The sequence below is a fragment of the Neltuma alba genome, unplaced genomic scaffold (assembly GCF_004799145.2).
Source record: "Neltuma alba isolate B1F8T4 unplaced genomic scaffold, ASM479914v2 tig00011263_pilon, whole genome shotgun sequence".
Taxonomy (NCBI): domain Eukaryota; kingdom Viridiplantae; phylum Streptophyta; class Magnoliopsida; order Fabales; family Fabaceae; genus Neltuma; species Neltuma alba.
Window position 1 is genome coordinate 1 of NW_021635975.1, and position 69,225 is coordinate 69,225.

General features: G+C 32.1%; 6 protein-coding genes and 1 pseudogene across 6 annotated transcripts; 1 reads left to right on the forward strand and 6 right to left on the reverse strand.

Annotated features, from left to right (window-relative positions):
• Nucleotides 1-6,274: 6,274 nt before the first annotated feature.
• LOC114763177 (prosaposin-like) lies at nucleotides 6,275-10,475 on the reverse strand (annotated as a pseudogene).
• A 3,211-nt stretch (nucleotides 10,476-13,686) lies between these two features.
• On the reverse strand, nucleotides 13,687-15,992 carry LOC114763178 (WEB family protein At2g38370-like). Its single transcript, XM_028952790.1, has 2 exons — nucleotides 15,732-15,992; nucleotides 13,687-15,280 (listed from the first exon to the last, which is right to left on the reverse strand). Exons 1-2 carry the CDS (start codon nucleotides 15,903-15,905, stop codon nucleotides 13,817-13,819), a joined length of 1,638 nt encoding a protein of 545 aa, XP_028808623.1. The 5' UTR covers nucleotides 15,906-15,992; the 3' UTR covers nucleotides 13,687-13,816.
• An 8,104-nt stretch (nucleotides 15,993-24,096) lies between these two features.
• Nucleotides 24,097-33,770, forward strand: LOC114763183 (uncharacterized). The gene is made up of 2 exons (XM_028952796.1): nucleotides 24,097-24,101; nucleotides 32,602-33,770. Exon 2 carries the CDS (start codon nucleotides 32,619-32,621, stop codon nucleotides 33,216-33,218), a length of 600 nt encoding a protein of 199 aa, XP_028808629.1. The 5' UTR covers nucleotides 24,097-24,101; nucleotides 32,602-32,618; the 3' UTR covers nucleotides 33,219-33,770.
• A 1,101-nt stretch (nucleotides 33,771-34,871) lies between these two features.
• Nucleotides 34,872-39,067, reverse strand: LOC114763180 (aspartate aminotransferase, mitochondrial-like). Its single transcript, XM_028952792.1, has 10 exons — nucleotides 38,900-39,067; nucleotides 38,671-38,756; nucleotides 37,481-37,687; nucleotides 37,234-37,339; nucleotides 36,937-37,041; nucleotides 36,678-36,850; nucleotides 36,338-36,497; nucleotides 36,148-36,243; nucleotides 35,954-36,048; nucleotides 34,872-35,375 (listed from the first exon to the last, which is right to left on the reverse strand). The coding sequence occupies exons 1-10, from the start codon at nucleotides 39,065-39,067 to the stop codon at nucleotides 35,240-35,242; spliced, it is 1,332 nt and encodes a 443-aa protein (XP_028808625.1). The 3' UTR covers nucleotides 34,872-35,239.
• Nucleotides 39,068-40,941: 1,874 nt separating this feature from the next.
• LOC114763181 (peroxidase P7-like) lies at nucleotides 40,942-42,798 on the reverse strand. The gene is made up of 4 exons (XM_028952794.1): nucleotides 42,601-42,798; nucleotides 42,266-42,460; nucleotides 41,899-42,164; nucleotides 40,942-41,254 (listed from the first exon to the last, which is right to left on the reverse strand). Exons 1-4 carry the CDS (start codon nucleotides 42,796-42,798, stop codon nucleotides 40,969-40,971), a joined length of 945 nt encoding a protein of 314 aa, XP_028808627.1. The 3' UTR covers nucleotides 40,942-40,968.
• Nucleotides 42,799-48,559: 5,761 nt separating this feature from the next.
• LOC114763182 (cationic peroxidase 1-like) lies at nucleotides 48,560-51,906 on the reverse strand. The gene is made up of 4 exons (XM_028952795.1): nucleotides 51,733-51,906; nucleotides 50,590-50,781; nucleotides 49,449-49,614; nucleotides 48,560-49,057 (listed from the first exon to the last, which is right to left on the reverse strand). The coding sequence occupies exons 1-4, from the start codon at nucleotides 51,883-51,885 to the stop codon at nucleotides 48,669-48,671; spliced, it is 900 nt and encodes a 299-aa protein (XP_028808628.1). The 5' UTR covers nucleotides 51,886-51,906; the 3' UTR covers nucleotides 48,560-48,668.
• A 4,359-nt stretch (nucleotides 51,907-56,265) lies between these two features.
• LOC114763179 (cationic peroxidase 1-like) lies at nucleotides 56,266-57,784 on the reverse strand. Its single transcript, XM_028952791.1, has 4 exons — nucleotides 57,471-57,784; nucleotides 57,096-57,287; nucleotides 56,803-56,968; nucleotides 56,266-56,724 (listed from the first exon to the last, which is right to left on the reverse strand). Exons 1-4 carry the CDS (start codon nucleotides 57,684-57,686, stop codon nucleotides 56,339-56,341), a joined length of 960 nt encoding a protein of 319 aa, XP_028808624.1. The 5' UTR covers nucleotides 57,687-57,784; the 3' UTR covers nucleotides 56,266-56,338.
• Nucleotides 57,785-69,225: the final 11,441 nt, after the last annotated feature.

Genomic DNA, 69,225 nt, shown 5'->3' on the forward strand with positions numbered 1-69,225 from the left:
GTCCGAGTAACCAAACTATATAAAATTTGAGTTTGTAAGGCACATAGTACAAGCAGAATTCAATTCCAAAAATAGCCCTTGTTGTAATTAAATGAATCAGTTGATGACAAAAAGAACAGGAAGATGCCATTAAAAAAAAAAAAGGAAAATTCTGATCAACATATTACAATACCTCGACCGAAAACCTCAAAGGAATAGGTGTGTTTTGGATAAACCAAACTATGGTTTGGAGAATAGCTTCTAGAGAATAGATTTCGGGAAGAATAGATTTTGTGAAGAATAGATTTTGAAAAGTATTCTGAGAAGTGAAAGTGTTTGGATAGTTGTTATCAGAAAACACCTTTTATATATACAATTACTAAAAAAGACATAAGTTAATATGATAATTACATAAAAAAATAGATTTTATGATATATTTTAATTTGAAGGAATAAAAATTGTTAATAATATATTTTTTACCAACATAATTAATAATACTATATAATATATTAATGAATAATTAATACGGTATATATATTATAAGATATAAGATTAATATGTTTATAAAAAATTAATTGAGGGATGTTAAAGTCATATTATTATTGAGATCTACTCTGACAGGCACAATCATATTCTCCAATTTGAGCAAGAAGATTCACTCCTCCTGAAAACCATGGTTTTGATTCCAAAACCATAATTTTGGCCAAACTATCGTTTCAGATTATGGTATCAAAATTGATACTGTTTGGGTGACATTCCACCCAAACATAGTTTTGGGAGTCACCCAAACAGGCCTAAAATAAGAAGAATCACAAGACACAAGCAAGAAAATTATCTTTAAGAGGGATGCTATTAGTTAGCGAACAGAAGACAATTCACCCAGCCACCCGCTACCCTCTTTTAACACACCCGGGGAAAACAAAGAATCACAACTGGACAAGAAAGGTTGATTGATTGGTACTCAGGAAAATCAGTCTATAACAGTGGGGGAAAAACCTTGATCAATGATGCAACGAACAATATTCTTGTGAACAATCATCAGCAGTAATAAAGACGACTCAGAAACACCCATGAAAATTTTAAAATGGAGATGAAAAGGTTAAAAGTGAAGGGAACACACTAAGCTTTACAACTCAAAAGAAGCAAGAAATTAAAAGAAACATGAATTATGAGGCAAAGAGCAAGACATATAAAAACAGTAGGTACCTGACGAAGAATTGAGAAAGGACGCGTGAAGGGAAAAGGAAGAAGGTGAAGGAGGAAGTAGTTGGAGGGAGAGAAGGAAAGAGAAGCGAATATTGAGGAATGACAGAACGTGAAATCAGAAATTTTGAGAAAACCCTACGCCCTCGGAGCTGCTTCCTTATACGCCTCAGATGCGCCAGCCGGTTAGCCTGACTGCCCCCACCCGCCACTTGATTTCAATTTTTTAATTAATTCCAGTTTGGGCCCAAGAACCAAATGCCGTCCAAAGCTTAAAAGTTAAAAATACTCCTGGCGACCTAATTTAGGTGAAATGGTGTATTAATAAAATTCAATAAATTAGTTTTTTTGCCATAAATTCAATAATTAGTTACATTTTTATTCTTTTGCCAAAAATAAAATATTTTCATATAAATTTAAATTATATATCATTTATAAGTTAATTACATTATTTTGAGAAAAAAAATAGTAAATATGAAAAATAAAACAAATTGATCTTTATATTTAGAATTTAATCCAATAAATTAAAAACTAGTCCGGACTGCAAGGTTGGGCTGGTCCGACCGGCGACCAAAACTCTCTTTGAGTCGGTGGACATAATTTACTTGCTTTGCTAGTTGAATCGTTCTAAGTCATTTTAAGCCGGCGCTTAAACCAGAAGCTGGTGTTAGCTCGAAATCAAAATGGTTTTGCAAAAAGATTTGCCTCTTAACATGTAAATATATATCAAAATGATTTAAATTTAAATAAAACAACCCAAAAAGTATTGACTAAAAATTTTACACAAGTCGAGCGTGAATCACATAATTTTTGGTATCCCTATTGCTCCCAATTAGAGGGTAAAGTTAAAAATATTATCCATAGATTCTATATCAATGTATTAATATATGCTTTTTTTTTCCTTTGACAACCAATGTATTAATACACATACATAAATAAATTCAGGAAAAAAATACCTCTAGTCTTTGATTTTTAAGTCAATTTTATTAAAAAGTAAAAAAAATTAGATAAGTTAATTTTTACTAAAATACTGTCTTTTGTCAACCATTAGTTCTTAATTAAAAAAGGAATAATTAATTTATTAATATTAAAAATAATTAAGATAATTATTTATATCAAATATTTTTAAATTACCTTAAATTAGTTAAAAAAAATATAGACCATCAATAAAACTTAAAAGGACAAAAACAAAAGAAGGAAATCAGTAACGTTTGGCATGCCGATGAGCAGTGAAGTTTCGTTTGGGTATTGCGCTTTTGCGCATTAAACATTGTCCTTGAGGATGGCGACAGGAAGCGCATAGGAACGCGACACGTGGCAGAGAAAGTATCGTTATTAACGTCACTGTGGCAGGGAGTCGTGAGAAGGGGACACGTGTCAGGAATGATTGGCGGTGAGGCCGTCGCAGCGGAAGACAGGTCATACGTCTCGGCTCGTCTCGCACCCTTCCCGTCCTCTTCGTTCTGGGCTCCTCTCACCATGTGGTCCCCCTTACCTCTCGCCTCGTGGATCAGTTTGCTTTGCTCCTCAAAATTCTTAAATTTATTCAAGGACTTAAAGTACTAAAATGTTCATATGGTTAATGGTCTAATCACATATATTTATATAAGTCACTGTAAATACACTAACTTAGCAAAAAATTTTAATTTTACCCTTATTAAAATTTTATTTCTCTCTGCATTTATAAATAATTTTTATATTTCTTCCCTATTTCTCTCCTATCAATAAAATAAAATAAGGATAAAATTAGAAAACAAGTACTTTTCCAGTTCTTAATATAAACATATTTAACTACTTTGATTAAATTAAGAAAACTAGTTAAATTAGATAATAATCATAAATATGGCATATGTTTTTCAAAATACCCTAAGTTAAAACTTCTTTAAAAAACTGACATTTCAAAACAATGTTTTAAATTATTTTATTAAAATATAAAACGGTATAATTGATGTATGTGTGGAATTAATGAGTAATAAGTATTCACTCACTTTATAAAATATAGGTCTATTATTAATGAGTAATAAGTATTATTGTGTTATTTAATTACTTAATAGGAGTAATTTAAGAAAAATGGGTAAATATGATAAATAGATCTTATATTTAAGATAATCAGCCTTCTAATTAGGTTCTGTATTAAAAACTGGAAGAGTATTAAATATACTGCAGATGACTTTTAGACCAGACTTCTTTCTTCCTGCGAGCGATTTACATTTAGAACTGGAGAGTAAATGCTTCTTTTTTTTTTTTTTTTAAATAATTGGTAGGTTGCAGGTTTAATTCTGATTAGTATCTTTATTCTAATCAGAAAAAGGATTCGTTAAGTAATTGCGATTTAGCAGGTGCCATGCATACTCTAAAGAAGATTAAGATAAATTACATTTACTCAAGTATATGAGCCCTTAGGTATTTTTGGGCGACAAATTTTTGTAATAGAAAATTTTTGGCAATTTTCTAAATTATTTATTTGATTTGATTAATATTACCTTGTAAATAAGAAGTAATTACTTTCAGCCGGTGCAATTTTAACTTGTCTTTATTATGTGTAAAAGGAATGGGTCAAGGAGCAATTTTAACCTCTATCTTATTTTTAGATGCAATTTTGTCCCTAACTTTTTAGTGGGTGTAATTTTGACCCTGATTTTTTAAATGTCTTTTTCCTCTCATGGTCAAAATTACATCCAAAAATCAGAGGCAAAATTACACCCCGAAAAAATCAGATGTAAAATTACACCTAAAAAATAAGATCAGGGGCAAGAATTTACTATTAAAAAATTAGGGGTAAAATTGCACTAAAAATAAGATCAGGGTCAAAATTTTACTTTAACCCAAATGTAATTGGATGCTTTGAAGAAGAGTTGTGTCAGGTGAAGATAAATAGCATTAGCTGAAGTGCCTGAATCGTTAAGTATTTTCAGTAATTTTTTAAATTATTTATTTAATTTGATTTTCAGATTTAGTATTAGAAATAAAAGCTTTAATTTTTTTTTTTGGTCCGGGTCCCTTGATGAAATTTCTAGATTGAAAAAACATTTGAAAAATTAGTGAACCACAGACAAAGGTCCGAATCTTCTTAATGGCTTTAAGCCACAAGTCACGCCATGCCATTATTATGATGAATCATGGAGCGTAAGAAGGAACTTTCTCAGCAAATATCTCTAAAAAAAATAATAATTTAAATTCTGTTATTTAATTAATGTGCCTTTCACTTTCAAGAAACATAGGCAGTGAATGAGAAAACATAGTAGTAGTAATAAGCAATTACTAAGAATTAAACAAATGTTATTTCCTGGAAAAATCTTCAGTCGGCCGATCTTATCTGTAAAAAGCAGACAAACCCGCCATGAGTACTGCTAATTAAAATATTAAAACAGTCATAATTAGCTTTTGATTAAAATATTCAAAATAGTAGTCACAACAAGCTTTTTATTGATTGATTGATTTATTTATTTTGACGATTTTAATTTTAAAACTTGGTGGGAGTTGGTTGGCTGTAGGGTTTATCACTTTGAAATGGTTCCACTTGCAGATAACCATGTCTTTTCTTCCAAATAAGCCTAAAGTAATATCATTTGGATTTATTATAAACAATATTAGTTGAGAGTAATTGCTTAAGCTCCAAGTCCTTTTTTTTGCTACTATTTTTTTTTTTTTTCCCTCCATATTTTCCAAAATGATCTCTCTGCCTGCATACTTCCAAGCAGGACATGACAATATTGGAATATTATATTTATATCACTGGGCGCTCAAAATTGGAAGGTAACCTTTATTTCTTTAATAATGGGGAAAAGGTTATAACGGGTTGGGTCTAACAGAAGGGCTAATCTCCCACAATGTGATGAATCAAGGTTTGAATCCCCACTGGAGAGATACTTATATTTAGTACCCAAAACCCAACAGTGCTTCGAATATGATTGTCTCTAATAGGAGGATATCTATGCTTTAGCAAAAAAAAAAAAAAGGAAAAAGGTTGGGGACACTTGCCCAAATGTTTAGTATGTAATTATGGATTATTGTAAACAATACTCCAAAAATATGATATATACTCCATTCTTAATATAAGAGCTACTTTATTAATTGGAGTAAACTAAGCAAGTTAGATAATTTAATTAATTATAATAAATACTACATGATCTCCTTAAAATACTCCTATAGAATATTATATTATATTATATATTAATTTATAAATTAGGTAAATTAGTTTGAAAAAATTATAAATATGAGTGACTAATAGGATTGAGATGTTACATTTAAAATATTATCTTATATTAAGCACCAAGTGGAGTATATATTTTTAACGTGATCCAGTTGGAGACAATTTTCTTAATTATGATAAGATTCTTATAAGAGTATCATATGAGTCCCAAAAAATTCTGGGTCTGCTAAATCTTAAAAGAGCCTTCAGTTTTTTCCTTCAAATTAATTTATTTTAGGTGATTTCATGTTATAAAAATAAATATGAGAGAGAAGTTTTATAGTCTAAAACACACCCAAAAAAAAAAAAAACTTATTATGACGGGGCACTAAAACGGATGTTCCAGTTTGGGATCACAGAAATGATGGGCCCAACACAAAACACAGCACAGAGGCATCCCCTAAGTTTTGCCTTCCTACAAACACTCGCTGGAAATGCATATGCAACATGTTTGATTCTTCCAAACATCTTACATAATGCTGCCTGATCTTGCTAATAAAAACAAAGTGCTAACTATAAATGTATAAAAATATAGTTGAAACCAATAATTTCACATTTTTGTTGGGTGTCTATTTCACTGATTGATGAAGTTTATTTATGTAATTTAAAGTTTTGAAAACATTAACTGATTTAACTAAATTTCTCATTCTCTGTAAATTTGTTAACGAGTCCTCATTAGGGAGGAAGTACATCTTTATTTAACTAACTTATTTTTAAAGTTTTGTTTAACATAGCTTAGCTCCATTTATTTCATTTCCTATACCTAACAATATTGCCTTCAAGCTTCCTCATAGTTCATCAAACCCTCACCGTCGTTGACATAACATAAAGGGATGCAATATGTACCATTCATCCAAGGAAAAGAAACATCTATATCTATATTTATATAAAAAAAAAAACATTTATGGACAATAGCGATTATTAAGAGTATATAGCAGATATCAGACTCCTAAAGCACATATAAATACAGGCTTTTGAATATTTGAAGCAGGTGCAGTAGTAGTGAAACAGCAAAATCAAATAGCAACCAGGTGATTGTTTGTAAATAATACAGAGCTAGAAGGTGGTGTGATTATCTTCAAGCAATTAAGAGTCGGAAAGCAAGGGGATTTCCTCTGTGGCTGCCTTGCATGCATGAATCACAGTGCATATATCTTTTGTCTCCAGAAACTTCTCTGCATTCATTAGGATCACTGGTCCATACTCAAATACCAGCTTCTTGCACTGCAAATATAATTAGATATTAATGAAAGTGAAAAATCTATGAACTGGTAGAACTTGACTGCAAAAATCATTGGATATGCTTCGCTTAGATTAATATTATAAGAATCTCAGTTTGGTCCCTCTTGTTTTAATTGAATCATTCTAATGTTTAGAAATATGCAATCAATCAAGCCAATTTCTTTACTCCTTTACTCCACTCCACTCTATAGTCATTAGGTAAATCCAAAGATTTTACTTACCTTCCTGGAATACTTCTCCATGGAATTGCACACCTTCAGAAATGCCTCAATTATCTCCAGCTGTCAAATATACATAAATTATTAGTTCTTGTAGTTTGTACAACGAAAAGTAACTATCATCCACGCAAGCTGTCAACAACACACCTCTATAAAATCATGCTACGCTTTCAGGGAATATTTTGCAGAATATTTCAGTATATTCACAAAAGCAGACATTAAACATGGGTTTCTAGTTATTTACGCCCAAACCATAGGCAGGAATTTTCTTAAATCAACAAAGCATAATTTCAAATAAATACTCCATGCGATGAGTATAAACCTAACATGCAAGTAATTGAACTGAGCTGACAAAATCATATGAGCCTCTCTTCTTGTTCCAATCCAGTTCACCAAAACAGCAACTTGGGCTCTCAGAACCGGAGCCCATTTTGAATAGAAATCAACCCTGTCCAGCCCACCTAAGTAGTTGGTTAAACAGGGCTGAGCCAGGCCAGGCCAATGTGCCAAATTGGACTGGGTCAAGAAGCCAGGCTGACCCATTTTAACTCATCCATGATTGAGCCACACAGCAACCATCGAAGCTGTTGGGAAAATTAGAAAAGCGCGGAACTTGAAAGTGTTCAAAAATTAGGCTCATATCAGAACAGACAAGATAAATTTTCACACCTCATACCCCCCAGCAGAAGATACTACAAACCTGAGTGTCAGGATCCTCCAACTTATCCATTAATTCTGATACCGCTTCTTTGCAGAATCCACAGCTATCTTGTTGCACTTTTGAAGAAATAATTGCAATTTTCTCACAGAGATTGAACCTTTTCGCAGAATTCTTCAGGCTGAATTGATTCCAGCTCTAAGAAGAATAGGGGAGCATAGTAGTCGACCAAAGAGGTGCACTGTGCAATACAGAAGAAACAAAACGAGTACTTAGTGCGTGATAAGTTCTCATTCGTTCATCTATTCACACTTTAGGTTCTAAGCAGTAAGAGGTTCTGTAAAAAAATTGGTTGTTATTCAGTGAATGATTTGCAGTCCATCCCCAATAGGGTAAAAGGGATTGCTTGTTGAATGTTGAAGTTCATAATTGGAAATCATAGTCAGCTTTCAATACAACTGATAACAAACTTAGGCATCTAAAGAGAAAAATCCTTTACCAACCTGCTGTTCAAAGGACTGCAGCTGGTGGCAAGTATTGTGAAGGTAATCCATGATCTCTCCCTGGGTTTTGTTTTCTTTTAGGTATTCAAGTGCCTTGGCACTATATTCCTCACAAAGTGTACACACATCTGGTTTCCTGGTTTGTTCTGCATTTTAGAAGATATGTAAAGAGGATGAGCTACTCATACATCACTAGTATTAATATATATATATATATATATATTATATAACACTAATGAATGAGACATTCGTGTGTACGTGTATTCAATAAGCAAAACATCAAAAGATACGAAAATTGTTTTTCAGTTAATTACATTTTCCTCTCTGATCTTATGAACTGGGAGTCCTGGTAATCCTCCCAGATTTTAATGGGAAAGTGTTGCAATTTTATGATCTGACATCTCACATGCTAAAATCACCTATAGGAGAGTAGTTAAGAGTTATTATGTATCTGCGTTTGGGCATTAGGCATTTTGGGTCAATTGGCATGTGTTATGGCTTGAAAAGGTTAGGCTTTTGTGTATTACTTATTGTAAAGTTTACGAGGAAAACGAAAAGAAAGGGGTGTGGAAGATATTCTCAAGCATCGTATCAGCAGGCAACTTTTTTTTTTACAGTTGATATTTCATTTGACGGTATTATTCAATGTAACCCATCTAGTCACTGTTCTGGTTTCCATCACCCAAGAATTGAAAAAAAATCATCATCCTCGAATCTGTCAAAGCATTTCAAGCAACAAGTTTCGATGGAAATAATATTTAATAAGGATTAAAAGCACATAACCAGCAATTCTGGTGTGATGGATATATACCAGGGAAAAAAATTATCTCATCAAAGAACCAAGGAAGAGTAAACATAGAAGTTAGAACTTGACATTAACCTGGAAATGACGTTTTGAAAAATTCTAAAAATTTTATATGCAAATTTAACATGTTGAGTCATGCCTAATATGTGTGCTCAACATGAATTAGTAAAAAAAATGACCACTTTTTTAAAGTGTTCATGCCTCAACCGAGAGTTGAGATGACTCGTGAAAAATTTGCATAATCTTAGTGGATGACATACAACAATATCAAACCCTTGCCCCTTTTGTTTTTCACATCTCGGATATTAAACTATCGTTTAGATTGCTGCAAAATTTCTTGGAACAGAAAACTCCAGAATGTCATTCCTAAGAAAGTGATCAGACATGGGAATTTTTCACTCGTCATGCAACATAAACAAATGCTAACAGATCAGGAAAACTTAAAAGCAAGCAAAGAACATAATGAGGACAATTAACGATTTTACTCTAAGAATCAGAGTTTGCAATGTTACCACTCAAAAGATCAGTATTAGCCAATTCTCTGGCATGACATGCCCAAGCAGCACCCAAGATAACTAGAAACAAGATCCCCATTCTCCTTTCCATGATGCCTGGAACAACCACAGAGTGCTAAGTCAACTTTCAATCAGGGAAGAAAAAAACACTTAATGAAAATTTAAGGGAAATTACAAGATAAAACATAAAAACAGAGGTAACAACTTCCTGACATGTATATATTGAACTTCGATGACATTCAAGGTGTACAGGATAACCGAAAACCATATCACAATATCATTCCGACGATGTGGTGTAAAGATCGAATCACCAACACAATCCTATTATATGAATAACCTATAGATTTCATGTCCAACCCCTCAAGAGTTCACAAGCCTACCCTGAGAACGTACGAGATGAGACTACTTGACCTAATCTATCTCATCAGGTCATCATTATAGAACTTTGTCCAACTATGAAATCAATATGCAGTTCAATAGGTAGGTACGGCATATTGTAAAGTGAGTTGATAAAATCAAATAAAGCAAGTACCTGCCAAAAATAAAAGAAGCTCAAGTTTCCTATAATCAATCAGCAACAGATTTCAGAGTTTAACTAAGAAGCAGGCTAGAACTGTTGAGAGCTAGGTCAACAGTATTGTCAATATAGGTAGAGCAGTCACAAGTATGACTGAACTATGATTTATTAACATAATAATCAATTAATTTATCAATCAAGCGTGCAGACAACGGTAACTGATAGGGTAGTAGTATTAATTTTGGGGCTAATAACACATGAAGCCGATCAGCAAAAGGAATTGATGTCAGGTGAACAAGATTCGCACAAGTCAACCATAACCATACAAGCATGAAGCCAACCAAAAAATAACGCGCAAATATAAATAAGATCGAATTGGAATTAAATTACAAGGGAAAAATATAAGGGGGCATGGAAATTCATAAACTTGAGCATCAGAATTGTAAGCCAGGGATAAAGTTCCTATTTTTGGGCAGATTTTCCTGGGAAACAAACCAAGCTAAAACTTAGAACACAAGAGAAAAGGGTTACCTCTATTAAAAGATGAGATACGGAAGCGGAAGAGAAAACCACCTGGATTCAAAGAGAAGTGAAGAAAATAAGAAGGCAGGGGAAAGAGACTATTTTCTCTTTGAAAGTTTGTTCCTTCACCTGCCTGCCGTGAAGGAGATAGAGTTCGCTACTGTGCGGGAAGGCCCACAGTAGTAGTATTAATAGGTCTCATCATATGGCCACGTGGCACTATCAAGAAGCGGGATTGACTCTGACAATAATTGGGAAAAAAAAAAGGAAGGTAATTATAGAGCAAATATCTGGGTTTATCCGAATGTGCAGGCAGGATTGGATTATTCATGGGGAAGCTTCATCTGGTACGAAAGAAAGAGCTGGAAGATCGACAAGGCAAGGCATCGATTCAAATGGGATTTTTTTTTTTATAAAAAAAAGTAATCAATAAAAATATAAAACAATTTCGTTGAGATAATAATCTGAGAATGATTTTCTCCCCTTTGTCTTGAGTTCTGATCCTGATTTTGTGGGGCATTGAATCTTATCTTCCAGTTAGTTGAGTTTGAATTTAAATTATTTTTATAGATAAGAAACAGATTGAACATATCGCAAAAAAAAAAAAAAGAAGAAGAAACTGATTAGGATGGAAAAGCCAAAAAAATAGCTAAAAAACTGTTAGATTAGTATCCACAACTGGTTGACTAGCAGGCGGTTGGTGTGCGCGTGTGTTTCTGTTTTGAAGCAATAATAATCTAATATTGGATTTTTTTTAGCTGAAAATTTAATAGGAAAATTTTTTTAAAAATGGCCATTAAATTTTAAAATTTTAAATCAGGAATTACTAAAAAAATGTTTTGTTATTTACCTTTTGAATATAGACATTTTCTTTATGAGTATAGTAATCAATAATAATTTAAACTTTTAAAATGTAATAGTCTTTTTTTTGGGATTTTTCCGATCTAATATTGGATATTATCAGCATACATTCAAGCATTAAACTTTGTGAGTGTGAGAAAAAAAAGCCAAAAAAAAAAAAAATTGTAGCGTTAATAAATACTAGTTTTGGCCAAATAAATAAATAAATACTAGTTGCATAACATACTAAAAATTAATCTTTTGGGCCATCAACATGTTAAAAAAACCATTTAATCTAAATCACCATATTTATTACTCTTCCGACCCTTAATATAAGATTTATTTAACTAATTTGATTAGATTAAGAAAATTAGTTAATTATAAAAAATATGACATATTTTTTTAAAAATACTATAACTATCTTTCTTAATATCTTCCTTTCTTCACTTATTTGATTATGGTTGAAGGAATATCCATATAGCTAATTTAGGAAAAATTGATAAATATAATAAATAAGTTTTATAGAAATATGTCTTATATTTAGAACCAAAATTAACTTAACAATTAGGTCTTATATTAAAGAATAAAGAGGGGAAGAGTATTCAGCTAATACTAATAAGTTCAGTTTAGAAAGATCAAACTTCCTATGCTACCCTCAAGAGCCAAGACGTCTCTCACTTGACATAACAGGGAAATTATATAAAATAAAAATACAGATTCTGATTAGTCCATATTTGCATAATCCAACTTGAACCTTAAGTGGATCCTAATAATATCCGTGTATAATAATAATAATAATAATAATAATAATAATAATAATAATACAAAATCCATGCAAAGTTGTTGTTTGCAAATATACAAATGAAAAGTGCAAAATAAATAGTAGAATTTTCTGGGGAAAAAGATAAATAGTGGAAGTTTTTAAATAAGAAAAAATGAAAGAGAATTATTAGGGTTGTAGATTGACGCGCAGCAACAGACCATTGTAATGTTTTTTTTTTTTTTAACATTTTAATTTTAAAATACTTAAAATATAAAATAAAAACACTGGAAAGCATTAACAATAACAAATTGGAGAGAATTGTGCGTTTCACCTACTAGTCCTTACCTATATTGGTAGTTCCATCAAATGGAAGCTACCAGTTGCCTAACTATGTAGCTCTGGGTTAAGAAGAATGGAAGACGTTGAAAATTAATTTTTTGCCAAGATCAAAAGTCAATTTTAATTTTTTTATGTAAATATTTGATATATAATATGATTAACTAATATAAATTTAAACATTTTCGTTTTAATTTTATCTTTGTATAAAGGGTGAGGCAGAGCGGTACGGACTGCACGATTTTAAATCAGATCTATATCATCATTAAATTTCACTTCTCTATATTAGTCACTATAACTAATTTATCATAATAAAAAAATAATAGTTAATTCATTATTTTTTTAAGTCTGTCTCAAATTGATACATTTTTTTTAACTTTATTCATATTAAATGAAATTGTGAAAGAGATATAGAAAAGATACAAAGAATCACATGCTAGTGTCTAATTACCTTTCCAGTGACTCATACTGCATACTAAGAAATTTTTATATACTTGTATTAAAAAAACAAACATTTTTATATAAGTGACTTATGTCAACCGAAGAAATTACGGCCTTGTTTTTTTTTTTTTTTTGAAAATAGTTTTTTGTTTACAAAAACAAAAAATAAAAAAATAAAAAACTTTGTCTGGCTATCTGCTTTTAGATAAGTGTTTTAACCCAAAAAAAATATGTTTTTAAAAACTTAAAAACCAAAATAATTTTTAGTTGTTTTCTTGTTTTTTGTTTTTACATTTTTTTTGTTTGAAAAAATTGAAAAATTCTTTAGGGATTTGAGTTCTCATTGAAACTTCCCTTTTTGGTCTGAGTATGTTTGTTTTCAAATGTAATTTTTTAGAATAATTATTCAAACAATTTTTTTTTTTCAAAACTTGTTTTCAAAAACAATTTTATAAATTGTTTTGAAGGGGGGGAAAAAACCAAACAGGCCTGCATTACATTTCAGCATCTTCAATTTCTTTCATGTCCCACTCACCCATGCGAACCAATCACATTGTAGTGAAGGATCAATCATCAATATACAAATCAAGGCTATCCGTTGAGCATTAGTTTTTCCATGAACAGAGTTAGCATTTTACAAAACCACCTATTACTATAAAATAGCCCGTCATAAATTTTTCCTTTTCAAGTATCCAAATGAATGTTAACGTCAAAACATTGTCCTCAAGATTTTAATAAGGCAACTCAAGGGCTTCACTCTTCCTTTTTCTTCACTGCAGAGGAACCAAATCCTCCCAAACTCAGAAAACGGTAAAATCAGAATACAGTAGACCAACAATTCAATAGAATCATCAAAAAGAAAAAAAATCAGCACAAGAAACTATGCGAAAACAAAGAGGTAACATGCTTAGATACAAACAAGGACCAACCCAAATAACTTTAAAAACAGAGATTCAAGTGAAGTAATCAGAATAGGTGTGGAAGAGATGTGTACTGGACACAACTGAGAGAAGAAATTAGTCTCACTCGTGTTACTTGTTAGTTCTAGATGAAGCTGAAACATCGATATGCACATGATCCAATCACCTTAAATTCATAGTTGGCTTCTTCTTCTTTTTCTTCTGCTGTTTTGCCAAAAGAAGAGAGAATCTGGCAAATCCAAATTTCTTCCTCTTTGCAGCAGATTGCTTCTGCACACTCTCTTCCTTGTCAACTTTTCCCCCACTATCTGGATCATCATCTTGTTTCCCAAGCATCTGACCCAGAGACACCTTTCGTTTCACTGAGCTTCTTCCCTCAACCACGCCAGCTTCATAGTCCTCAGGCACAAGCAGCTTCCTGCTCAGAATTTGTCCTATTGATAGGGTTGGCTTTAGAACTGGTTTGATTTCATCATTCACAAGATTCAATCCATTCACATCAAGTAACCGAGATTCTCTCCGGTAAGATGGGTACGCATTTTTGAACTTGGTGGAGTTCTGTATTGAGGACCGCCTTTTGTTACTGTCTGCTCTCCACTTCCTTAATGCCTCTTCAACAGCCAGCTTCCCTCTATTTGCAGCCTCCACCCTTTCCAGAGCTTCTTCCAGTGCTTTCTTGCTGGTTTTAACTTCCTCTGCAGCCTCCTCTACCTTTTTAAGGATATTCATTTTTAACATATTTGCTTCATCAACTTGAAGCATCGCATCCACGACTCTCTTCTGTGATTTTTCCTCAGCTTCTTGAGCTTTCGTCGTGAGATCATGATATTCTTCAAATGACAGAGTTACTCCATCCTGCTTTTGCATAGAATCTCCATTTGACATCCCATAATTTGATAAAGCATTAATTTCAGCTAGGGCCATTGCTTCTGCAGCTCGGGCAGCTTCTTTCATCTTTCGGGCTGCAACCAACCTGGTTTCAGCCGTCCTTATCATAGATTTTGTCTGTTCAATCTCAGACACCGTTCTCAAGACTTCTGCTTTTGCAGCTTCTCCCATTTTCTTGAAATTATCTGCCTCAGAACTCAACCGCTGGAGTTCACTGGCAACATCAAAAGGATCTTCAGCATCCTTTGTCAGTTGTAGTCTTACTTTCATCTGGTTTAATTCATCCTCAAGAGAAGATATCTTGGACGAATTATGAGTTAACCTCTCACGGGTTTTTTCAAGCGAGATTCTTTCCTTCTCCAACTTCTTATTGAGTGAGTCAACAGAAGCTCGAACATCAGCAAGATCAGTTGTAGTTCTTGCTAAATTTAACTTAGCTTGCTTTAGTTCCATCAATATCGAACCTGGGCTAGACGTAGGGAAGGGGCTCCCTTGGTTTTCCTTATCATCTTTCTCCTTGCTGTCTATGGCTTTATCACAAACACTCGTCTCAAGGGCCAAATGCTTAACTTCAGATTCTTCCTTCTGCAACTTCAATCTCAAATCTTCCACACGCCTCTTCGTGCTTTCTAATTCTTTTAACACATCAAGAGTTTCCCTCTCTTTCAAAATCAGTTCTTTATGTAAAACATCTGTCTGCTCCTCTAGCTTCCCAGCATCAGCCTCTTCTGATGCACGCTGGCAAAAGGGGAAATTTTTTTACAATTTTACTCACTCCAAATCCAAATACTTAGCAACAAAATGACTACAGAAATTACTCACAATGTGCTATAAGCAACTCGACACAACAAAATATACAGTACACTCTAACACAATTTTCAGTGGTGCGCCGTATCTGATGCACATTGAACACACGACAGAAAAACAAACAGAACAAAATATATAGTAAACATCATGTTAGGCACAATCAGATTCGGTATTCGAAATATACATGCATTTATTACCCAAAAAAAAAAAATTCCCCCAAGGGTAATTGCGTAGACAGTCATAAAGGCCTAACATTTTGAGCAATGTTAACTCGTGGGAAGCTATACTAGAACGAAGTAGGAAGCTCTGCCTCAATGGTGGAACTGATGCGTGCATGTGAATGAGTGAGTGAGAGAGGGGCAGAAAGACAGAGAGATAGTACCTGAACAAGGGAGAGAGTAGAGTGAGTGGGTTTCCAGTAACCAACACCGCCGAATCGGGTGACGGCCTCCTTCACCGATTCGAAGGGTGCCGATGTATCAATCTCGGCTCTGAAACAATCCTTCTTCTTGTTGGCATCGGCGGCGTCGGAAGCTCCAGCATTGTCCACTTCCATAGTAGCGACGACGAAACCAAACGGAGCCCTAGCTTTCCGGTGTGAAATTTGAACGAGGAAACGGAGAAGGAAGGAAAGGCAGAGAGACGACAATAATAAAAATGGCCTGGTTGTTTGGTGGAGCAGCACCAAGATATACGTTTGAAACTGGAATTCCTGTAATGCCCATGAGGTGGAGGAGAAATTACAGGGTGAAGCAAAGAAAATGGGAGGAGGCAGATTGCCCTCGGCGGAAAAGAAGCCCAGGTGATAGAGGAGTCATTATCAATAACATGCATTGATTTCGAAACTTTCGGGACTTTGTCGTGTCAATGCGGATATTCATGCGTGACTTTGCTCCTGTTTAGTGGAAGGGACACTACCCTTTACCCCACATTACGATGTCGTATTTACAAGGACATGGTATGTTAAAGGCTTGTTTGGAGCTCCATTTAAAAACAGATTCTTAAATAAGTTTAAATAAGTCGAGATAAAACTCTTTTGACATATTTATCTTGTATTCTGTAAATTACGTTTAAAAAATTATTTATAAGCCAATTCAAATAAGCCCTAAAAAGGCTCTGATGTGAATTTTGCCTCCTAAATAATTAATTTAGAGAAATTTAAAAAATTATTTAAGTCAGTTAATTATAACAACTGTTTGTGAATTTTTCAATACTACTATGTTTAATCATATACATTAAAAGTTTTTTTAAAAAAATTAACTTTTATATTAAAAATAAAAAATAATGGAGTAGTATTTGTCGGGACATGAGGAGCGCAAATAATAAACTCATAATAACCAGGAGGCTCCTTCCATATTTAAATAATAAACTCATGATGAAGTGACCGTTCAAATTAAATAAATAAATATTACTTGGTGTTGGTCATTGAAAAAAAAAGTAAATATTAATCTCTCTTAGCTTTTTTATGGGCTCTAAATTTAAAGAAGTATATAGTTTACTTTATAAGTTTTAATTTAGGTCTGTCTTAATATTTAATTTTTCTTCAAATATGCTTTTAATTATTTGTTCTCTCTTTTGTCATCCACTTTCTCATCAAATTTTTTCATTTATTTTTTATTTTTTTCTCATTTATTATAAGTGTATATTTGGAAATAAAAACATATTTCTAGCCTATTTAATATTTTAACTAAATTTTTATTGTGTATAAATTAATTATTTAAAACTTATAACAACAACACAGGCAACTACTTATCCCTCCAGCATGACATTGTTTGAACAGGAGGGGCCATATTATATATGACCACAAATCTGAAAAAATTACAAATATTATTTATCATGAGCGGTATAACTTGTCATGTATCAAGTAGTTGCATAGAATGTCATGTATAATCAATAAAACTTTATTCTTCAAGGAAAACTAAAATACTCCTCCGGTCCTTAACATAGGACTCAATTCTTAAGTTGATTTTGATCCTAAATATAAGATCCATTAATTATATTTATCAATTTTCTCTAAATTACCCCTATGTATACTCCCTCAACCATAATCAAGTAGAAGGAGGAGATGGGGTATTAAGAAAGATGATTACGGTGTTTTAGAAAAAATGTGTCACTTTTCTTATAATTAACTAAGTTACATAACTTTCTTAATCTAATTAAATTAGTTAAATGAGTCTTATATTAAGGACCGGAGGAGTATATGGCTTTTAGCAATAATATCATAATGTGCGAGTGTTATAGTCCATGATTATTTGGAGCGGATGACTTTTTTAATTAAAAATTAAAATGATGCTCACATAGAATGGACCTAGTAATCATAGAACCTAATTTACAAGGCCATGATTATGGTCGAACTTTGTCGTACTTGGGCTGGGGATCTAAGCCTGCTCCAACTTTCGTTTTGTAACTTTAATTATCAAGCCCAATCTTATGTGATTTATATATCCTAGTGCTCCTCCTGTGGTCATAGAATATATTAGAAAGAATTACAATCAAGTTTTTAAAAAAATAACTATAAAAAGTTTTTAATAAAAACTTAAGCAACCTGTAATAACAAGTTCAAGAGTAAAAAATGATAACTTTTGAGACTGATTTTGTAATTATTTTATTTTCTTAGGACCTTACTGTAATTTACTTAATATATTATATTACCCCTGATCTTAAATATACAAGTTATTTGGAGATTCAATTTAGTTCTAAATATACTTTAATAATATATTATATTATGTATGATTTGTGAAAAAAGTAACTAATCATGAATTTCAAAAATTACTCAAGTCAAAAACAATAATTTAAAAAAAAAAATCATTAGTGTGGAGAATAATAAATACATAAACAATAATATACGCAAGATACTTCTATTTATGAGAGTCACATTGGTTGATAAAATCATGCTGAGTCACGTTCAAGCAACACCTAGTCTAATTGGGAGTAGCTTCATCCACCATACTACTTCCGGTTCTTAATAGAAGATCTTATTTAAACTTTATTTTTATCTTAAATATAAGACTCCAATCCACTTTGTCTCTCATATTTATGTATTTTTTTAAAGTAATCCTTCTGGCAATAATAATTCTAGCTAATATACTTGATTAATAAGGATATTTTAAGAAAAATAACACATATTTATTATAAATAACTAACTTAACTTCTTTCCTTAATTTTTTTAAATCAGTCAACAAATTTTTATAATTAGGATGGGAAGTAGTATTAATTAATTTCATTTCATTTGGATATGCAAAAGGGTGATGAATGTGATTGATTGACTTTGACTAGTGACAATATTCTTATCCAGAAACAGTTTTTTGAAAATTAAAAAAAAAAAACACAAGATTTGACATATACAAGATGGAAAGCACTAAATAAGAATCAAGTTGAAAGTGGGCTTTATGAGAATCACGAGATTCTTTGGCTCAAAATTCAAACATCTACCTCATTATGTCTTCCTCTACGTGCCCCTCCCCTACGACATCCCATGTTCCTCTCCCATCTTTCTTTGTTTTTTTTTTTTTTTTTTTGACCAGCCCTCCCATCTTTCAGCTCTGCCAGTTATAAACAATTATATTAACATTCATCACAATTTGACATATACAATAGCGAGAAGGAATATACCTGTGTGGACATATATTTATAATCTTTTTTATAAGTCATTTTTAACATATTTTATCATAACAAAAAAAAACTTTAAATTTTATTAATTTTGCTTTAAAATTTAATAACTTTTTAATTTTACCCATATTTAATATATACACTGTCCCAAACAATAACAATCTATATAATAATAAATGAAGGATAAATTAGTATATTATTCTTGCTAAAAGTTTAATGGGGTGATTTGTGAGTATGACAAAAAAAAAAAAACTTCTTTTTCTGCTTTTTAAAAATAAGACAGGAGGAGTGTGTGCACGCATATATGTATTGTTTGTTTATGGAGAGATCAGAAAAATAAGTTTAATAATTAGTTGTGAGAAGGTACGTAGAAAACCATAATTTGTGAACTTTTTTTTTTGGTGCCAACGCATAATTTGTGAATCAAAATAAAAGGCCAGAGATTGATTGAGACTCCCTAACGTAGGAAATTTGAGACTTTTTCAAGTAAACGACCATTTTTGTTAGTGGTTAACTAGAATAAAATGGTTAATTAAAAGTAAGTGGCAAGTAGAAAAATTAATTACTGAGTTAATTATCAAGGAAATCCATACAAAGATGGCAAATTGATTGCGACTCGCTAACGTATGTCCACCATTACACTTAATCAAGGCATTAGGGCATGATTGAGGGTGGCAGTCAATTTAGCCGGGCTATTCTTGAAAAATCTGAGTTTAATTAATCTTTTATATATTCATTTAGAATCTTGATATTAAACATAGAAACAGTTAAAAGATTTGCTTGGTTTTAAATAGAATTAATGTAATTTCTGGTTCCTCAAATTTATTTCCATTTAAAACATTAGTCTTTATAATTTTATATAAATTTGGATCGATCAAAACCTATAATTTAAAATTTGAGAGATTAAAATCAAAATTCATACAAATTTAAAAGACCAAAAATTATATTATCTCTTCTAAATATATAATTAAAGTTGAGGACTTATGAGGCTATGACTCTATGAAAGATCTAGAAAATTTTTTTTGGGGGCATGTGAGAGATCTTAGACTTAATCAACGAAGGTTAGTTTAGCAAAAAAAGTTAATCTTTCATAATAAGACAAATCGATATTCTAATTCCTAGGAGAGATTCTTATATTTAGTACCTGACAATGACATTTAGATTTGAATAAGATTACTTGTGATAAATCTATGGTAAAAATAAAATTTTACGCTCAATTAGAGAGTCCATTGTTAATGGGTTTATTATAAATTTAGGAAACTCCGAGTCAGAGGCGAAAGGAGTTTAATTAATTACAAAATAATTAAGAAAATTAAATCAAATTAATTAACACTTGTCGTCAATATTAGTTTAAGTTAATTAAATGGTCAGAATTTGTTATTTTCCTTAAAATTCAAATTAATTTAAGGGAAAATTAATCTTTTAACTCAAATAATAACATTTCCACATTCCTCAATTCTTTTTCTCATAACGATGTTTCAAATATGGTCTTGCAAGCTCAAAAGCAAACTGAAAGGCTCGGATATAGCTTGTTTGTTGGGATTCAAACCTTTGAACTCTTGCCATATTATTTGACGGGTACACTTTCTACTCAAAACAAAGAAAAGAATTTCCCACTTTGGTCATATATATGTACGTGGATCCGATGAAAAGAATTTCCCACTTTGAAAGACAAACCCCACAAATAGAAAAATGAATGAGGCCCCAAAAAAAAAAAAACAGAAAACGGATGGCAGTGGGACTGGGTTCATTGCTTCTTATACCTTTTTCCCCTCTTGGTGACTTCGTCTTTCTTCTCCGGTTCTCTTTCTTCGGTGACGTGGAGGTGGAGCTGAGTTGGAAGGGATTTTGTTACCCATTCTTGTCACATATGATGACTCAGAATGAGTTAGAAATGACAAGGATAATAATATAAAAAAATAAAAAGAGTAGAGAGCGAATCAAAATCGAGTCAAAAATTCAGGAAATAAGTTGTACCAGAGTCATAATTAAGAGACCAAGTTATAAGTGAGTTAAAAGTTAAGGAACTAAAAATTTTTTTCCCTTAGTTTAACTTAATCTTCATAAGTAGTTTTTTCATAAAAGGGTCAAAATAGTACCACACAAATGCTAATAATTCATTTGGTGAGCCGTAAAATGGCACACAAATTTTTTTAACAATTTTTGACTAGATAATTTGTTGTACAAACTTTGTAAAATTGATATAAAAGTAATAATATACACGTGATAAATATTTTGTTTTACTTATATATAGTTAACTATGCAAGGTTGTCGCGAAAAAAATTATAAACAATTCAAATTAGTGAATCAAATCTTTATTTCAGTAGAATGTTGAAATTAAATTAAATTAAATCAAACTGATTAAATTGGCTTAAATTTAACACATTAAACCCAAAAAACAGCAACATCATCAAGCACGTAACAATGTTAACCCATAAGAGTATGAATTTGCATTCTGCTACTAATGTGAAGACTTCGTTAGTGGAAAATCTATAAAAAAGCGCTGTTTGAATTAGGAGGCATGCTCCAGCCCTAATAAGCTCCTAGAAGCCAACTCATCTAAATTTTTTGATTAAAAAAAACTACATTCTCGACATTTTTTTTAAACATACTGTCAAAAGAATAAATCTTTCCAATATGATGTTAAAAGTCTAATTAAACTACTTAAAAAATGATTATATTAAAAATAACAGTATTAGATTATTAAAAGTATATATAAAATTATCGAAGCCCGTTGGATTTGTGTTTTACTGGCTTGGATGTGGGAGACATCTTGCTTTCACTTGTTCAACAAAATTCAAAATTAAATAAATTCTCATTTATGGATTGACTTAATTTTGATCCAAAATCGAATTGAATTTTTTTATGGCCTGGAAAAAACAAAATTTAAAATTAAATAAATGATCGTTTATGGAGTCCTATATACTAATTCTTCTGCACATATATCCTGATGATGCTATTAATTAATTTTTTTCTGACAAAATACTTCTATTTATGAGAGTCAAATTAGTCGATAAAATCATGCTGAATCACGTTCAAGCAATATCTAGTCTAATTGGGAGTAGCTTCATCTAACATAATTTTTTTTAGATGTACAAAGTTGAAACTCTCTATCTCGTGCAAAGGATTCATTTCATTTGGGCATGCAAAAGGAAGATGAATGTGAGTGATTGACTTTGACTAATGGCAAAATTCTTATCCAAAAACAGTTTTTTCAAAATAAAAAAAAAAACACAAAATTTGGCATATACAAGATGGAAAGCACTAAATAAGAGTCAAGTTGAAAGTGGGGTTTGTGAGGATCATAAGATTCTTTGGCTCAAAATTCAAGCATGTCCTTCATTGTGTCTTCTTTTACGTGCCCCTCCCCTACGACATCCCATGTTCCTCTCCCCTCTTTTATCTCTTCTAGCTATAAACAACTATATATTATTAATCACCACAATTTGACATATACAATAGCGAGGAGGAATATACGTGTGTGGGCATATATTTATAATCCTATTTATAAGTCATTGTTAACATATTTTATCAGAGCAAAAAAATCTTAAAATTTATTAATTTTAATAACTTTTCAATTTTACCCATATTTAATATATACATTCTCCAAAACAATAACAATCCACATAATAGTAAATGAAGGATAAATTAATATATTATTTGTGTCAAAAGTTTAATAAAGTGACTTATAAATATGATAAAAAAAAATTCTCTTTCCGAAATAAAAGCAGAGGAGTGTGCACACACACACACACACATATTTCTTGCTTATGGAGGGATCAGAAAAATAAGTTTAATAACTAGTTGTGAAAAGCTACGTGGAAAATCATAATTTGTGATTTTTTTTTGCCAACGCATAATTTGTGAATCAAAATAAAAGGCCAGAGATTGATTGCCACTCCCTGACGTAGGAAATTTAAGACTTTTTTAGGTAAACGACCATATTTATTAGTGGTTAAAAGTAAGTGGCAAGTAGAAAAATTAATTACTCAGTTAATTAATAAGCAAATCCATACAAATATGGCAAAAGATGGGCATGAGTTGAAAAAGGTGATAGACATTGATGTACAAGGAAGAGCTATTGATGTAAGGGTTGGAATCTTCCAAATGGAGAGAAGCGAACTAGACGGAATCACCGACGGAAGGAATGAGGTAGGGCGGGCGGAAGTGACGGTGGGAGGAGTTGGAGGGTGAAGGTGAGGGAGACGGGAGAGGATAAATATAGAGAAGGTAAGGGTGATGAGGGAAGAGGAGGGGAGAAACATGGTGGTTCTTGGCGCAGAAACACACAACAAAGAAGAAAAATTATTATGTGGAAGGGAGTTTTGGAAAAACAAATGGAGAAGAAGACGACGAACTAGCGACGAGGGCAGAAAAAGTCGGGAACAAAAGATGAGGACGACTTTCTAAAAGAAATTGTTAAATTAAATTACTAAGTAAATACAAATTAAAAAGCTGACAGCTAAGGTTACAGCCAAGATTAAGTTTAATGAAATGGCAGGTTTTTATTTGTCAGACCATAAATGACGTGGTGCTCTTGGAGCACACAAGGATTTCTCATGTCCACCATTACGCTTAATCAAGGCATTGAGGCATGATTGAGGGTGGCAGTCAATTTAACTGGGCTATTCTTGAAAAATCTGAGTTTAATTAATCTTTTATATATTATTTTATAATCTGATGTTAAACATAGAAACAGTTAAAAGATTTGCTTGGTTTTAAATAGAATTAATACAATTTCTAGTCCATCAAGTTTATTTCCGTTTAAAATATTGATCTTTATAATTTAATAAAAATCTAGACTATTTTGTTATTTGAGAGACCAAAAGTTATGATTTGAAATTTGGGAGACCAAAATCAAAATTCTCACAAACTTAAAAGACCAAATTAAATATTATATTAACTCTTCTAAATATATAATTACAGGCAAGGACCTGTGACTCTATGAAAGATCCAGAACATTTTTTTTGGGCATGTGAGAGATCTAGAACATTTATATATGTTAGACTTAATTAACCGGGTTTGATTTAGTGAAAAGAGCGAGTCTCTCACAACGGGACGAATTAATATTCTAATTTCTATTTAGAGAGATTCTCACGTTTAGTACCTAACATTTTAATAGAATGTCTCCAATAAGATGATGGTAAAAATAAAATGTTACACACAATTAGAGAGTCCATGGTTAATGGGTTTGATATAAATTTAGGAAACTCCGAGTCAGAGGGCGAAAGGAGCTTAATTAATTACAAAATAATTAAGAAAATTAAATCAAATTAATTAATATTTGTTGTCAATATTAGTTTGAGTTAATTAAATAGTAAGAATTAGTTACTTTGCTTAAAATTCAAATTAATTTAAGGGAAAAATTAATCTTTTAACTCAAATAATAATATTTCCATGTACATTCCTCAGTTCTTTTTATCATAATGATGTTTCAAATATGGTCTTGCAAGTTCGAAAGCAAACTCAAAGGCTAGGATATAGCTTGTTTTTTTGGGATTGAAACCGTTCAACTCTTGCCATAGTGTTTGATGAGTACACTTTCTACTCAAAACAAAGAAAAAGGGATAGAAGTGGTCACAGTTTTCAGACTAATTTGACCCCAAAAGATGCAACTTTACATCTTTGGTCATATGTACGTGGAATATTTAATTTGTTGTACAACTTCGCAAAATTGATATAAAAGTAATAATATACATGCAATAAACTTTAGGGAAAATCACTAACAGGTCCCACAGAAGGCAATTTATTACTATGAGGTCCCATGAAATGTCAAAATCACTGACAGGTCCCAAAGGACCTCAGAGTAATATTTTCGTTTTGTAAAATGACATTACTACCCCTCATATTCCAGATTCACATTTGCTCTGTCATTACGATTTACAACCTCAGCAGCGACTATTAACAACCTAATGAGAGGGCGTTAACAACCCTAGCAGTATCTGTTAACAACTTACTTTATAGAATTATATAACCTCTACATAAGAGTAAATTATAACCAAATAATATAATACAACAACTTTAACACTAAAATGGGAAGCTTTTTGATATCATTAAGAATTTTAACTAGATCCAATAGGATTATAGTAATATTTTAATGCGAATATCCATTTACAATCTCAACAGCGATTATTAACAACTGAATGAGAGGGCATTAACAACCTAAGCAGTAGCAGTTAACAACTTACTTTATAGAATTATATAACCTCTGCATAAGAGTAAATTATAACCAAATAGTATAATACAACAACTTTAACACTAAAATGGGAAGCTTTTTGATATCATTAAGAATTTTAACTAAATCCAATAGGATTATAGTAATATTTTAATGCGAAGATCCATTTACAATCTCAATAGCGACTATTAACAACCGAATGAGAAGGCATTAACAACCTAAGCAGTATCCGTTAACAACTTACTTTATAGAATTATATAACCTCCGCGTAAGAGTAAATTATAACCAAATAGTATAATACAATAACTTTAACACTAAAATGAGAAACTTTTTGATATCATTAAGAATTTTAACCAAACCCAATAGGATTATAACAACATTTTAATGCGAAAATCCATTTACAACCTCAACAGTAAGTATTAATAACCTAAGGAGAATTGTTAACAACCTTAGCAGTGTCTGTTAACAACTAACTTTATCGAATAATATAACTTTTAACTATAACTAACTAAACTATAACTAAATAGTCTTAAAGTTAATCTTATATAGTTGTTAGAGGTTATATTATCCTATAAAGTCAATTGTTAATAGATACTGTCTAGATTGTCAACAGCTCTCTTTGGGTTATTAATACTCACCATTGAGGTTGTAAATGGATCTTCGCATTAAAATGTTGCTATAATCCTATTGGGTTTAGTTAAAATTCTTAATGATATAAAAAAGCTTCCCATTTTAGTATTAAAGTTGTTGTATTATACTATTTGGTTATAATTTACTCTTATGCGGAGGTTATATATTCTATAAAGTAAGTTGTTAACTGATACTGCTTAGGTTGTTAATGCTTTCTCATTCGGTTGTTAATAGTCACTGTTGAGGTTGTAAATGGATCTTCGCATTAAAATATTACTATAATCCTATTGGATCTAGTTAAAATTCTTAATGATATCAAAAAGCTTCCCATTTTAGTGTTAAAGTTGTTGTATTATATTATTTGGTTATAATTTACTCTTATGTAGAGGTTATATAATTCTATAAAGTAAGTTGTTAACGGATACTGCTATGGTTGTTAACGCCCTCTCATTAGGTTGTTAATAGTCGCTGCTGAGGTTGTAAATCGTAATGACAGAGCAAATGTGAATCTGAAATATGAGGGGCAGTAATGTCATTTTACAAAACGAAAATATTACTCTGAGGTCCCTTGGGACCTGTCAGTGATTTTGACATTTCGTGGGACCTCAGAGTAATAAATTGCCTTCTGTGGGACCTGTTAGTGATTTTCCCTAAATTTTAACATACTATCAAAATGTCAAAAGTCTAATTAGATTCCTGCTTTCCCTTATTAAACAAAATTCAAAAATAAATTATCGTTTATGGAATGGCTTAATTTTGATCCAAAATCGGATTGAATTTTTTATGGCCTGGGAAAAAAAACAAAAATTAAAATTAAATAAATGATAGTTTATGGAGTCCTATGCCAATTCTTCTGCACATATATCCTCATGATGCTATTAATTAATTTTTTCTGACAAAAATGTATAATTAAATAAAAGAGGGTCCAGAAATTCTGTGAATCACATACTCCACAATTCGACCTAATCTTGGTTCTCTCTCTGACAGAGTCTAATTACACAATTATACCCTCACCCACCCCCATGCTCTCTCATTTATTAATCCCATTGAACTTCAAAACCCTAGCACCACAACCCCCCACATACCTCTCACATTTCTGCCATATATAAATGCTCCCCCTGTATATGCATACATGGTCCTCCAAATTCATTTTTAGGCCCCACACTTAATTAACAATATTTATTGCTTTATTCCTCCTAAATGAAAAAACTAGTTAACTATTGCTTTATTCCTCCTAAATGAAAAAAATTAGTTAACTAATTCATATAAATTAAAAGTCTAGTTAATTGGTTATTTATTGAAACTGTATCCTATCTTAGCTTCCTTAAAATACCCACATGATTACATTAGAATTATTGTTGCATTTTATTATTGTTGATGGAATATTGAAGATTTGGGCTATGATAAATACAAGAAGAAAGTTTGATTAAAATTTTGCATTTAGAACTAAAATAAGTCTTTCAACTAGTTCCTATTATTTAGAATCGAATGGAGTATTATACTCTTTAATAAGGCTCTTATTGTTCTTAGAAGTATTCTCTTACTGGCACTAGATACTGTAAAGTATCAAGTAGTGAAATGTTTTTCTCCATAATCTGTAATTTATAATGCATATTTAATGAAAAGGCTACATTGCACTATTTGATAGTCTCTTCATCTTTTATTATAAGAAACAACCATCAAAATTATGCAGTTCACAATGAGTAAGATATATATTTCCAATCATACTTTTGTTTGTAAAGAGATTAGATGAGATATAATGAGTAAAAATTTATTATAAAAAGATAATAAGTAACATCTATTTAATGGAGTCAAGAGTGAAAATAATTTTTTTTATATTTAAAAATATCACTAGAAGAGAGAGGGGGGGGGGAGGAGCAGCTCAGAATACGTGATAATAATAATGAGAAAATAGTTTTCAATTATAGATGGTAACATCCCTTCTTCTTTTTCTTTTTTTTTTGACCGGAGTCGTAACATCCCTTCTTCAAAGTTAGCGAAAACTGTTGTGAATTGATTGATTCTTAATTACTTGTGACAGAAGGGTCCTACCCTACTGGCTACTGGTACATGGTCATTAAGAAGGGGTATATGGGCATATCAGATTCCTGGGACTGTTTGTTTCATGAAGGCCGTAAATTCTTGCAAGAACCTGCCATGTGGATCTGATGTGACTCTGCACGTAAAACATTAGAAACACATTAATTAATTAATTGATTTCTTTTTATGGGACAACATTACATAAAAACGATATTTGGCTAAGGTACAGAATTAAACAAGTCACATATATAGGATTCAAACATTATTGTTCCATCTTTGATTTGAATCCTATATTACACTACTCTTTCTTTATTATAAGATCATTTTAACTAAATTGTGCGGTTTAAAAAAATAGTTAAAATTAATTAAAAACAATTAATATGTAGCAAAGAAATTTTTTTTCCAAATATACCTCTATGTATAAATGGGTAGATGTGAGAGAGTAATAGTGAGATAAATAAAAAAAGAGAATATATTAAATGTATTAAATTAGGGATAAAATAGTTAATAATACATTAAATGTTTAGACAAACTCAAAAAGGATATTATAAAAAAAGACAAACCTATTCAGAAAATTAAATCTTATAATAAGAGACGGAAGGAGTACCTATTATTCAAGCATTGTAAGACGGCAGTAGTTTTCATGATAAGAATATGTCTGTCTATAATGTTTGAGCTCGTGACGTTATTTTCAAGCAATCGACTCTCTCTTTTGAGGCCATTACGTAAAGACATTACCATTTTCCCCCATTAAAAAAAAAAATCCGCATGATAAGACCAAATTTAAGCATTGTCCATGGATATAAAAGAAAGTAACCTCGCTATTTAAGCTATGAAATTTAAACTTATAACTCAAAGAAAACCAAATTGTTTGTTTTCATTAGTTATTATTATAAGACATCTCTAATCACTTTACCGGAATCAAAGATTAAGTCATTAAGTTTATAGAAAATAAAATATATTTTTTATTCTATTCATATTTAAATGGAAAAAGTTTTTAGATGCACTAGTTTTATTATTGATTCTTATAGTTTGATCAAATTTTAATTTTGATATATATATATATATATGTTTTCAAACAATTGGTATTGGTCTTACAGTTTCATAAGGAAATGAGGAAAAAGAGATGGGAGAGAGTTTAATAGAGAAAAAATAAAATATAATACTGCATTTAGTTCTTAATATAAGAACTAGAGTAGATAACTAATAATCTTTAGTAAGAACCCTTTATATATAGTCGATAAAAATATTTTAGAGAAGGATCTTATATTTAAGACTCAACTTAGTTTTCAACTAACATTTATATTAAGGATCCAAGAAAGTACATTAAGTATTTAACCAATGCATGATAAATTTTTTTTTTGGTAGGAGTCAAATTAAATTGACACAAAAACACACACTCACACACACAATACAGGTTTAACCCTATGACCTCATTTCTAATAAGAGGGATTGGTCCCACTAGATTCAAGAGTTTCTAGCACTAATGTATGCTAATCAATGCAAAGACACACAATTAATGGGATAAAAATGAAGGAAAAGAAAAGAGCTATTCCTTGCCCGCGTTAATGTTAGATATGTGCACTTCAAATCCTACATACCACCTCACGTATGAGAGGGTACCCTCTCCAAAATAGGGCACCTATTGGTGAGATGGAACAACTTAGAGCTTTTTGTAGTCTTGGATACCCCTCATTCTCCTACATTGAGTTAAAAGTACACTTTCAGATATATAAAAAATATAACTTATGAAAATACCAATCCTATTCCAAAAATTGTAATACATTATTTTCGATTCTTAATATAAAAATTCATTTGAATTTTATTTTTGTTATAAGTATAAGACCCAATTTATTTTTCTCTCATATTTATCTTTTTTTCTAAAATAGTCCTTATAATAATGATAATTTTGGCCAATACATTTTATTATTAAGGATATTTTAAGAAAAATAGTATCTATTTGTTACAAATAACTAACATAACAAATTTTTAATTTATTCAAATTAGTCAACTAACTCTTATATTAAAGATCAAAATAATATACTCTTCCGATCCTAAATATATAACATATTTTATAGTATATATAAGGATTTTATGTTTAGGATCCGAAGAATATATATATATGGTTTTTAAAAGAGAGTGGGAGTAATAAGAAAGGGAATGGCATCTTCATGTTACAATTATGGTAAGAGAAAATGGCAGACTTTAATGTCCCACGTGGTAACCATGTGACCAGTTTCATTATACCTTTGACTTCTCCACTTTCACTTGGTTATTGCCGTAGATTTAGCGTCCTTCTTTGCCTCTGCCCTTCCATGTGCCCTTGGCCCCAAGTCACCCCTTGTAAATATTATTGTTTTTTAAGGGTCCCCTGTGGGACCCAACAAACACAAGCTCACATACAGACTCAGTTTATAATATAGTATTACTTATACTATAGGCATCGTAAATTGTAAATAAATTACAAAAAGGCTCAAATTTAAATGGTCAAAATTGTTAGGTACGGACACTAATGCCCCATTTGATCTCATTTCTCAATTAAGTTGCATGTCCTTAACTTATTCTCTAAGCCTGCATGTGCCGACGAGTAATCAACGTGTTATTTTTTCCCAAATCTAAGTTCTATAGGCGACTTGAGTTTTAAAAAGAGCATTTACAAAATAAATATTTATAAATTATTTATTAAGATGTTCACATAATTCAAAGTTATATTTTTTTCTTGTAGGTAGGGTGTCGGCAGAATAGCCTTGCCAATTAAATCACTCTTTGTTTGTTCTTTAAGGGTTTTAATTTATTTGATCATGCTAATTCTTAGAAAATATGCTTAAATGTAAACAAAATATATATTGTTATTAATGATTATGTGAAATTATAGGACTGAAATTACTTGATCATAAATGGCAACAAAGGATATCCATTCAAAAGAGTTAATCAAATCATCACTGAAGAATTGATTCATGAGAATACGATGGTTGTACTGTGTGATATTTAGATGTATTATTATTAATTATAATGCTTGTCAATTAATATCTTGAGTTGAAGTTATACGAAATTCTCATTTCTTTTGTGAACTTTTTAATCTTAATTTGAACTATTTATTTGCTCTAAAAAAATTGAATGATTTAATTTTTTGATTAGATGACGAAATTTACTTTTGTTTGTAAACTTAACCAAACGCCACCCAAAAATTTCTATACGCGTAATGACTAACCATCACTTAAATGACGTGTGGTTACTTGAATTATCAAACTCTAGCTTGTTATATTTCCTGTTTTTGAAGTTACAAGTCAATTGATTTTTTAAATTTCAATTTTACCATTAACTTTATCTTTCATTAGTCAAAAAGGAACACTAATAAAATTATGAAGAGTAGGCTGAGTAGCATCCAATGATCATGATAATTATTCTTGCATAATTTATTAAATTATTATCTCCTCATATCATATTAAATGTTGATTAATAATAACAGATAATTTAAAACTCTGTTCAATTGAAAAAAATGGTATGTTCAAGTTAGCAAATAAAAATATTAAAGCTATCAAGCTATCAATATTATAGCCCTTATTTCTTGCCAAATGATATGGGATTTTTTTTTTTTATAATTTTACCAAGCCACTTTGAACCTAGCTATTTTAAGTCGAATCAAGTTAAATCATATGGATATAAAGCTTTATTAGAACCATTTCTTCACACATCCAAATCTAACATCTTAAATCAACCAGCTGGTCGTTACTCTTTACTACTTATTAGACTATAAATGGGTGAAGCACTCTTGGTAGCATTTCATTAAATTTTTCCAAGATAATTATTTTAGTAACAAATTAATTTACTCATTAAGGCAAGGATAACTAATTCATATTTTCTAAGTAGTGATAGTTTATATCCTCTTGTTGGCAAAAAAAGAAAAGAAAAGATAGTTTATATCCTCAATCTTGTAAAAGAAAAAGTTATGTTATTAATTATGAGTGCAAATCTAGCTAAGGAGCGTTAGTTTAATTAATGTGATCCTATATTCAAGCCCTTAATTATGTCTAGTTTTCTTTTTCACAAGTCATTTCAAATTTCAATAGAATTAAGGAGAGACTTAATATTCATTAACTCTGTATTTGAAAATTGATGAGAATTTTAACTTGGCAAGTCATAAAAAAAAGACCTTGAAAATAAAAAAAATCATTAGAAAAATATATGTGTATGCTTTTAAAAAAATAAAAAAATAAACAAAAAATTCAAAGAATGAGCATAGGAGTAACTCTTAACGGAAAATTCAAAGAATGAGCATAGGAGTAACTCAAAGTAATGTATTAAACTACTCCCTCCGTTCCTTATTATAAGAGACAAATAACCAAATTACGTTGATAAAAAAACAGTTAAAATTAGTTGAGGATAATTAATGTGTAAAAAGTATAATATTTTTTCCAACAATACCCCCATTAATAAGGAAAGAGAGTATGAGAGAGAACAATTAAATTATTAAAAGAAAGAGAAGTAGGAGGGAGAGAGAGTATGAGTTGGAGACAAAATAAATAGGGGTAAAATAGAAAATCAATACAAAAAAATAGGGATAACTTTTAAGTGTCTCTTATATATGGAAACATACCATAAGCATCAAATGTCTCTTATAATAAATAATGGAGGGAGTACTTACGAAACACTAATGACTTTTTTTTTCCCCACAACGACTTAAAATAAGGAAAAAATCACAATATAAAAGGAAGAGACGCAAGCAATGTGTGGAACTACAGGTAGAGGTGAGCTTCCATAAAAATCGCCATTCCATCATCTTCTGCTTTCGAAGAAGGAAACGAAACCAAAACCATGTACAGTGAGAAATCGGAGAATGGCCAGAAGACCACTCTGCAAATAAAGCAAGACGACAAGTTCTTCTGCAGGCTTCTCTCCAAAGAGACCTCCATCTCCAACCCTTCTTTCAGAGTCACCCCTGTGGCCGTCCCTTTCCTCTGGGAATCTCACCCTGGCACTCCCAAACACCCCTTCTCTGATCTCTCTCTCCCTCCTCTCACTCCTCCTCCTTCCTACTACTACAACGCCAACAATGCCTCCAACAAACCCATCAACAATAAGAAGTCTTCAAGATCCTATCTTTCTCGCTTCTCGTTTCCAAGATTCAATCTTAGGAAGACCCTTCTTCTCCCTTCTTCGCCATCTTCCTCTCTGTCCTCGTCGTCGTCGTCTTCTTCTTCATCGGACTCCTCCAGGACTGTTGGTTCTAATGGGAGGAGAAGGCGGTTCTTAAGCTGCGATTCTGCTGCTGATTTGTGGGGAAACTCTAACTGTGAAGAACATGATGAAGCTGTTGTTGTTGCAGACTCTAGAAATCCCACTTCCTGCTTTGGATTCCGTCGTTCTGCTAGCTCCAATGGTGGATTTGGAGGATGCTATGGAAGGCAAGCTTAGTGAGGTAATTTAACCTCACCAAACTGAAATTCGGTCCCCCATTGCTAGATTTGTTTACTTTTCATTCTTAAAAAATGGGCAAGTACATGTAATTTTGGACAGAATTATATGTAGTTTTAATAATGTTTGAAAGACACATGTGTAAATAATTTACACGCGTATGAACTAGACATTAGTGGCTCTGATAGAAACGAGCCAGTTTGTGAATTTGTGAGTTTTGAAGAACGGAGTTAAATAAGTTTGATAATGGGAGACCAGACTATCAATATCTGTGTAGTGGTCTGGGATCTGATGAGGCCACTTGGTTTTAATTTTCACTTTCATCTGTAAATCTTTCAAGTTGTGGTCTTCTTATGGTAGAAGGCAATCTGTTTTCTTCCGTAGAATTGAACTGTGAAGTTGGACTCTGTCAACTTTCCTTCTATATCGCAGGTATTCTCAAGTTAGCAACATGTCAAGAACTACAAAATTACGTATTGTCCCTTATCTTGTGGGCTTTCGGCTCAAGTTAGTTTTTTGCTTTGTTTAATTTTGACTTTTTCTGTTTGTGTATTTATTGAGAAGAAGAAACAGGTGGATGATGGTTTGGTAGTATTTAATTTGGCTGATTTTATTGCCAAGTCCTTATCTGGAGGCGATTAAAACTTGCCTACATGTAATGTTGAATTGATATTTCAAGAGCAAAATTGAAACTTTAATTTTGTCAGTTTTCCAAAAAGCTTTCAAGTCTTAAATGCTGACAAAATTTCATGTCGAACAAAGTTTAATCGAGCTTCTTCAAAATAAAGATTTCTACCAGGGTTGCAAGAATATTATTTTCCCATAAACATCACAAGAGTATTTGGATAAAATCAAAATCATAGTCTTAAAAGTATTTTTACGGTATATGAAGTAAATACGTAGAAGAGTTTGTTTTATTTTATGAAAAACTGCTTCTAAAAAACACTTTTAAGTGTTTCCAAACACCCTGTCACTTTTCATTTCAAAACCACTTGACATTAAAGTTATTTATTGAATATTTAAATATCGAGAGATTAAGATAGATGATGTGAGAGTTATATTCTGCCAATTCTAAATATAAGACCCACTTTACAGTGTATATTCTAACACTTTTCTACCGTTAATAACCCAAGCTACTCTTAGATGCCAAAAGAATCTATTGGATCTTTTCATTTCCTTCCATTAAATTTTGAAAGAAAATACATGGATACACTAAAAACCATCTTTTAATCAAATTTCATATTGCACTATGTCTGAATCATTTGGACTTATAATTCTATCTCCTTATTTATTTATTTATTTATTTTTATAATCCTATTTAATAGGATAGATCAGAGACTGGATTTTGGATTAAAAAACCTTGAATGGACCAAATGAAATTTACAAGAATAAAATGCATTCTTAGAGGAAACAATAGAGACCATATTAGGGAAAAAAAACAACAAAGAACAAGGCAACATTTGTCAGAGAAAGCTTTATCTAATTTTTCGGCAGAGAAACTGGCAAGGTCCTATAATGAGATGAATGCGTCCCTGTTACCACATGTCAGTTAGTGAGGACCACCATTTCTCTGTCTCATTGCACAACCCACCTAACCACCGTACTCCTCAACACTAATCCTACATATTACATATTGCATATTACAAGGAATACAATAAAATATCCAAATCTGAAGGCACATCTCCAGTTTTTCCTTTTCATTTATTGAGCTCGATTCTTCATGACAAATATTTTACAGGTTACCTTTTACATGTATCAAAAGTACAAGAAGGAAACAACAAGGATTAGGTCTGGTGAATGGAATCCAATTCCATTTGGACTGTGACGAGTTACCCTGATCAATCAGTAAACGTGATAGTTCATCTTCCTTAATGTAGCTGTTCATTCTACTGTAATGAATTTATTTACTTACAATCACTACCATAGTAATAATAATTTAGTGATGATGCTTTCTGGCATGTTTGTAAACCATAAGCCTTGTATTTCCTATGTGTACTGCCTTTGGATTCTCTCACCTAAAATCAAGAGAATCCAAACTGGAAAGAGTTATTATTGATCCTGGAGTTGCTATCGCACAAGACTTCTTCGTCCATTCTGGTAACTTGATGTATTGCGTTTGCCACATATTTAACATTGCTCTTGGTCACACCTGCCATGCTGCCAGCAATACCGTGGAGTCAGAGACAGTATCTTCTGAAGTTCTGAAACATAAATATTAGAAGGAAATCCTAATTTTGATCCTTACAAAAAGGAACCTTCAATTTGTTCCTTATTCTTTAGAATACAATTAATGCTTCCCTTCCATCTTGCATTTGTGCACAAGAAACCATGAAGCTAAAAGATCACTAAGTCGAACATACCCCACTTACGTGTCACCAGTTAGCCCAAACTTGCCAAAGTTTTCAGAAAATCTCTAGAATCAAGCAGCAGCAACATCACAGGAAGTAGCAAGGGAAAATTTGTGGGCAACAAAGTGATGTAATGGAAGGGACTTAATCGTTGTAAGAAAATGACCAAACCTAGAAACTTGTCAATCAATAGACTATATAAAAACAAAATTACTGGTTACTACAGATTTACTATTCATTTAAATAAGTGTCATTTTTGCCAGACTGTTGCTTTTTGTTTTTTTCATATTACATCTGCATGAGAGGGACTTTTCTGGTTGAGTGAAAAATGTGAGAAAAGAATAGATAATGACAACAATCAAACTCTTATATGTCTTTGGAGCATACCTTACGCGACCATCTGGAGTCATGTAGATATGGAAATCCTTCTCCAGTTGTTTAACCTGATCAGGGGATAATCCTAAAAGGCTGAACATGCCAACCTGCATTTGCAAATATGCCTAGACGTGAACATTATGCACTCAAATAAGATGTTTTCTCAAGGAAAAATAACAGCAAATCCAGAACTAAACACCCAGAACCTGCTTAGTTATATGCTCCCACTTGAGAGAACAATCCAAGTTCTCAAGACTCTCACGCAAGGTAGATCGCATTGTTTGAATCCGATTGGCCATATCCTTCAAACAAGGCACATTGACATAAAAGGGAATCAGAACCATAAGTCAATTTAGAGAAGAAGACAAGGAGAAAACAGAATAGCTTCACTATTACCTTCAACTCTTTCCTCCAAACTGCTTTCATGTCTGGATCATGTAAGATCATTGTAACCAATAATAGACCATGCATGGGGAGGTTGCTATGCATTGCAAGTGAAATCTTCTCCAACTGGCTTTTCATAGCAGCAGATTGCTCTTTATCGGTGCACAAAACACTGTCATAGACAATCATGTAGATCAAGAACAGAAAGGAATATAATAATCAAAAGCATAAAAGATGTAAGAAAAGCATACGTAAATCTTCACAAAACATTGACATTGACCTTCAAGTCATTTATTTGAGCTTGGCCATGGAAATGCATCACGAATCATATGTTAGATGATATGTATCTTACCTAAGACAACCAACTTTGTGCCCAAATAATGCCATAATCTTAGCAAATGATTGAGCACAGCCTATTAAATGTCCGTCTTCAAAAAAAATCCGTAGCGCCTTAGCATCCTTTTCTAGATCCCCACTTGCCAAACCTTGATAAGACATGTCGAAAAAGGGAAAATGATGTTTTGCCTGTAAAATAATTGAAACAAGACCATTATTTAATCTACAGAAATGAGTCATAAAACAATATACCATAGCATATTTATAAACGTCACCTTGAATTCGCATGAGATTTCTCTCCATTGTTCCTCAGTTGGGTCAACACCAGTTGGATTGTGAGCACAGGGATGAAGCAAGAAGAATGAACCATCTGGTGCATTCTGAATTTACCAACACAGGAAAATTTATACAATAAAAGACTTACCCCGGTAGCATGTTTTTATTTAATGCTGTCAACTAATTATGCATTTAATTGTATGGCGGATATACATATATAATTGACCGCATAATAATATTCTTAATGTAATGTAAAACGTGACAAAACGTGACTAACTGCAGTTAAATTCTCATACCTTCACATCATCCATGAGCGCTGAAAAGTCTAAACCTTTTGTATCAGCATGGTAGTAGTGAAACATTTTGACTGGAATTCCAGCCTGTCTCCATATGTTGTGGTGGCTATGCCAAAAGAAAAAGGTCTTGTAGATTAGATATTGGAATTTGAAGGACGAAAGATCAGATTTAAAATTGAACACATAATTGATTCAGGTCTGATGTAAACTAAACATATTAAAATAGTCCAATAGGAACAGGACCTACTTTGACCAGGTTGGATTTGGTAGATAAATTTGTGAATCAGGATAGAAATTCCTCTGGAATTCAGCAAAGAGCCGGCATGCACCCGTTCCAGAAAGAGCTGGAACTCCAGCAAATAAGTCTTCTCTGACAATATGTGAATCATTCCCATATGCCAATTTCACACTCTCCAGAACAAACTTTGAACTGACTGCAGAAGAGCTTAATTCCCTGCCAGAAACTCATATTTGGGATCAAAAGTACTCTTTTCCCTCCTTCTTTTATGGACAGTAAATCATCAGCACTCTTGTTACTAGAATGTCACTCGGGTTTATAAGAGGTAATGCAATAGTTTAAGAAGAAAAACATGATCTTTATGGGGGCAAGTTCTTTTAGGAGTTTACAATGCCATAAAACTGCAATAGCAAGAAAGCTTTTGCTTTCATTTTTTTTTTCAAAAAAAAAAAAAAACAAAGGAATTATTGAGCGCCAAAATTAACCCAGAAAGAAGTATATTTTCATTCTTAGGGAAATTAGATAACCTTCAGCCCAGAAACTTAGCTTCTAACGGATGAAATAGCATGTGGAGTTACATTTTTGAGAGAAATCAATTTTCCATTAGTTGCAGCAATATTGCACTGCTTTTGATTATGTACAGTACAAACTATGGCATGTACATGGAATACAACCATGTTGACTCTGAAGAAAAGCACCAAATTCACATGTACTGACATATCATCAGGTATTAATTTACCTCGCATCCAAGCACTTCAAAAACCTAGAGTTTAATGGGGCCATTAATCAGAGTTATTACTCAGGCAACAGCTCAAACAACATCCCAAAAGAAGACTTTCAGTAGTTCCAAATTCCAATTTTAATGTATGCAGAATAACTTAGCTATGGCAGATACTTGTGCCTAAGATAGACCTGCCTATATACATATAAACTTAGTTGCGGTTGTCTTTTGTTTGACAGGCTTAATGATTTTGTCCAAAGTATTTTCTTAATTTCAAACTAATGACCAAGTCGTACAGCCCACTAAGGGGTTTAAATAACTCCTTCACCGCACATTATGGCTATAACTTGCAATACTGCTTAACGCTATATATTCATCAATCACCAGAATCCCCTTAATCGACTAATCTTAACATCATTCTCTTCATAGTGACACGGTAATTATTATTGCGAAAAAAGATTGAAGGAGGAACACTCACTCGAATTTACATCCCTTAATCTTAGCTTCTGCTTCACGAACAGATTGGAGAACAAAAGGTTTCCCTTCATCATCCCTGTAAGTCCCCTGAAAGCACAAAAATGGACAAGAACCCGAAATAAAATCAATAACCAAATAGAAACTTAACAATGAATTCATGGTGATTAAAGCTTAAGCATTTCCCACCAAAGATGCAAAATCAAGTGAAATGAATAGAGAGATGAGGTTACCACTCCAAGATTGATCTTGTGGGGAAAGGGGTCAGCACGAAAAGCTTCCTTCACCCGAACAATAGGGTCCTTTTCTGCGATTCTCACATGGTCCCACCATCGAAAGCCCCTAGCAGAAGAGGATATGAATCTTCTCGCATTCATTCCTCCATTGATGTACCACCACATGATGCTTATTACTTTTGTGTGAATTAGCAAGTGAATGGTGATGGGTATGAAGCAAATAGAGTGATCAAGAAAGATATATGAAGAAGGATAGCAGGAAAAGAGTGAGCTTTCAGCCTCCATGGTATTTTCTGATGTTGTTTTCAGTGTCCCCGGCTATTCCAATGTGCTCCTTTGGTTTTCGGGTTTGTCTTCGGTTTCTTGAAAGGAAACAACAAAACAGAGGGCTCCGGGGTTTGACTTCCCCAAGACCCTCAGATTTACACACGCGTCGAAATGTGAAATCTTTGCTTTGCGCGATTGATAATTGAACGATGACCCTTTAAATATGTTTGAACGAGTCGGTGGGACTATTGAGGGAGAGACCAGCCTAGTTAGAGAAATGTCGTCGATTTTCAAATTACATATCCAGGTATCGTAAGTCAATGAATGTATTGACCGGATGGCTTAAGAAGCCCACAGTTCTAATAGCAAGGGGTGTTTGGAAATTTAAAAAAATATTTTTAAAAAAATATTTTTCTATAAATCAACATAAATTTCTCTATATATTTAATTTATATATTATAAAATTATTTTTAAAATTATAGTTTCGATTCTATTCGAACACCCCAGTGTTACTATTTTCTTACCCAAAAAAAAAGTGATTTGGGGAGCTCTTGAATGTTGGCATTGGAAGATAGGACTCTCGTCTCTCGTCATTCCATCATGTGAGTGTGAGGGAAACGTGGACTACTCAAATTCAGTTTGGAGAATTTTTCAAAAATGATAGATTCAAATTCTATATTTAATAAACTACAAAATAGTTTAAATTATAAAAATTAAATTAAAATCTAAATCATTCAAGATCAATTTGGACGGCTTGTATTAATAATGTGCACTCCGTGTTTCTTTATCATCGTGATAAGCATCATGGAATGTTATTTTATATTATTCTATATGTTGGAATTAGAAGTTCATGTTATGATCAAGCTATAAGGAATGGATTATGAACAGAGCAGCCACCGAGAACATTCACAAAACAAGTACCACAACTTCCTGAAAGCCTTTTTGTTAGGTGAAGACTATGACTGTGCTTAACAGTAACTTGCCTACACTCAACGGCCAAAGGGATTGGACACCTTTCCTGTGAGAGCAGGTTTCATCATTTTATGACCCCAAGGTATTGTTTGGTACGAGGAGAGGGAAGAGGAGGGGAAATTTTTTTTAATGAGTTCTATTTAAAAAAATTAGAAAAGTGGGATTTTGAAAATGTTAATAAAGAGAAGAAGTAATATAAAAAATTAATTAAAATTAATTAAAAATTTTTAACCCCACTTTGTCAATTTGTTAAATCAAACTTATTAAAAATTTTTCTTTCCTCCTCTCCTTTTATTTTTTCTTGTACCAAACGGATCCTAAAGGAGGCATCTTCATAGTCAAGTCATACATCAAATTAAATACGTTCCCGAACCGGATCAAGGGTTTGTTGCCTTGCCTTGATTTGTGGGTGAGTCCAACCCCATCTAAAATTTTTCACCAAGTGAAAAAAAAAAGTGACTTGCCTTGTCCAAGTGGGTCAATCTATTGACATGTTTGAAATAGTTTATAAGTAGTTTTTTAATCATGATTTACAGAATACGAAATAAGTATCTGAGAAGAGTTTTTTCTCGGCTTTCGTGAAATGTACTTATAAATTATTTTTATCGATCGCTGTCCCAAACAAGGTCTGAAGCTATGAAATGTAGTTTTTATTTAAATCATGTGCACGTCTATATGGCAGATGATTCATATATAATTCGTGCTTTATTGATACTTGATACAGGAAAAAGAGTAGATTTCATCACATTAAATAACATAGATAGATAAATAAGTAAAAAGTTCCTTGTGGTAATATCTTTTGCTTCATATTTTTCACACTCCATATATCAGTTCACGCTTCTGCAATTGACACGGATCTCGCCTTCATTCCCAGTGAGTGGCTTTATATTTCCCATCTTAACCATGGAAGAAGCAAAGCCCTTGTAGAAATCTAGATGGTTTAGGATGTACTGTTTGACCAGTGCATCAGTAGAACCCCCATTGAAGAGAGCTTGATCAGAGTGAAGAATTCCTTTCTTCTGAACCAAATTCAAAAAGTAAGACCCGTCAAAGATTGCAGGTGTTGAGTCCAACGGTGCTAGGTTGTCGTCACCTCCAGTTCTAGGGCATACACTGTCAATATAGAATAATCGACACATCAAATCAATTAGTGTATCATTTGATTCCCATAAAATGTTGTTTCAGTAGAGTTTGCAAGTAGCCAACTTTAGAAAATGGACTTCTACCTTGTACAGGGCTTGTTTAGAATAGCGTTGGTAAAAGTAACTTTATTTCATATGATGTTTAGAAGTTGAAGTTAGCATCAAAATCTGTTAGTATAATATGATTTATATTCAGATAAGTTTTTGTAAAAAAAAAGTCAAATATGACAAAAATTATTTGAATGATATATTGATGAAAAGTTACTTTTAAAATGTTGAAATTTAAAAAAAGTCAAAATTTAAAAAAAGTCAAAAAAAAAAAAAAACTTCAACTTTAGAGTGATTTTTTAACAAAAAGTTAATTGGCTTTGAAACCATGCTAAACATCCTTTTTTTTCCCATCAAACTTAAATCTGAAGTGTTATTTTCATGCCTAAGAGTCAGTTTGGGATGGCTCCAACGCCAACTGTACTCGAACAAGCCCTTAGTTTAAAAACAGAAAATATACATGAAAAAGCCCGTTTTATTTGTAGACACAAGCCAAAGTAGCTTTTGGCAAATGTTCATTTTGCTAATTGATCTATAAACCAAACATGCATGCATGCACGTACGTACGTGTACTGGAGTCGTGCAGCAAAGAGGGGATCGATGTTGGAGTCGTTGTAGATGCGGTTTCTAAAAGTAACACAGCGGGCGAATCCAATGGTGTGCGCAGCAGATAGAAGAACCAAGTCATTCTGGTCAAGCCCTTGCTTGTTGAAGCTCTCTGTGAGCTGAGCCAAATCCGAAAATGGTGACGGTAGGTTATTGTTTGCATCCACTCGGCTCGCGTTTCTGGAGTCTCTTCTTCCCAGGTTAACCTCCCATCTTGGTCCCCCTAGCTGCAAACACACACACGCATATAATCTGGACGTGAAATATCTATCAGAGAACAATAATAACAAGTCTCATGTTGATAATATTTGAAAATGCAATCACTTACTGCGACGATGGAATCACGAGCTGCAACAGCCAAGATGTCAGCACACGAAACAACATGGCCTCCACATGCTTGGTCCACCTCTTTCTTTATCTCATCAATAACTTCAAATCCTCGAACTGAATTCAAGTTAGGCAGTGCATTCTTCTCGCTGTCAATAGTTGGGGTGGCATCCAAAAGAACAGACCCATCACATCCCTAATCATATATATATATATATATAATGAATCATCACCACCACCGGCCAAAACAAAAGTAACAAACACGAATCTGATATGAGGTTAATAACATTCATAATCTCTAGGATTGAAAGAGTTATTATAAGCTTAATTAATTACATTGACAAAGCAATCATGGAAGTGTAAACGAAGCAAGGAAGCTCCCATTCGAGTCTCCTTCAGAATCGCAGCCGCAACGACTCGTTTGATTGTGTTTAAAGCGTTGGGACATGATTGATCATAGAAATTAGGAGATAGTGGTGTTGTGGAGAAAGCTGGGTTTGTAAAAACTGCTAATACCAACACAAGAAGAACCATGCAGAAATACCCACGTTGTGAGGCCATTTTTGTATATATCAGGCTTTGGTAAGGATCTGTATTTATAGAGGGCTATACGGGGCTTGTTAGGCGGAAAAGAAAACTTCACTATGTGGCACCTACATATAGCTGTGGACAAGGCGCCGAAAAAGACCATTACGTACGGCATTTAGGCACAACTGTATAAGTGAGACTCGCCTAACCTTCATAAGAATCCGTCGTTCAGTTAACACCCACAAATAATACACACATTGTTTGATAGGAGGCAATCTTGCTCAAATAGATACTATCAGGCACTAAATATAGCCATGTAGGTATGTCTCTTGACAAGAATTCGAATATTGGTTTATCAGTTGTGAGGATTAATTTGCTCCTTCCACTAAATCCAACTCCTTTTGATACAATAAGGAATATCAGCCGTCCTTTCTCATCCAAATCTGAGTTCTTTAACCTTCTACAAATTTTAGTTTTACTCTTTAAAGTATAGTAATATGTAATATTATTTTTACACGGCTTATGATGATAATGTGACGACAACAACAATAAGCCTTATCCCACTAGGTGGGATCGGCTATATGAATTACTCGATGCCATCATGCTCTGTCAACAACCCAGTTCTTAGATGTGTTGTTAACCAAGACGTCTCGTTCACTAATCTCATTGAGCGTTCTCCTCGGTCTTCCTCTGCCCCTTTTTATGGGACTCCATATTGTCTGATCTACTCTTCTCACCGGGGCCTCCAATAACCTTCTCTGCACATGTCCAAACCATCTCAAGCGATGTTTAACCATTTTCTCTTGAATAAGCGCCACACCGACTCTTGCTCTGATATTTTCATTTTGAATCTTGTCTTTTCTTGTATGACCACACATCCATCTCAACATCCTCATTTCTGCTACCCTAACTTTGTGCTCTTGTTTACCCTTTATCGTCCAACATTCACTATTGTACAACATAGCTAGTCTTATAGCAGTCCGGTAAAATTTTCTCTTAAATTTCTCAGGTACCTTCTTATCGCAAATAACTCCAGTAGCCTTCCTCCACTTTAGCCAGCCAACTTGTATTATATGAGAAACGTCTCCATCAATTTCACCATCCTCATGTACAATGGATTCTAGGTATTTAAACTTTGATACTTGAGGAATGATTTGATCCCCCATATTCACCTCCAAATCACCATTGTCTTGCTTCCCCTCAAAATTACAATGCATATATTCTGTTTTGTTCCTGCTCAAGCAAAAACCTTTCGACTCCAAAGTCCTTCTCTATAACTCCAATCTAGAGCTAATCTCTTCTTTTGATTTCGCTATGTGGACAATATCATTCGTGAAGAGCATAGACTTGGGGATTTTTTTCTTGAATAAACTTGGTTAGAATGTCCAGAACAATATTAAACAAGTAAGGACTCAAAAAAATCCCTGATGTAGGCCAATCTTAATGGGGAAGTCCTTTGTCTCACCTCCAGGCATTCTTACACTAGTAGTTACCCCCTCATACATATCTTGTATAGCTTTGATATAAGTAACATGTATACCTTTCTTTTCCAAAGCCTTCCAAAGTACTTCTCTTAGTACACGATCATGAGCTTTTTTCAAGTCAATAAAAACCATATGTAAATCCTTTCTTTTACTCCTATATCTCTCAATTAACCCCATTAGTAAATAGATAGCTTTAGTTGTGGATCTCTCCGGCATAAATCCAAATTGGTTCTCCAAAATAGAAGTCTCCAACCTCAACTTATATTCAATCACTTTTTCTTACAATTTCATTGTATGACTCATAAGTTTTATCCTTTTGTAGCTTGCACAGTTTTGAATGTCTTTTTTATTCTTGTAAATAGGAACTAAAATACTTCTCCTAGTCATCCGGCATATTCTTGGAGCATAAAATTTCATTAAAAAGTTTGGTTAGCCATAATTCACCCTCATCGCCTAAATATTTCCAAACCTCAATAGAAATATCATCAGGCCCAATGGCTTTACCATTGTCCATTTTCTTGAGGGTTGCCTTAACCTCTCCAATGTGGATCATGCGGTAAAAAGCCAAATTCCGATCATCTTTGTTAATTAGCAAGTCCTGAGTTGCACATTTGCTTCCCTCATTAAACAACTTGTAAAAGTAAGCCTCCCATCTAACTTTACCATCTTCATCCTTTATACACTTCACTTGGTCCAGATCTCTCTTTTTTTTTTTCTGCCTTTGCTTCGCACATTATGATGATAATGTGACATTTTTTTAATTTTATATGAATATATTGTTACTCTGACATGGTTTGAGAATTCACAAAAAATTACGCTCCGTGGCATTTGTTATGATGGGTGACTGATTATTGCTTTTAATTCTAATTACTTAAAACTGTAATAGAGAAAGAATCCGATATTGTGATGCCAGTATTTTCCGTTTTTCCTTTTTTGGTAACAAGATAAAGTGGATTGGCTACCTAAAATAGGATGTGATGAAAAATGATATATAGGGACAAAGGAGTTAAAACATATTAAATACTAACTTACCTCACCAAATATGTGTTGACCAAGGGGATATCTAAGAATTTAAAGTGCATTTTTATATCTTTAAAATATTAGCAAAAAGCATCGATATTAAACTATTGGTTAAAGTGATGCCGTTCCTCAAATGTTAATAATATCATCCCTTAACTAACAGACATTCATATTCATTGCTGTTTTTATGTTCACGGGTTTAAAAATATGTTTTCTCTTAAAATATTCTTGGTCCAATAACTAATATTTATAATGGAGCAATTTGCACCTTCATTTTTTTTAAAAAAAACTTTTTATATAATTTATTTTAAATAATAACTGAAATTCATTAATCAAGATAGAATTTGCAACTACAAAAAACATTTTTATCTGTTTTATCACCATTCGCTTCCTGTTCAAAAGGAGGAGTATGATTAAAGAAACAAAACTTAACATTAAGCTTATAAAAAAATTTAGCTTACTAAAGTCCTCTATTATGTTTAGAGTATTATATATGTCTTCTTGACTAACTATTCATCAACTTGAGATGTAGCATTGCTCCTCCCGAAATAGTTTAAAGGTAAACACCTCCCTTGACTCTGCCTAAAGCGGCATGAGTTTTAGCACTCATCACAAGATATACAGGCACATGTGAATATGGTAAGATTTGAATAATCTAAATCTAATTTTGACAATTCAAATTCAAATTTTATAATTTTATAATTTTTTCAGTAATAAATATTTTTTCACAAAGTGAAAATTTAAAAAATATTTTTATTTTAAATTATATGTCAATTAAAATAAAAAAATTATTAAAAATAAAAGTGAAAAAAATCAAATTTGTATTATTGAGTTTCAACTTAGACAGTTGAGATTTTATCGATCATTAAAACTCATCCCTATTCAATGGATGATTTATTGGGTAATTAGATTGATTAGGAAATTAACATTTCTATTACCCTTTTTATGGCAAGGGTTGATTTCAAGTTTTCAACTCTCCAATTAGGAGCTATAAAATTAACTCTATATGTGGCTAGCCTGTAAACAGTAAACATTGTTTATCTCAATCCTGGCCTTAGATAACACTTGAATAACAAATGCCATTTTCTTCTTGTTGCTTTCTGCTTAAGCCTTTGAACCAAGCCAGAATTGTTATATCAGTCTTTTAGGCTCTGTTTGGTATGAGCGACATGAAAGAGGAGAAAAAATTTTAATGAGTTTGATTTAAAAAAATTGAAGAAGCGGGTTAAACGCTTTTGATTATTTTTTTTTTACTCTTTTATCTTACATCTTCTTTTTATCAAAATTTTATAACTCTACTTTTACAATTTTTAAAATCGAGCTCATTAAAATTTTCCTTACCCTCCCCTCCAATTTCTTTATACCAAACAAAGCATTAATATTCATCTATAGAATGAAAAGTATTACCTGTTTCCTTTTGTATAAAAATAAATAATTATAAGTGAAAGAAGAAATCGGACTTTAACTTTGTGAAATCTTAATTAACATCAATTTTCACGATTTGTAATTTGCTTCATGTGACAGGAAAAAAATTAAGATGTTAATAAGCGAACGATCCATTGAACCGGTGAAAACATTTCCTCGCAATTTAGTGGTTGAATTAATATATTTTTAATTACACATGGAAAAATTAATTTCAAATAAAAAAAGATCAAAATATTAAATTAAGTACACTATTATAAAAAGTTTATATTTATCATGCTTAAAATAAAAATTTGATAAAAAAAAAAATACCGGAAATATAATGTAATCTCATTGTTAATATAATGAAGGACAACAAGATCAACATAACCCGGTTAAGAAACTGGTAATCTCAATTAAAAACTCAAATCTTTTATTGGTTACGCGACAAGCCATTATATCAATTGATAACTTGGCGGTGAGAGACCAGAAAGAGCATATTCCCACCACAACTGAACTATCTCAAACCTGGCCTTCTGCCGCAATCAGATCCCTTGAGAGCTATTCCAAGTGGCTGTGATGGAGTAAATCCCTGTGCCTCCATTATGTCTGGAGATTTCATTGACTCTGTTCCTAGACCAAGCGAAAAGTAAGGTTTTATATGCTGAAGCAGAGGATGACTTCATCAATGTCTTACTGAGCTTCTTAGCATTGCCCTTGGGGACTATTTCCGGACTCGTTGGTAAAGAATCTACCGTGCATTTCCTCACTGCGTCAGAGTGTGGAAAATTTGAACTTGAGGTACTTTACTTCTGATTGGTATATATAAAGGAAAGTTGCTGAATCCAATCAAGCCAAGTGTAGCAAAATTTAAAGATCTGCTGTATAACTTCGACGATCCACAGATGTCAAATTGCTTTGTTGGCTATCTTCGCAATCCCGCATGTTTTTTTGTCTCAGATGATCTAAGAGTGATGCCTAGTGATCTGAATACAACCTTATGGATACTACGTAGTCTCGGAGTTGAATATGCTCCAGAGAAATTGACTGTGCACGAATGTCACCTAGAAAGAAGTGAACATATTGTATTATTATAGTGATTATATTCATGTGCTTTGAATATTCTAAAAGATTATCTGAACTCTCTTTCAATACTTGAAATGCTTCATGCTTTGTTTGTGTTCGTTGGATCTCCGGAAGTTCTCTTTCTGGTCAGAAACACCATTGACAGATTTGTTCCTGCACAAAAAGCTTCATATTCAGAACTGTCAAACACCATTACAGTTCGAGTTTGAGATGAGTGAGAGTGAGGTTGAAGAGGACGATTGAAAGATAAAGATAATGATATGAAAATCACTGGGTAAGATACTATTTTCTGTAGCAGAAGATGAGTTTTCACGAATCAGATTTTCACTTTTTTAACTGTAACACTAGGTGTGATCGAATGTTTTGATGAAGGCAATGCTGGTTTGGGCTGCATTAACAACTTGTACATGATTTTGATGCATCTAAATATTTTACGTCAAATTCTATTCTGCATTATGCTAAGAGGGGAACAATGTTCATGGTAGCAGATGATTTGTCTGTAACACCATTTTCTTCTTCTTCAGCTTTGTCACTTCTGCGTGAATCCAAAGTTGGTGAAGAAGACTTGGGAAGTAAGGAAAATAAGCATTTGGGTCTGAAGAGGTACTTAAATTCTCTCACTCAATTTCGCTTCGCTCATTCTTCGTCATTCCTCTACTTCTCTCTATGTTGATTCCTTTAGTATGAGAATCTGACTGTTTTATTGTTTTATTTCAGCAGATGAACAATTGATACCAAAACATACAGGATAAGTAGCCATTTATTAAATATCGAAAACGCATGTTACATTGGTGACTTCCAGACCACATACGTAAAGGACTAAACCACCTTGTACATACATAAATATATGATCAGTACAACATTGTTTCTTTTTTGGGGGCAAACTCAAGAATTGAGTGACCGACAACTAGTTCTAATCTGACCACTGGAACCAGTGAGTGGGCTAAGGTTGCTCATCTTAAGCATGGCATTAGCGAAGTCAGAGTTGAAGGTATCAGGATTGTTGCTGTAATCAGTGACCTGAGAGTCAGTGGATCCGCCATTGAAGAGCTGTTGGTCGGAGTGGAAGAGACCCTTCTGAGTCAACAAGTTGGTGAAGTAGGCATTGTCGAAAGAGTTCTGAGAAGTCGTGTCCAGAGCTGCCAGATTATCATCACCACCTGTACTGGGACAATTTGCTTGCAATGATGCTGCAAATGTTGAGTTTATGTTGCTCTCATTGTATATCCTTGTTCTGAAGGTTGTACACCTCGCTTGCCCTATCGTGTGAGATCCTGCAAATCAAAACATGTTATTGGGATCAAGTTATTATCAGACTAAAAACAGACGAACGCTAGATATATTGTTTTGTGCTAGCTAATACTGCCTCCGGTCTTTAATATAAGACCTCATTTAACCTTTATTTTGATCATAAATATAAGACCCAAATCAATTTTGTCTCTCATATTTATTCATTTTTCTTAGATAGTCCTTCTAATAATGATAGTTATAACCAATAAACTTGATTAGTAAGAATATTTTAGGAAAGACAATACCTATTTATTACAAATAACTAACTTGGCTTATTTTCTTAATCTACTCAAATTAGTCAACTAGCTCTTGTATTTAAGATCAGAAGTAATAATTAATAAACTCAATTGAAAATTAAGAAATGGGTGTGGCAACCTGAGAGAGCGACCATTTCTTTGGTGGTGAAGCCCTTGTTGGAGAAAGCAGTGATGAGGCCGCTAAGATCAGAAGTAGGAGCAGGCAAGTCAGAATTTGCATCGCTTAAGCTGGCTGTTGTTGAATCTCTTCTTCCCAACAGCACATCCCAACTTGGTCCTCCTAGCTGCCATTCATTACATTAATTCATCCACCCTTCATTACTAAGTTATATACCATCATTAAATCTTATTTCACTAGCTAACTTAATATTAACGCGCGCCTACCTTCTTTTAAATAAATAGAAGCACAAGAGCTTTTATTAAAAATGTAACAAGTAGTTGTGCTCTCAGTCATATGGATAGCCAGAAGATTTTAATTAGCATAGCACATTTAAATACTCCGGTGATTTATATATGCTGTTTAATAAGTGAAATATTCTGCAGAAAGTTGTACAGGACCCCCTTTATGACACTTATGTCTCTCTTATAATATTATATAGGTTTAGCAGCCTAAAATATTTTCTCAAATGTGTTCGGCACCATAAAGTATTTTTTTAAGCTGTATTCAGCACCAAAAAATATTTTTTTGGTGCATCCAACACATGGCGAAAAAAATACTTTAGGGTATTGGATGCAAATAAGAAAATACTTCGTGGTGCTTGATCCACCTTAACCCTGTTATATATTCTACAAATTTTGCTTAATAATAAAGTCAAATTCCTAATCATTAATCATATATAGCAGTTTTCCTGTATCTTTCCATATTGTCTAAAAATCTCAGTGCATGAAAACATATAAAAACTACTCTTCTTATTGTTAGTACAAAAAGTACGTACTTAGTTAGTCTGTTAAGATTAAGAAAACTAAACAAATTACTTAATTTTAACAAATGTAACATGATCTTTCCGAGATATTGTTGGTTCCTGTGTAACATTCCATTATGTATCAGTTTATATATAGATTTTCTTCTTTTTTGAGTAGGATGGTATCGCTGCCTCAGGGTATCCCAGCACAACCGGTCAGACTAATCCCAGGTGCACTCGCAGGTATCGAGCCCATGACATGGTAGGGAAGGCGTCTTGCGTTCCCGTTTGCGACCAGTCGGACCTGATCCTTGCAAGCTATATAGATTTTCTTCTAATCTAATTAATAATACTCACAGCAACAACAGAGTCACGAGCAGCAGCAGCTACAATATCGGCACAGGAGACAACACCAGGGCAGATGGCTTCCAATTGAGTTTTGATAGTGTCTACGACATCGAAACCTCGAAGCGAATTAACGTTTGGAAAAGCTGTCTTTTCACCTGTGAAGCTCGATGTGTCGTCTAATAACACTGATGCATCACATCCCTGTCACATATACATACATATATAAACAATGCATTGGTCACAAGTTAATATGAATATACATGTATCAACTTCTTAGAATTATTGTAATTTAACTAATTGATTAAAAAAAGGAATTTAATTATTTGCCGGAAAGATTACTATCTCGTTAATTATTAGCTGGATATCCGTGCATATATGACTAGAACGTTTTAGAGAAAGTGACGTACAATAATGACTCTTATATTCTATGGACATTATTGTATAAGTTCTATGAAAGATGAAGTCATAATAAATTATATGAATGATAGTAATATAAATCTATCTTTCCTTTGGGATGACGTGCTCATTGATTTTGCTCTCTATTTAAATAATGCCACAGCAAATAGGTTAATAATAAGATAGGTAAGTTTTGCAACAAAAAAATATTAGATAAATTAGATCAGATTTAATTAAACCTTCTGGTAAAGATAGCGTGATTTGTTTTTTATTTCATGCATTGGACGTAGCTAGTTCTCTTTCTGCATGGATTGACACCAGAATCACAATATTATGTATCAAAATATTCCATAGTTTCAACATGTCACCGTTTGTTATCTTATTATAAGCTACAGCGAATTGTTTTTCAACTATTTTATACACCTGTAACTTGACTAAACCTGAAATAAAATAGCATATAAAACAAAGGGTCTATATATACATATATATTGTGAATCAAAATATTCTATAGTTTTAGTACCAGGAAGATAATGAAATTAATTCTTATATGAAATGAACGTCTGGGAAAGTGCTAAACAATAACTTATCGTGTGTGAGAGTATGCATCTAAGTAGTAAATATTTAGACTAGTTAAATATCAGATAGATTGGATGATTTTAACCTATAGTTTTTTATAAGAGAAAAATGAATAGGTAATTGAGCAGCTAGCCAGTATAGAACATATGGAAATAATAAAAGAAGTGAAAGAGAACTTGCTTGAACAAAGCAATCATGGAAATGAAGACGAAGCAAGGACGCCCCCATGCGTTTCTCAGAGTTCACAGCAGACTCTACTGCAGCCTTAATGGTAGCAGAAGCATTAGGGCATGAAGAAGCATAAAAATCAGATGTTAATTGAGCTGACACCATCCCCACAAACACTGAAATTAGCCAAAAGCTAATTTTCATGCCAGAAAAAGTGATTAATAATGGAGAGTAAGAACCAGCAGCCATGGCTGTTCTGTAATAAGAATAACACTAAAAGGAAGTTGCAGAAGAAGAAGAAGAGGAAGACAGTAGTGGAGGAGCTTGTGGTTAGAACTGCAAGAAGTATCTCATATTTATACTGTAAAAATGGCTCTCTATAAGAGTGGACTTTGATTTGTTCTTCGAAGTTATCTAAGCAAAGTTAAAGCCTGTCATATTCATGCATGATGATGAGTTCAACGTTCAGTATGATAAGAAACTGTTAATTATTTGTTCCCCATCATCGAAATGAGCAAAGAAAATTTTAAATTGGCGTTTGAATGTAGGAAATCAAAGGAGACCGGGGGATGGCGGTGATGTGCGAATTTAATTAATGATTTGATTTATAGCTGTATTTTTGCCGAACATAATTGACTGGTCAGAAAATCTTCTGTTCTTGATTGAATCCTTAGCCTACACGGTGACCCCCCCAATCCCACAACCATGTCCAAAATAATAACTTTAATGTCTTATTTTATACTGTTTCAAAGATTGTGAGAGATTTGAGAGTGTGTGTATATATTTTAAATTTTCTTTTTTCTTTTTGCCAATTATATTTTGAATTCATCGAAATTCGTAAGTAGAGAAAGAAGTGTGAAAGGAGCCCACATGCCGCGCACACCACAATTAATTAACGACTTCTTCTATTGCTCTGGTTTAAGTGTGATGTTAGGAAATAGATTAATTTAATCTATTTCCTCACAATTATATATAGTGGACTGCAAGCTTGATTGCTTTATATTTAATTTTTTTAACGTGCTAAATAATAACAATTTCACAACTTTTTGTGAGGTTTATCTATCCTTGCTTAATGCTTACTTAACTAAGCTATCCCATAATTACTTTTAAATTCGTTCAGGAACATATGGAGAAAAGCTTTCAAATTCTTTTATAACTGTCGCTTTCCTTATCATGTGTATTATATATAATTACTAATTTTGATGTCTATAAGGGAAAGGACAATGAGAAAAAGAAACCGACCAAAAAAATATTGATGATAGATTTGATACGATTGAGGACCACATAATTGAGTTGGGCGAACGTAACAATATTATTACTCAACCAATAGTTTTGTAGTCTACTAGAAGGAAAACTCTTTCCGTAAGTGGGACATCATGTGTTCAATTCTGTTTATAATATCAAGTTGTTAGTGTTTGTCTCTTTAAATAAAAAAAGATACAATTACCTCTGATCCTCAATGTAGAGATCTATTTTATAATGCAATATATACTGTAAAGTTGATCTTATATTAAGGATCAAAGATAGTATTAATCAAATTTTCACACTTGACTCTGGCATATATATCATCATTAAGCAAGCGATGCTTATGTGTATTCATGACTCATGAGAGGAGGAATGTGAACGAAGGAATAAATAGCAATTTGAATAAGTCGTAATTTACAAGCGGAATATTCTAAAGGGACTGCAAATGATTGTCCAGATCTTGTCGTTAAATAATGCTCCAATGATAAGATGTTTTATATTCCTCCGGTTATTAATATAAGAATTAATTAGTGAGTTGATGTTAATTCTATATATAAACCTATTTTACATGTTTATTAATTTTTTTCTAAATTAATTCTATTGATATTCCCCCAATAATAATCAAGTAGAAGAGGGGGAGAGAGAATTAAAAAAAATACTTAGGGTACTTTAGAAAAAATATATCATATTAACTAATTTAACTAACATCTTTAATCTACTCAAGTTAGTTAATTGGGTCTTATATTAAGGACAGAGGATTATTAAAAAAAGGATTAATATGCCAAAAGGCAAAGGCTTCTATGAAAAATACACATATGTATTGTAGTATTTAATTGTTTGATTTCGTCCTACACAAATACTCATTCGGTCCTAATATAATACTCATTTTGTAGTATATATAAGGGTATTATATTTAGAACCGGATGAGTATATATATACTTGTATAAATATTTAATCATTCTTGGAATGTTCATTATGATCTGATAATAACAAATAATTAATATTGCCATACGTAATAAAAATTAAAATTTCTAACAAATCACACAATCCAATAATCATGAACAGTACGGACTCAGATTCAGACTCAATATTATTAAGAAAAATAAAAACTGGGAACATGGAAAGCGCGTGTGGGTACAAGAGCTCGTTAGCCGGACCCAACAAGCTGGGACCTAACGCGTTAGTAAAGACGCGCACTTGACCCGTCTGCACTGCTGAATTATTTTTCCCCGAAAAAAAAAATTATTAGACATTTGGGAAATGACAAAAAAAAAAAACCAAAAATCGCAAATCAGCTATTCTTACAAAAATGTATGCATTGTTATTTGCAAGTTAAATGTTGTCGAAACCTATCAAAAAAAATTGCTTATCCTTTCGTTCACTCATATTTCAGTGACATTGTCATTTTTCAGATGTCCACTCGCTACTTTAATTTTTCTTTTTCAGGTCATTATCTATGTACAGAACTGCTGTTTTATTATTTTCCCCTTTCCTTGAACTCCACTACCTCCGCTCTTAATTATAAGACCTCGTTTATAGATTACAAACGATGAGTAATATACCAACTTTGCTTTGTTCAGGCAATATTTTGTGCATACTTATTACAGCTCAGACCCTCTTAACCTGATCGAAAGTTGCCTAACATTCTCAGTTGTGTGAGGCGATCGAGACAAGTCTTATTCGACCAAAATCAATACTTATATTCTGCTTTCTAAACATTCTTAATTACTACTTTTTCTATTGCGTCCTTAATATAAAAATTAGTAAAATAATTTGGGTAGATTAAAATATATGTAGCTTGTGAACTTCAATTTCCAAGCGCAGGTTGTAAGAACATGGAATGCCACTAATTTCGCCATGGCCATCATATACTTCCCTACCTGGCTTCAAACGTATAAGGATGGCTTCTAGAATCGCCACTAATATTAAAATCATATAGAAAAAATTAATGATTAATCCCTGCCTTTAATTCTACTTCTTGATGCATGTCCAAACAGAGGGGCTTGACTTCCTCCCCTCTACCTTTCCCATTCACTTCCCTTCCCTTCCACCACCCGTCTTCATCGTTAAATTGAATATTTTTTAAAATTGCTTTTGAATTACTACTTTTTATTGCAGTTTTAAACTGCATGATTGAAAATTAGTATATTGAATGTATTTATTTATTAGTAATTTAACATTTTGTTGGTAATTTTATTTGATTTGGATCACTCAAATTTCAATCCAATGATCAATATGGGTAGTGGACGAGAACGGATGAGAAAAGTAGACAAAAGAAGCCAAATTATGGGAAAATGGCTTAACGTATCGAGGTGATCTCTTTTTACTTGTGGAGTCGTGGTTGGTTTTACTCGAATTTCATCTCCTGACATTGTAAAATACCGGTCTTGATAGCTCAAAACTGCCAATTAAATTTTAAGAATAATGGAACTCATCCCTTTTTGTTTTAGTTAGTTGATGATCTTTACAGTTTTTAATTCGATTAGTTCAATTTTAGACTGAACATTTGCTGAAAGTACGTAGACCAATTTACTAATTCAACATATTGAATTTCAGGAATTGAGTTATAATTCAGCTAAACTATTACTTTCTGTCCTAAATATAAAATTTATTTTGTGGTGTAATTTGCATTAAAAAGTAGTGGATCGACCAAAGGTATTATTTTGTAGTTCCCCATATCAATGCTGGTTTTTTCCCCAATGTCAATGGTTTTAGAAAGTAAAAACTTTCACTTGTTACACTGAAAATGCCGTTTTAGAGTTATGTGTGATAGATGGTCTAATAATAACGCGGTCAGCGACATGAACATTACTTTAGCAATTAAGTTTTTATATATAAGAAAAACTTTCACTTAGCTTGTTATGCCTTTTGTTGTATATATTGTTGAGCTATTTTAGATTATCTTTCATGTGTACACACACACAAACACACGCTTTTGTTTTTGTGTTTCTCAATTCCTGTATTTCTGTTTTGCAAGTCTTAAAAATTTGTCTAAAAGTATAAGAAGTGAGTCACCATATGTAATAATTTTTCCTTCGATCATATTGAAAATAAGAAGCAAGAATATATATGAAAGAAAAATTAATCATATATTCATGCATGAAAATGTAGTCCATTTAAAAAAAAAAAAAAGGTGTAGTCCATAAACACTTGATTCATTTTTTCGGACTTTGAACACCTTATAATACAAACAATACATTTAACAACAATCTATAGAACTTAAACCCATCACACCCTTCTGAAACCAATGAACTGCGTCAAATCTAATATTCAGATTAACTTGATTACTTTTATTCCTTGACTATAGCATTGCACATTTTAACTGGGTCCTGAATATAATCTTTTTTTTTTTTGGGGCCATAGCTGAATATAATCAATTGACTTTCCTACAATTGGTCCTAATCTGACCGTTGGATCCTGTGAGGGGGCTGAGGTTTCCCATTTTGACCATAGCATTGGCAAAGTCAACTCTGAAACTCCCAAGGTTTCTGCTATAAGCAGTGACCTGAGAATCTGTGGATCCTCCATTGAAGAGCTGCTGGTCAGAATGCAACAAACCCTTCTTGCTCAACAAGTTCTTGAAGTATGCATTGTCGAACAAGTTGGGAGTTGTCGTGTCGAAATTCGCCAAGTTTGAGTCACCACCGACGCTCGGACAATTTCCTTGTAAGGTTTTTGCGAACGTGGAATCGATGTTGGTGTCGTTGTAAATCCTCGTTCTAAAGTTGGTACACTGTGATTTCCCTATCGTGTGAGCTCCTAAACAATAATACATCAAAAGGTTTACAGTGACGGTAACTGATTAATTAATGATATATATTTGAATTAATTAATTACCTGAGAGTGCAACCATTTCTTCAGCCGTGAAACCCTTCTTAGCGAAAGCAGCGATAAGAGCATTAAGATCTAAAAAGGGAGCTGGCAAATCCGAGTTAGCAGAACTTAAACTTGCCGAAGTTGAATCTCTTCTTCCCAACGGTACCCTCCATGTGGGCCCACCTAGCTGAGAACAAATTTTTCATGTGTCAATGTCTGGTCTTGTATATATAAATATGTACGGGTGTGTGTGTGTCAGAAGAAATTCTTGAGATGATCATATTAGTATGATCGATGGATGTCCAGCTACTTACAGCAAAAACAGAGTCTCTGGCGGCAACAGCGACGATATCGGCGCAGGAGACAACTCCGGGGCATAAAATCTCGAGCTTCGATTTGATGGAATCGATTACTTCGTAACCTCGGAGAGAGTTAACATTTGGAAAGGCTGTCTTCTCGCCTGTGAAAGTTGCAGTATCATCTAAAAGTATAGATGCATCACATCCCTGCAGAAGCACAACAAGGAAATGAAAAGTCAATACTGTATCAAGAATTGTTTGTATGCATCTTGATCCTTAATATGCATAATAACCCAACAAATGGGATATTATACATGCACACAGAAAGGTAGATATGTACATATATATATATATATGCATAGAGAGAGAAAGAGAGTTATATAGACTTGCTTGAACGAAGCAATCATGGAAGTGAAGACGAAGAAGGGATGCGCCCATGCGAGCCTCTTTAAGGACAGCAGAGATTACTGATGCTTTAATGGTGGCAAGGGCCAAGGGACATGTTTTGGCGTAAAAGGTAGGAGACAACTGAGCTGAAACATTAATCCCACCAATAACACAACACAACAACAACAAAAGGCTGAGTTTGAGATTAAGAGCAGACATTATTATATGGCTGTGTCTTGTCTAAAAACAAAATATTGCAGAGAATTTCAGAAGAGATATATAACTAGCTAGCTTTGTAGTAAGTAGCAATAATAGTTGTTATGGTTTTAAAGAAGACGAGTGATTATGTATTTATAGAGAGAAGGTATAGCCGTGTCATATTCAGAGGGTCAACATGGATGAGCCCCAAATGATTAAACAAACCATATTTGAATATTGAATAATTAATAAGCAAGCAAGCAGGCTGTGTGGACCAGATCTCTGCTCAAGGCTTTATCTGATTGAAAATTGAGTTTTATATTTATTAATGTGAGGCTATTAGCTGTATTTGTGCTATGCATTTATATATGTCATTGACTTCTTGAATATCTGCTCTCTTCTATATGTATCGCCACCTCCTTTTCCAATTGGTGATTAGATATGGAAGAAATCAAAATCTTAAATTTTTTGCCCATTTGTATTTGTCCTGAATATTAATTTTTAATATATATGTCAAACTCAGTTTACTGGATTAAGCTTTGACATTATTTCTTTCTAACTTTATTCCCAACACTAAATTTCTTGGTTAATTATATCTTTCTCCGAGTTATGAGAACTTAAATAAGTGAAGAAATATGATTACATATTAGTAAAATAAAAGTACAGGGCATTAGTATATATGGGCTTGATAGTCCCCCCTATATTATATTGAATTCATAGACTTCTCAACAATAATTAATCTACCATAATCAAGGATTAAAGAAAACAAGAAAATGTTATACCTATTATTTAATCAATCAATTACTGTCCTTAATTTGTATTGACTGTAATGTCCAGTGCAACAATTTAAATGCCATTTTTTTACTTGTGATGACACTGTGAAAAATAAGCGTATACGGGATGAATAAGATGAAAGATGATTTTTTTTTTTAAATGGAATGTCTGGTTATTTATACTAAAAAAGAAATTGTTAAAAAAATTTGACCCAGTTTCAATCATAAATGAATTTCATGACATGAAAGACATCATACTCGACTTCAATAAATTGTATTATGAAGGTATGTTATATTATTTAAAAATTTATATTTATATAAATAAATATGCTTGTGTTTTATGTTTTAAGTTCACCACCCAAAGTAAAATATTAAGCATCCGTCCCAGCCTGCAATAACAGAATCTGTGCGTTTTCAATTATATAACTTCGTTTAAGTAAATTCACATAAGCCAAATTACATCAACTTACATATAGCAAGTGCGCTCATATCTTTATCATATATATTTTTATCATTAAAATTAAAACAAAAGGGCCAAAGTTGACTCATAACCTATAAAATTGAGTGTTTAAATTCTACTATTAATGGGAGAGCCTTGTTATTAGGCTATTTGTAAGTATCTTTTTAAGCTCTCTTTAAACTTAGAAGCATACCCTGATTCTGATGAGTCATCGGGACCCAACACCTCTAAACTTTTTTTAATAAAAATATTAAAACAAGAAGACTTGAAAGCATCTGTTATTATATATAAATATTAAATAAATGCGTTGACTTTTTTAAAACTCAGGTCGATGATGAGCTTAGAACAAGTCAGCCCAAGATTAACCTATCCTTGATTAATTTCCATCCTAATTAAATATTGTTGTCACTTGCACCGCAACATGAATATACCAAACTATCTATTTTCAAATGCAATTAACACTTCTTACACAGTTGCCTCAAATTCGAGCCCCTTCCTTGAAAATTGTACATATAGCAAATAATCAAATTTTAATATATAATTAAACAGCATTTTATTTTATAATCTCCACATTAAGTATACATTAAGTCACTGATGGCTTATTTTGGTACGCTGGAACTGAAAACAGGAAAGAAAAAAATTGAAATTTCTTAATATGATGTCCTCATGGGAAGGCACTCAATACCTTTCCCTTGGTTAAAAGCAATCTCAGCGATCACCTTGATGATTAAAATCAATATTAATTAGCTGTTAATTCCTCCATTAAACTAGGCATGCTGTTAATTAGGGATTTCAACTGCAAAATAAATATAATGTTAATTTCTGAGTGTTCATAAATAAACAAAAAGTAAAAAATTTTTAAAGATAACACCAATCTTTCCAGTCGAAAAGCACTTGATGCTTTCTAAAACTGGAAAGTATCACATGATACAGTCCGTCGAAAGAATTTTATGGTGGCCTCATCCAATCACACATCTTTATTATCTTTATCACACACACATTAAAGGGGGGAAAAAGCATTCAATAATACTCCTTCCATTATAAGATATATTTTTTCAGAAGACTATCAACTAATTGTAAGCACTTTTCTTAATCTTTCCTTATTTAATTAAAAATGTTTTATAAATAGAAATCAGAGGGAAAAAATAGTATCAAGTTGCATATATACCTCTTTAATTTTGAATTTTATGCATCAATAATCACATTGAACTTTAAAACTTTGACAGTATAAAGGAATTTATTATGAATTTTCAAAAAGTCAATGACATTATTCGCAAATAGCTCAAAATTTAGGATTTTTTTTGGGTACAATTTGCCTCATAATACATATATTAAAGGAAAAAAAAGATTAAAAAAAGTATCTTATATATACTCCTTTGGTCTTATATTTACATTACAAAATGGGTCTTATATTTAAGATAAGAGAAGTATAAGAGAATATCTGAATTCTCGAATGTGCTTTTTGCAGCTTCTTTCCATTTTTCATTTCTTTGTTAATTCACTTTTGTAATAATTAAAGAACTGGTATTTTGTTGGACTTTGAAATCATTTGTTGGGAACACATGCGAGTATCTAATAATTTAAAGCATTGATTATGGACATACATATTCTATATACTTCAAATAAGGTTTATATGTGTTTAGGATGGAGAGAGTAATAATTTTAAAATCTTTAAATTTTCATGAGAGTTTTAATTTCTAAATTTAAGATTTTTCCATATATAATTAACTTAAATTTATTTTTGCAAGTAGCCGGATGTCATTTTCCTGAATTTTAATTCCCTCTGGATTGCATTTTTTCTAAGTTGCGTGATCTATAGCACCGTTTACTTAACGAATTGAATAACGCGTAAATGAGCAGACAAGAAAACAAATAAGACACTGTTTACAGATTTTAAAAGAGTACAAGACAAGAAAACCCCAACCCTACTTATCCAGTCACCCATAAAAGCTTTTGACCAATATCTCCATTCCTTTTTTGTTCTTTTTGATTATTCCATTTATGACCAACTTTTGAAGCCACGTTTGGTTACTATCAGTAGCAGCTAGTTGGAAATTAAATTCAATTTTAAATATAAAGTTTTAATTTAATTAATTTAATTTCTTTTAAAATATTTTTAAATATTCATCTTAATTGTAAGATATTCTCATTTTAAGGGATAATTTCAATGCATATGATTAAAGAAGATAATTTAAGGAGACTAACACATATTTATGACAAATAACTAATTTAACTAATTTGTTTAATATCTTCATGTTATTTATCTGGCTGTTATATATATTAGGAACCGAAGGTAACATATTCTATTCTTAAGATTACAGCTTAATATATATCAACATATATAAAATAATTAATAAAAAAAAGCTACATCATTATATTCATTAACATTGAACAGTGTCATATTATTGGCTGAATGAATACTTTGAATGATTGAACGTTAAGTAGAATAGTTTTGTTATACTTGTCCAGAATCAATGTAATTAAGATAAATCGTATTTTTCAAAACTTACAGACAATGCAATTATATATGTACTAGTAATTAAATAGAGTAATATTACGCTGGACGTCTAGCGTTATTGGGTGAAGAGACTACAGCCAAGTCAGCCACTTGTATCATAGTCGTAATGAGGTGCAATAATTGATAATTAGGTTTATCTTATTAGTGGGAAAGGAACATTTCTACGTTCGACGAAAAATGAAAAATTCTCTATGTATCATGGAAGTGCACCGAAACTTCCTTGGCAACCACATGATGTCCTGTTCAAGAAAACAAAACTAGCAGGACCACGTATCAAAAATCAAAATATCCAATTATCCATGCCCCCAATCTATACAGGGGAGGGGTGTTAAAAGTTTTAAAATTAGAGTCCATGCAACAAATCTGACAAATAAATCAATCAATATATTTAGTGGGAAAAATTAGTCTTCCAATTTCCACGTAGTCTCATTCATGGACAGTCATATATACCATTCCTGTCTTTAATATAAATCACTTATAACACATTCTTACACATCAAAGAATGCATTAAATTGACAATTTTTTTTAATTTTGTTCTTAGTAAAAGGGTAAAGTTAGAAAATAAGTATTTCCTCCGGTCCTAAATATAAGACTCATTTTGTAATGTAAATTACACTATAAAATAGGTCTTATATTGGAACTGGAGGAGTATAAAATATAATACAAGTGACTTAATCAAGTCTTCTCCCTATTTAGATTTAAAACCAAAGTGGTAGTTTAGATCCTACGTGCCACTCACACTCGCCGTCAATAATAGGGACACCCCTTCATCATATCCTCCATTGATTATTCTCAAACATTGACTTGATAAATTGAATTTTAATATTGCTTGATATATATATATATATATATATATATATAAAGCGATTGTTAAGTTCGCATTATAAAAAATTATTACGTAAACACAAGTCATAACGATTAAATCATCATCCACAATCTCCGCTCAAGTAAGCTACCACATTGTAAAAGTAGACATATTTATGTTCCTTTGGGGGCTAGTGTCGGTTTTATTGACTTATTACTATAATGGCCGTATTTTTTTGACATTCAAAAGCAAGACGAATCTGTATATCCTTTTTTCCTTTTGCCAGCACGAATCTATATATCTAATGTAATAAAATGTGAATGGGATATAGGAATCTGACTTATAATGCGTTTGCATATGGGTTGTGAATAATGCTATGATCTGATATATCCGGCTTGTTTTAGGCTCCAGATTTACATGTTTTGCGGCATTATCCTAGGTTCTTCTTACCATTTCTTTATTATTACTTCCATGCTATCTTTACAAATTAAAGTTTCCAAAGTAAACTTAATTTCTACATAAATTAACCTAAAAAATGTTGTGCTGTAGTTCTCCCACCATCATTTATTACCTCTCATTCTCTTTGGTATATATATAGTCCCATGTTACGGGATAGCCACTAAGTATAAAATGGAATTCATAAATGCAAGATGCGCTTGGCAGATAATTAATTTATAAGTGTGTATGTTGATTTTTGTAAAATGTCTCCTTTATTTATTTGCACTGGAAACTTTCCCCATTAGTAAAAGAACACTTCACTATATGCAATAGCATTGGTTTAAAAAAATAATTATAATTTGTAAAACAAATCATATGAATTGAGGTATTATATTTAGGTAAAATGAATTCCCCAATTAACTCATATATTTAGGAGTGAATGAGTAGGATAGGGTTTTGAGATTAGCTCTTTCTTTAATTCATTTGTGCCCATAACACTCTTTTAATTATAATGATAATAGAGAACCCTCATGTATAATTAAAGTCATCTCATGCAACTTCATGATCTGAACTCTAATTATTTCGTTGGAAAAAATAGAAAAAGGAATCACAAATTAGATATATGGAATGATGAATCGTAGAATAATCAATTTGACAATAATTGGGATAACTATATATTCCTCAGTTAGGGTCTTAGGGACATGGATATCCCACAGGCCCACTTGCATCCATGCTTGTATGATAGAAGTTGAATAATTCTATTGGCTGGGTTCTATGTACGTGTGTGGCACTATCAATCGTAATTATAATATTATATATACTGTGCAATCACAAGTCAAAGATTCTTCTTGTACACACACACACATATACTATCAATTGATTTAATTACGACTTTTCACTGGTCGGTGCAAATGGTGAATTAATCTATCCAAGAAAAAATTCATATTAAACCCACACGTGCATCGCCCAAGTTCTTCAAGAATGATATGGCATAAAATTGTATACAAATTAAAATGTATTCTTATTTATATTACACACAAGAAAAATGGGACATATAGTTTCTGAGATATTTTGCAAGCGAAAACATTTTGCCATGATGCAGTCACTACTAAAAAAGTTTCTCAGTGGCAACATTTAAAGTTGACTTGTCGCTTTCAACGGCAACACAAAAAGTCGCCTTTGAATGTGAGACTTTTAATAACAACATTTTCTATCACCGTTGAAAGACTCAGTTTTAGAGGTAACTTTTTAGAGTCACCACCTAGAGTTAACTTTCAATGGAGAACTATTAGTGTCACCACTAAAAGTCTTTGGGGTTTCTATTCAGTCCCATGCTTTTAGCAACAACTTTTGAAAGTCACCAAAATCAGACTTTCAACTCTTTGCTAAAAGTATAAGATGATACTATATATATTATTGTACAATAATAATCAACAAATTCAATCCATCTCAGTAGCAAGAAGATTATACACAAATAAAGGTAATCACAAGTTCAAACATTGCAAAAGACACATTAAATTGAAAATTTTTGGGTGGTAATGTGGCGGTGGGGTAATGACGTGGCATGAAAGTGATGATGTGGTGACGACTTGGCAGCTACCAACAATGACATGGTGCCATTAAAGCTAATTTTTCTCCAGCATCACTTTCAGTGGCAACAAACAAATCGCCGCCAAAGGTCACTTTTGACAGTGACAAAAACCAAAAGTGCCTTTTAGTGGCTATAAAGGTCGCCACCAAAAATGGTTTTCAGCGACGACTTTTATATCTTAAGTTGCCGCTAAAAATCAATTTTTTATAGTGAGTAATTAAGGCAGTAGATGAGATTATATTACCTCTATGGTAAAAACAATGATGAGTTAATATCATTTTTAGTTTCTCAAATTTAATCTCATTTTGATTTTGGTTATTAAAATTTAAAATCAATGGTTTTGATCTTTTCTTTGCAACCTTGTTCCAGGTATCAAAAGCACTACTATTTCATGAATTAAAAAAAATATTGAGGTGGATCAAAATGACATTAAATTTTAGGGATCAAAATTCAAGAACTAAAAATGATGCTACCCTAACTTTAATCTTCTTGAGTATTCTGTATCATATGATTTGATTTGTGTTTGAATTTCTGTGGATATATAAGATGTATGTCTTTGGGGGGGGGGAATTATCTCACATTTGAAATAGTAACTCTCTATCTCTAAATTTGGAATCATATCTAATTTTGGTGAGCTCTCGAAATCCAACTTACTTAAACTTTTTATTCACAAAAAAAATGATGTCCAAAAAAAAATTCATCTTTTTTCTGGCCTCTATTAAACAAAAGTTACAAAGCAAGGAACAAAAGAAAATCATTCCTACGATGCGACTAAAAGCGAACCCATTTACAGACTGCCGTCACCATTCAAGAACAATGTGACTTTGCAATTTTTATATAATGTTGGCATTGATGTTAAAATGTAACTTATTCATATCATTAATATATAATATAAACTATAATATTTGATTATTGTCATGCCCAAATAAATTATAAACTACGTGATATCATTTATAAGTTGTGAATGTTACGCATAATTCTATACAAATTATGGGTCGTTTGAAAACTATATTACCTCAGAATCTAAACAAGAAAGTTAGAAAGGATATTCTAAGAAAATAAATACACATTTACTATAAATAATTAATTTAATTAATTTTTAATATTTTTAATTGTTTATCAAACTTTTATTTTAAGGAATGGAGAGAGCATGTCCTTTGATATTTAAATTTTTTGGATTTGTGTGTATGTGTGTTTTTTCCCCGATACTCTGCGTGCGTGTTTCAAAACACATTCTTGGATCGAACCCTCACTCCAAAACAGTTTGGGCAAACTACAAAATGATTGTTCTGCTTTGGGCGAAACCATTCAAACCCAAACATATTATAAGATGGCCCACTTCAACTCGTCCTCTTGGAATATAAAGCCATACCAACAGGATTAGGTTTAGCATAATGGATTAATTCCTTATAACGTAACAAATCAAAGTTTGAATCCTCATACGAGAGGTGCCCCCAACATTTAGTATTTAAGAGTTTTTGAATAGGATTACCTCTAATAGAAGGATATTTATGCTTTAGGGAAAAAAAAAAAAAGAGAATATAAAGCCATGTGCTTTCATTTTTATTTTACTTTCTATTTTTTAAAAAAAAATCACCCAATACAACATTATAGTCCTGTACTCCTTATTAGCAATTTTTCCTTACATATACAGACACATATATCCACATGGCTGATAGCCTTTATAATTTTAAGCACCAAATATATATAACATTAAAATGAAAATTATTGTGTGTTCGTGAAATTGAATTAAATAAGAAATACGAGTTGAAAGAACTAATAAGTTTATTTTGATTTCTGCTATGTCTGGTCATTAATATTTAAGTAGTGTGAAAATTCTTTATATATTTTCTTTTAAGTTTATAAGGGAAAAAAATTTGATTGTCACAATATCTCAATTGCTAAATACATATATCCTCTTACCAAAAGTAATTACTACCAGTCACTAAATGTGGCCCCCTTCTAAGTTATGAGAGACTAGTTATTTCTACTAAATCCTAGTTCTGTTAGTAATTTTATTTCGGTTTTACAATAAGCAGAACCTCAATGAGTGAATGATTAGAAAATGTAATTTTTTTTTTACTTTTTAAAAATTGGGCTAGATTAAAGATTGTTGGGCATGGTACCTCAGACTTAAATCTGAATTCTCATGTTTAAATAATCATAATCTCTTGTATTAATATCAATGCTTGGTGATGAGAAAGAATAATTCTTGTGATTAATTAGACGCACCATTATAAAGAAATTCCCTTACATGTTACTCCTCCAGTCCTAAATATAAGACCCTTATATAAAGGTCTTATATTTAGGATTGAAAGAGTACTTTCAAATGTTGTATGGATTCGGCTTTGATTCCATCAATGTTGTTAACATTTTTAGGTGATGGAAAGCGGTGGGGAAAATGACAATATGATCCATTTTTTGTTTTCATATTAACGTCAAATATATTATATATTTATTGGTGATGGTATTTTTTTCTCCCTTTTTCATCCTTTTATTCGCATGGATGTGGCATACGAATGAAAATGTCAGACAAGGAGAGTTAAAAACATATGAGCCAACTATATCTCAAGAAATTCGTTCAGGTCTTATAATTCAAATGATACTACTACTTTTTTTAAAAAAAAAATCTTAAATATGAGATTACGAATTTGAATTCTATAAAGATTACTAATAAAAGTTATGAAGAAAAACATCTCAAGAAATTTGCCCAAAAAAAAAAAGTAAAGGGTAACAATTCTAAAGAAGTACTAACTTGTCAGGGACTTTCTGCCAAACAAAACACCACAGTGGTATTTTTTTTAATTATTACTTGTAATAGTTTTCACGTACTAAAAAATCATTAAATATATAAATTTTATTTTTATCTCTGTTAAAGTAGCTGGTATATTTTCCTTCTCTCTTCGACTTTATTTTGTCTCCCTTAATTAACGGTGATAGAATTACAAATGAAGTATTAAAAAAATACAAATGACAAATAAAAAGAATTAAAATTTTCTCAACAATTAAAAAGAACTAGAGGGGCATATATGAAATATGTATTTAAGGATGCAAATAAATATATACTCCAATATAACAATTTTCACATGTTTTTTTATTATTAATGCTTGTAAGTGCTTTTATATTTTGTGCTAATTCAAATCCAAATACCTTTCCTATCTACATGATGAATTAATATTCAAATTTTTATTATAAATATGTATATATTTATTATTTGACGGTACCTCAGACAGACAGAATTATTTTTACAAAAAATATTCCTACCCAACGCAAAAGAAATTCAAATTCAAACAGCATGGTATGTGAATGTAACATAAACATAAGCACATGTTGATATCTGTGCCACAAAAAAAAAATTTAAATAGATTTGCGAATTTCGTTGCAAAAAAAGACAGTGGCTAAATTTTATCGCCCACTCACTGCACTTAGATCAATCATATCCTTACGCTCTATTTTATAATACTATTATTTTTATCCTAATTATAAAACCTTATTAATATTAGAATCGGAAATAATACTTACTCAAATTTCATATTTATTATGATGTGAAATTCTCTAATTATATAGGACCATTTGTTATATTTTTTAAATGTTAATATTTAATAATATTTAATTATAATTATAATTATAAATCTACGTAACAAAAAAAAGACACATGATTATAATAAAGGTAAGGAAGTTCACCAAAAAAAAATTTCTTATATAAATAATATTTATAACCACTTTAATAAATCCTATAAAGATGAGTGAAAGAGACATGTGAGAAAAGTTTGGTATCAGTTAACCTTTAAACAGCTCTAAAGAAGCTTCAAATCATCGAAAATGAGAATGAGGCCTGCATTAGGGAGAAGGTGACCGTGGGATCAGGGCTTTATTGATGCTATTTATGAGGCAAGCCATGCTGCTAACATTTGTACGTAAGTGCCCCACCTCCTAACTCCCTCCCTTTTCATTTTGATAATGACACTTTTGGAAGGACATTTCATAAACTCGAGAACCTCAAATTTTGCACATACGCCCTTATACATTGATTATTGATTGAGGTTCTTATTACTAAAAAATGTTTAATGAAGAATTTTTCCTAAATTATTTTACATTAAATCTTATGAGGATAAATTTAAATATTATTGAATCTAAATATTGGCTTTCTTAACACATACTACCTCCTGTCCTAATTATAAGAGCCAATTGACTAATTTGAAGAGATTAAGGAAGTAAGTTGAGTTAGTTATTTGTCCTAAATAAGTGTTGTCTTTCCTAAAATATCCTTGCTAATCAAGTATATTGACTAAAACTATCATTATTAGAAGGGCTACTTTGAAAAAAAAAGTATAAATATGAGAGATAAAGTGGATTGGGATCTTATATTTAGGACCAAAATAAAAGTCAAGCAGGGTCTTATATTAAGAACCGGTAGTATGAGTTTTTTTTTATTAACGTACAATATTTAACTTAACATCTTGTATATATGAAAAATTCTACATGGCATTTCTACAATTCAGTCTGTTCCCTGTGTTCCTTATTTTCATGAGCTCCGTAGTTCCACTTGTCCCCCAATTTTCATCTCTGTTCTGAGTTCTTGGTGGGCTTTGTGTCTTTCACACCATGTAATGTGAAACCCACTAAGTTTATCATTTGTATAACCAGGTTAAAAGTTGAAAGATTGAATCCTAACTGAGATGGATAAAAAATTAATTATGTTAAGTATTTGTATTATTATAAATGACATGGTCACTTTTTTTTTTTAGAAAAAGATTTGAGATTATATGTTGAAACACAATATATAGCAGTTATCAGAAAAATAAATTTTTATGGAGCGTGAATTTTTTTATGCTGGACGAGGAAAGAAGTTTAATGATATTTGGACCATTTGATACAGTTTTCAAATGATGAAGATCTATTCATACGCTATATATTTGTTGTACAAGCATGTCGGGTTTTAAATTTGTGGCCGAAAGATCAAACCCTGATTCCC

What these genes read in the sequence shown, in the direction of transcription:
- LOC114763178 (XM_028952790.1), bottom strand. Translation starts at nt 15,905, where the DNA reads ATGGAAGTGGACAATGCTGGAGCTTCCGACGCCGCCGATGCCAACAAG. An exon ending in CTACTCTCTCCCTTGTTCAG is followed by an intron (nt 15,281 to 15,731) that starts GTACTATCTCTC and finishes CCCTTTTGCCAG; the next exon opens with CGTGCATCAGAAGAGGCTGA.
- LOC114763183 (XM_028952796.1), top strand. Translation starts at nt 32,619, where the DNA reads ATGTACAGTGAGAAATCGGAGAATGGCCAGAAGACCACTCTGCAAATA.
- LOC114763180 (XM_028952792.1), bottom strand. Translation starts at nt 39,067, where the DNA reads ATGTGGTGGTACATCAATGGAGGAATGAATGCGAGAAGATTCATATCC. An exon ending in TTTGGAGGAAAGAGTTGAAG is followed by an intron (nt 36,244 to 36,337) that starts GTAATAGTGAAG and finishes CCTTGTTTGAAG; the next exon opens with GATATGGCCAATCGGATTCA. An exon ending in GGGAGCATATAACTAAGCAG is followed by an intron (nt 36,049 to 36,147) that starts GTTCTGGGTGTT and finishes TTGCAAATGCAG; the next exon opens with GTTGGCATGTTCAGCCTTTT.
- LOC114763181 (XM_028952794.1), bottom strand. Translation starts at nt 42,798, where the DNA reads ATGGTTCTTCTTGTGTTGGTATTAGCAGTTTTTACAAACCCAGCTTTC. An exon ending in TCCATGATTGCTTTGTCAAT is followed by an intron (nt 42,461 to 42,600) that starts GTAATTAATTAA and finishes ATATATGATTAG; the next exon opens with GGATGTGATGGGTCTGTTCT. An exon ending in CTCGTGATTCCATCGTCGCA is followed by an intron (nt 42,165 to 42,265) that starts GTAAGTGATTGC and finishes GTGTGTTTGCAG; the next exon opens with CTAGGGGGACCAAGATGGGA.
- LOC114763182 (XM_028952795.1), bottom strand. Translation starts at nt 51,885, where the DNA reads ATGGTGTCAGCTCAATTAACATCTGATTTTTATGCTTCTTCATGCCCT. An exon ending in CTCGTGACTCTGTTGTTGCT is followed by an intron (nt 49,615 to 50,589) that starts GTGAGTATTATT and finishes AATGAATGGCAG; the next exon opens with CTAGGAGGACCAAGTTGGGA. An exon ending in AGAAATGGTCGCTCTCTCAG is followed by an intron (nt 49,058 to 49,448) that starts GTTGCCACACCC and finishes TTTGATTTGCAG; the next exon opens with GATCTCACACGATAGGGCAA.
- LOC114763179 (XM_028952791.1), bottom strand. Translation starts at nt 57,686, where the DNA reads ATGTCTGCTCTTAATCTCAAACTCAGCCTTTTGTTGTTGTTGTGTTGT. An exon ending in CCAGAGACTCTGTTTTTGCT is followed by an intron (nt 56,969 to 57,095) that starts GTAAGTAGCTGG and finishes ATTTGTTCTCAG; the next exon opens with CTAGGTGGGCCCACATGGAG. An exon ending in AGAAATGGTTGCACTCTCAG is followed by an intron (nt 56,725 to 56,802) that starts GTAATTAATTAA and finishes ATTATTGTTTAG; the next exon opens with GAGCTCACACGATAGGGAAA.